The 72,089-nt window shown below is 38.0% G+C and overlaps 2 pseudogenes; both read right to left on the bottom strand.

Moving 5' to 3' along the window:
• Nucleotides 1-36,686: 36,686 nt before the first annotated feature.
• LOC116409325 lies at nucleotides 36,687-36,844 on the bottom strand (annotated as a pseudogene).
• Nucleotides 36,845-64,148: 27,304 nt separating this feature from the next.
• LOC116409055 lies at nucleotides 64,149-64,245 on the bottom strand (annotated as a pseudogene).
• Nucleotides 64,246-72,089: the final 7,844 nt, after the last annotated feature.

Here is a 72,089-nt window from a genome sequence, read left to right as displayed (position 1 = left end):
CACTCTGGTTTTTGGTTATAGAGGCCGTGCCCCCTCTGAGAAGAGGGGAAGTCCTCACTTATGTGGGCCACCTACCTTATTCCCCTTGTGCACGCACAGTGTCTACAGGCCCACAGAAACTAAAGCTTACTCAGCATTACAAAATGCATGCAGAAAGTCATGCCTATGTCAATCCTAGGACCCAAAATATACCCCTATAATTAGTATAAAGTTAGTAGTGGGATCAATTAAGCCCCTTCTCTTTAACTAACCAAGGATAGAAACTTAATTTGAAATACAAAAAACAATATATTGAGAAGAAAATTTGCAAATTAGCAATTTAGCCATGCTGAAGCATGGTTTTTATCCCACAGGTTTCCCCTTGCATGGAGTAAAGGCATACACCTGTATTACTGTGGTGCACAGAAAGTATTCTGTATATATTGAATCTGATCAGCAAATATTTTTGATCTTATTGTTTGCTATGAATAAATATACTGATGCAATTTAGGGCTTAGTGAATTAGTAAATTACCCCCTCTATATTGTAGAAGCTAAATTATAATTTTTGCATTTGTATATTCTGGTGTGAACTGCAGTATTACTTTCCTCCCCTGAAGCACTTCTTTTATACTTCATCAGTGTATTGTTCTAGAAGTGCTGTTCTTTGGAGGTCTTTAAACATGGTGACAGCAAGACATTTGTTCATAAATACTAGGGCTGTACCGGGATCTTTGCCTTACTAGGGCTGTACCGGGGGCTGTACCGGGATCTTTGCCTTACTAGGGCTGTACCGGGATCTTTGCCTTACTAGGGCTGTACCGGGATCTTTGCCTTACTAGGGCTGTACCGGGATCTTTGCCTTACTAGGGCTGTACCAGGAGCTTTGCCTTTTGGCAGAATTCGGAATTGGCCAAATCCAGGCTGGACCAAATCCGAATCCTTAAAATCACGTGAGCTTTTGTCATGTAAACATGGAAGTTGAAAATTTTTCAGCACACGTGCGCATAGCGACCTGTAAACCTTCTGGAACCTAATTTACATATGCAAATTAGAATTCGGTTTGGTATTTGGCAAAAGCATTTGGGGTTCGCTGAATTCCTGAAGGATTTGGAGTGGATTTGATGCATCCCTGATAAATACACAGCATATAGTCATATATAGACACACAGGCAGATAGATGGATAGATAGATAGATTCTTATATAAATATTCTGGGAAAGTTCTATGCAAAAAAATAAACCATCATGCTCTTCTACTTATGTAAGGTACAATAAGCAGAAGATAACCCCTGGTACCATTAAGATTAGTCTTTCAAGCTAGCAAATCATTTCAGTTCATTGTGAATCAATGCAAATCATGGGGTAAATCGTTTCGAATAAATGGAGAGCAATTCAAATCATGGCTGGAATAATTTCAAGAGAGTATGGAAATTGATTCGAATGTCCTGAATCTCTATGATGAATGCAAAATACAGATCTTCTTGAAACAATTTACTCACCCATAGTTCCAATCTGTAAATGATATAATGCCAAGCATTTTTTTCTTTCGTTTTTCACTGTGTGTCAAGTTGTAATATGAACCGATAGGGAATAGATAAGGATGGCACTCCCACATAAAACTGTAAAGACCTCCATATGGAATTATTTGCAACATCTCATTATAGAGCTAAGCAAACCAATTAGTCCAAATCTTAGCGCAGCTTGAATCAATGAGATTTTCCATGCACTAATTAAAGGTTTTACTATTTGAGACAGTATAGGCTGATTCACCTCTTGCTGCCACCTGGATTGATCAGATTTCTATAATTCCTATAAACCCAAAAGGAAAATGAGACATAAATTGTGTTTAATGTCATGATTTCTAGTTATAATCTCTATAACTAGAATGGCATGTTACATTTTATGACCATATAAAATGAGGTGTGCTGGGCTGTACCAATAGTATGAATCATTTATCTGACAATATTATTGGGTATGTAATAACAACTCACTTCCTTTAAGAATCTATTGAACCAATCGAAAAATTATTATATATTGTATAAGCTTATATACTTCCTGGCCTTTAAGACATTTAATAATAAAGTTCATTAAATTGAGCCCCATATGTCATGTGTTGGCTGTGTTACAGAAAGTTGAATCTCCTGCCCTTTCCTCCCAGCCCCTAGGTACTCCCCTCTACTGGGAATTTTGGGGCTCTTTAACAGTGAATGAGGGAAAATGTGGTTGCACAAAGTTAACCACAAATCATTGTGTAAATATATACCATTCCTTAAAGGTACCTATGTCTTAAGGCTTTCCCTCCACTTCTGCATAGCTTTGCTCAGCACCTCTTGGTCCATCCCCTCCTCCTCTTGTGAATTGCTTTCAGTGCACATATTGGCATAGGGTAACCCTGGTACCTCAAAGGAGGTGGTAGTTTCACCACAGCAGCTTGTGTCAGTGGATGAACTTGCACCTAAAGAATTGGTTGCAGATGTAGTTTACACAGCGAGCACTGGAAATGATGATATCCAAACACTGAAGATTTACAGTACAGGTACTATAGTGTACAATACGCATCAAAGTGCTCACACAACTGGCCACAGGTGCAACATATGCATCACCACCTTGTGAATGCTGTTGTAGAAATGCTGTATTGTGGGTAAAAAAAAGCCCATCACCTCAACAGCTTTATACCCTGAGCAATGTGTTGTGAGAAACAACTCATTTCTAACTTCCTCACCCTACCACCCCATAACCAGTCCTTGATAAAATATGATGCCCAGGAACTGATACAAAATTCTCACAGGGCATTTGTTCTTGGGCTAAGCTCTCAAAATTAAATTTTAAGAACATGACACCAAAGAAAGATATTGCAACAGACCTTCCCCAAACCATCCTCTTGTAGGAATGTAATCCCCCTTTTGACTGGTTGAGGCTACTCCCCCAGAGCATCTGGAAGAATAGGCTGTAGACTTGGGCATAGAAAGATTCAGGCAAAGATAACACACAGGACACAAACAAAAACAATGGGATCAAAAAAGCCTCTATCCTTTCCAAAGATGAATTATAGCCTTTCTAATATCCATTTTTTCAATTTAACCTGCCATTATTACCCTTCCCAAACTTCACCCTAAGAACCCCCTTAACTGGGCTCATCCTCCAAGCTCCACAAGGCTTCCGATTTCTCATTATTGACCAAAGAACCTGATGCCTCTAAATAGCTTATGATGCAACTGGATACTCTTTCAATATCTTCAGCCTTTCACATAACAACTGTCATATAATCTGCATAGGCTGCCTTCTTCAAATGCTTCCCAGTGGGTGCACAGTTACCCTCCAAGTTACCCTCCTGCAGTGACCTAAGACAGGGATCTAACACGTACGGCAAAGGAGTCAGAGGGCAACCCTGTCTCACCCCTGTCTTCACCTTGCCAATCTTAATCAATGGGAAGCTTCTTGTCCCTTTGTATAAAGCTTTTAACTATCCTATAAACTGACCCAGGATATTGTACTTAACCAAAACAGTCCATAGATACTCATGGTCAACCCTATGAAAGGTCTTTGCTTGATCTAAACAAAGAAAGAATTTCCTCCACCTACAGTATAAGCTTTGTATAATTCCAGGGCTAGGGCGGCACAAATTTGGGGGCGGCATGCTGCCCCACCGCACCAAAATGTCAAACTTTTTCTCGCATACGGAGCAATGGGGACCTCTGGAAAGGATCTGGAGAAATCAGGCATCCTTCTCTTAAATGTAAGCAGCTTGCTCCTCTCTCCTTTCCCTATTCTTTCTGCTCCCCCTCCCTTTTCTGCTGTAATCTGAGCTAGCTGCAGCCAGAGCTGCAGCACAGAAGTTACTGAAACCAAGCTAAAATGGCAGATGCTATCTTAAACAAACACAGGGAGCTTCTAGGGCTGTTAACTCAGGTATGGTAAAGCTTTCTACAGAATAAATATAGTATTGTAGCTTGCACCTTTGTGGCTAATCTATTGGCAATAAAATGCCAAAATACCTTCTCCTTTAAAGGAACAGTAACACGAAAAAATAAAAATGTTTTTAAGTAATCATAATACAATGCACTGTTACCCTGCACTGGTAAAATTTGCACATTTGCTACAGAAACACTTCTATAGTTTAGATAAAAAGCTGCTGTGTAGCCATGGGGGGCAGCCATTCAAGCTAGAAAAAGGAGAAAAGGCACAGGCACATAGCAGATAATGGATAAAACACCATTGTATTGTACAGAACTTATCTGTTATCTGCTATGTAACCTGTGCCTTTTCTCTTTAAAATGGTTGCCCCCAGGGATAAACAGCAGCTTCATTTACTAAACTATAGTAATGTTTCTAAAGCAAATACACAAGCTGTACCAGTGCAGGGCAGCAGTACATTATACTGTAGTTCCTTTTATACACTTTAATTTTTTGGTGTTACTGTTCCTTTAATCAGCACCGCATTCCACCTTTTAAATACATGACCATCAAAAAGTCTGCCCTCATCAGTTTGTCTGGCAAAAAGCCTCCTCTCCCACACATTCGCTGGCTGCTGCTCCCTCTGTTGTACCTCTGCTACTTGCCCAGTGGCCCCAGCAGTGGCAACAGCGGTACCTATATTACATGCACATCCATCAGCAATCAAATTCCCATCCACCACTTGCCCTTTAGCCCCATTTCTCACACATTTTCCCTAGCACCATTGCTGACAGCCCCACTCATATCACTGAACAGAAAAACACTGGCACTGTGCTTAGCCCCCTTACTCACACCCCCACTCACAGTACTAGGCAGAAATATACTGGCATTGCCCTTGGTCCCCTTACTCACACCCCCAGTCACAGCATAAGGCAAAATGTGTTGTTTCCCTTATCCCCCTCACTCTCCCACCCACAGCACTGGACAAAGAAACACTAGCATTGCCCTTAGTCCTCTCACTCACCTACCACTGGGCAGAAAAACACTGATATTGAAAGGAATATTGACATTGCCCTTAGCAGCATAAACATTAGACACCTTTCCTTTTCCATCAATTCAAATCTCTTCCAGTTCTCAAAAACCTCCTCCCAAGGTTTAATCAGCTGCATAGTCTTATTTATCTCCTGCTCCACGTCCTCAGGAGGAGAGCTTTCCTTATACCTTGCACCCGCAAGTCCCCTGTTTCCATAGCAAGTAAACTAATTTCTTTTGTATTAGCATTATTTACTTCTCTTTTCCTTTGCTGCAAAAGTTCCATCACACTAATTGCTTTAACAATGCCCATCTGATTAATCAGTAGCACCCTTCCCCCACTTTTTCCCAAAAAAGGTCACAATTTTATTACCTGTAGTAACAGGTTTTGCAGAGTCCTACTCCAGTCCTTTTAGAGCCACTTTTCTGCCAGGGCACAGCATTCATCCTCCATGGCACTACAACCAGCAAACAGTTTCTTCCCTGCAGCAGAAGTATGTGAGTTGCACAATCCTTTGGTGGAGCACAAAGCTGCTTTTCTAGCTTATTTTACTGGTATATTCTTAAGAGTACTTGAAAAGCTAGTCCTGTAATCTGACAGGCTATGTAAATAAACTGAGATACATAACCTATTGCCTAGCAACTAGGAGAATAGCATTTGTAGGGGATTTACAGTCATTGGGGAAGATAACCCTATGGGTCCCTACAGAAATAATGCAGACAGTAGAAGGAATACTCCAAAGGAACTTGATACAAACAGTAACAGGGTGAATTCAGTCAAGAAACTGAGAAGAAACATTACTACTTTAGGAAGAAAAAACTACAAGTAAGGGGTCTTACCCATTATCCAAAAAGCTCAGAATTACAGAAAGGCCATCTCCCATAGAGCCCATTTTTAGCAAAAAATTAAATTTTTAAAAAATTATTTCCTTTTTCTTTGTAATAATAAAAGAGTACCTTGTATTTGATACCAATTAACGAATTCCTAGTGGAGGCAAAACAATCCCATTGGGTTTATTAAATGTTTAAATAAACAGAAGGTATGGAGATCCAAATTAGGGAAAGACCCCTTATCTGTCCTAAGCATTTTTTTTGCGATCCTTTTACACCAAGGTATTCAGTTTTTTTGTATCTTTTGGGGGAGCTATTTGTCCTATTTCAGTGATATAAAATTCACAATTTGAAGTATTCACATTTTTTAGTGCATTCCGGCTTCTGTGGTTTTAATAAATGAATAGATATATGTGCTTTTTTAAAAAGTTTTATCAGAAAGGTCTATGTAAATACAGCCATAAGCACTCACAGAAACACAGCACTGAGATCTCAAAAGAAACAGGATTTGTTGTCTTTGTTTTCCTGTGCCAGAGACACGCAGCTCTCTCCTCTCTCCCCTTTCCTGTTCCCCCCTCCCTCAAGAATGCTAAGAACTCACTCCCCCCCTTAGGAATGTGGATCTGAGCCAATCAGCAAAAAGCTTCCTCATAGTCTTACTAACTGAGCATGTACACCGGTCTTGGTCTTGGTGCATGGGCGTGGCATTATGGGAACTTTCTTTACAGAGTTCAGCATTTTTTTGTCTTCAGGATTCTGATCATCTGAACGGGAGAAATAAGGGTACTATTGAGAGAACTGAAGGTATGCCTGCAACTTGAGATTAACTCCTTATTAGCCTTTCCTTCTCCTTTAAAACAATACAAATTCAAATTCTGATAAATGGGTCGCCCCAGTTGTAAGTTCTACTAGGCAGGAACCTCTTTTTTCTTGTAACTTTAATACTTACGCTTCATTGTAAGTAATGTTTTGTATTTATCTTTTGATTATTGTTTTGACAGCTGTTTGTTCTGTTAATCAATTGTCTACTGCACAGAGCTGCATGCACAAATAGTGCTTTAGAAATAAAACTAAACATAGAAATAAATATAAATGATTTTCCAGAAAACCTGAGATACATCAAAAAGGTTGAATAAACCTCATACGTATGTAAATAAACACAAGAAATTCTGGGAGCTAATCCCAAAGAGCTCCAAGAAAATTCCATTTACATGGGTTTATCCTGAAAACAGCTTGATTACAGAGGCAGACTTGCAGGGATTTGGGACCATGCAAATCAGAAATGATGACCATTTCCTGTTATTGCTCCTGAAGACACGCCTACTGCTAATTTCTGCTTACGAGGGGCCTCTAAAGACCTCACACTTTCTAAAGTACACTCTCAAATATAGGAAATGGGTTATGTTTGCATTGGGGAAGTAAATACTTACAGAGACTGTATATGCATGTACACCTGTACAAAGGAAAAGTAGTGAATTATTTGTTGGAGCAGCTGCTTTGGACATCAGTGAAAATCTTTTTAACCCTGTGATAAATTCTCATGGACCCCCCAGTTCTATGTTTTTGATCTACAAGTATTTTTAGTTCAGGTACCTCCAAATGATGTAATATTCCTGTAGATGGCAGTATTGCTCCTGGACAAAGACACATTGCTGGAAACATTGCACAGAAACATAAAAAAGAGTCAGCTGTAAAGAGGTCAGGCACGCTTCCATACAACACTGTAAGCTTACTGTGAGCAAACAGAGAGACAGTGTGTGCAAGGGCAGCAGCAACTGACTTAGATAGTGAGGTGTTAAAAGAAAAAGTAAAACAAGTAAATAATAAAAAACTTTAGGGTAAACAATGTCAGACAGGAGAGCCCTATGCCCCCATTGTATCCTGCATAATGGCAGCTCTGAAGGGAATTACAGACATAAAAATAGACAAACCAATGATTATTATTTTTTTTATAATTATTTAACTAGGTACTAATGTGGATGCCTGTACCTAACAAGTAACAAATGTATATATGCAAGTGCAAGGGTCATGAGTATACACAAGCAATCTAGATGTTGCTTTTTAAATGCATAGAAAAAAAATCACATTTTCTTTTGCATTCGATGGAAAAATAGCTGGTGAAACACCTAACTGTTTTAATGTAGGCAAAACCTGACTGATGCAGTTAGAAATGCCACGTCAATTATACCAATGAACTTAAATCTCACTCCACTTCTGTGCAATTTTGTGCAAGTGTGTAACCTTCAATTGAAAGTCCGACACCATATATCCTGCCTTCGAAAACCATAGGTGCATATATCTGGTATCATTGTATAATGGGGAACAATAATACAGGTATGGGATATATTATGCAGAATGTTTGGGACCTGAGAATAAGGGATCTCTCTGTAATCCAGATCTCCATACCTTAAGTCTATTTAAACATTAAATAAACCCAATAGGATTGGGTTGCCGCTAATATGGATTCATGCAGCTTTGTTAAGATAAAGTACAAGCTACTGTTTAACAGAAGAAAAAGAGTCTATGAGAGATGGCCTCTCAGCATTGCAGATAACAGGTTTCCAGACCCTGTACTAGCAATGTGTGCTCATTAAGATATAATTCCAGACTCATATCTTGCAGTTCAGAAGTCTGTGTAAGTAAGCAGGCATTTAAGGGCAATGACACAAGGGACTATATAGGTATTTAGGACATTTTAATGCCCACCTGCTAAGATGGAAATCACTGTGGTAAGAAAAACCTTGAATTGCCCTGTGTATCATTGCCCTAAACCCAAGATGATCACTGCACTTTCTGCAGAGGCTGTAACAATTGTAAAAGCTGTCAGTCGTAGTTGTTGGCTAGTTATAAATTGGTTAAACTGATTGGTTGAAATCAGTGTACCACTGAGATTATACAGTTGTAATGTCTAACAACTGATGACATATATATGGTCTAAAAATTATGGCATGAAACTTTGTAAAAGTATGTAGTTCTTTGTTTTTGCTGCTGTGCTTTTGCCTAGCTATCCAACAAAACCTGTGGTCAGGGTTATTAAAACAGATACAATTTTAATAAACTACCTGCATTTTAGAATTAGGAATATTCCTAATCCACGATAAACCCAGGGATTCCTTGGCTGCTTTGTAAATTATTCTTGAGTGCAATGAATTATACCACAATGAAACCCTGAGCTAAATGCCTGTGTACAAAATACCCTTAAAATGCATACTATTTCTACAGCATTTATCAGACATGATGATTCACAAGGGTAAAGGTAGATGGCATCATATTCAAGTACATAATATATAATAATTAATAATATTTATACTAGTGTGTTGTAAAAGTAGGACAGGGACCTTAGATTGTAAACTTCACTGGGACTGATGTGAAGGATTAACAATATCTGTGAAGAAATAAAGGATAATAAAGACAATAAATAGTTACAGGTCCAGCAAATTCCTGATAAAAATGGACTCTGTCCACCAGATTGTATGCTCTAAGTTTAACCTATGATTATGAATTATTAACCCAATGATTGCAGTATTTTATCTGCATTTTATAAACTTACTTTTGCTAAATTCGATTTTCATGTGACCAGTTCTACGTTGCATTAAACAGATCTCAGTGTCACCACTAGTGAACTATTAATGTCCTGCTTTTGTGGCATGACTGTATGCAGAACACCATCTAAGAACCTGACCTGACTGCAGATCTGTGGGGAAGATGCAGAATATGAAACTGACCAGCATTAGAATGAGAATTATGCCACAAATTAAACCTGAGTTTCGGTTTCTACTTCTACTCCTAGACTTTCTGTGCATTTATAAAGCTCTGCTTTCAGCCTCAGAATATCCAAACAATACAAAAATATAAACGATAACCAACAACATGACAAGGCAAAAATAAATGAAATAAACCTTTCATAAAGCCCTTCAGTATTCTGTAATCTGAAAAAAAAAGTAATGGTACTTAATAGTGTGAGTACAAAAACGTACCTCCTACCTCACACATTTAACACTGTGCCTGGCATAAGTAATTGTATTCTTAGTTAGAAAGTACATAGGTTTCATGTAATATATTATCTGTGACTGACACCCTTAAGCCCATGTATCCTGTGTTAACTACATAATGTGAAGGCGTACTTTCTGTTTAACTGATTAATTACTGGGAAGGATTTGCAGCACCAAATGTTTCAAGACTCTTCTGAACCATGAATTAGCAAATATGAGAGTTTTGCACTTACTAAATACAAAGCGTATCCTGCATCTGATTGTTTAAAGCAGTCTATACCTTTAAAGCAGGTTCCCTTCATTCCCCTATTTAATTACCTCAAAATACCAAGTAAATAGGTAGTTTAATAAATAACATTCATCTTTCGGCTTTGGGAAATCGAATTTCTCCAGTGAGCACTTACAAAATAAATGCAGTTGGCATTAGCTGTAGAATTTCCAGAAACTCTAGCTCTGCACAAGAAGGCAGCCTTTAGTAAATATAAGGTTAAGACGTAATCTGCCTGGAAACACATCAACATTAAAAGTTCCCTTAAGAACTTGTACTGACCAAACCTTTCATTTTTAAATTCTAATCCTTTTCTTATATTTTATAAATATTATAGAGAAAGGCTACAGATATTTTAGCAGGGCATAATAAAAAATAATTTATGAAGAAGAAGAAGACCCATTCAAAAGGAGAATATTTTTAAAGAGTTACCGTCTGCATTTTACTCCAAATCTTCTTTGAAAACATCAGTTCCTCTTTTTTTTTAATCCCAAAAAAATATTTGCATTATATTTTAGAGTTTGTATGTCTTCCGTGTCCCGGTTTCATTGTGTGGCCGTCCCCTAGTTGTTAAAGCCAATGGAATTTAGATGCAAAATATATTTTAAGTTAGTGCAAGGCAGCTTTAGAGGTTTCAGATTAGAAAAAAATGTGAAGAAATGTGCATTAATCCCTGCATTGTTAGGGACTGTTTTGTTAAACAACCATCTGGAAAAAGCTATTGCCTCTCCTCCTATTCGGAAATTCTGAAATGTGAATTTGCAGATTTTTCTGCCTGTTCCTTGTTTAGTTCAGGACATAGTTACAAATTTGGGTAATGTATTATTATTTAGAAAATGAAGAGACCGGTACCCTTAATGCATAGGAAACCAATTCATAATAATGTCCAGAATTCCATGTTTGGAGTGTCAATAGCTGTGGAGCAGAATGGCATGACTTTAAAAGTGGTACTGCATTTGGCCTGCAGTAAGACAGGTAAATAGGGTGCAACTGTAACAGTTTTGTAACTTGCCTTAACCATCTACATTTTAGTCAGGCAAGCACTTAACTTTTTTTTGTCATTGGACAAATCCGCTTGGAAACTGGCCAGGGTTATCAAGGAACAGGGAAGGAACTAAAATACAGCATGCTCTATCAAGGTCAGTTTCATTATATGGTCCTGGGGATTTTTTTTGGAGACAGAATACATTTACAAAGGGACTTTTCACTTTAAAATGTAAAACAGTAAAGAATAACAATGAAATTAAACACTCTTATTTGTTTTGCTTCCTATGGCCAGTGACCCCTAACATTTATAGCTAGAAAGATAGCAACATAGCAAAGGTAATAATTCAGCATGCTAGAGGTTGTAGTTCAGCAACAAATTGAGGGTTGCAGGCTGGACATTTCTGATTTATTTAATCCCCATTGCCCTGGATAGGAAATCCAGCCTTCATGAATTACCAGGGCCCCTCTATCTCCTTCCCTGTGTACTCTATCATTTAAACTTGAATAACAAGTGAATCTCTCAGGGCTTGTTTCTGTTAATTTACTCTTAACTATATTTGATGTCCCTGACTTAAATGGGATTCCATGAAACCACTACCCCATGTTAGTACCATTATCAAATCAGCAGATTTTTTTTTGCTAAAGCTTTCAAGTAGCATCATTCAAATTAAAACATGATACTGTTTCCTAATTAACCAGTAATCCATTAATCAATGTGCAGATTGGCTGACCCGGTAGCTGTACGTGTTCAGATAACATCACCTTTGTTCTAAGCCAACACAGCTTTATTAACGGCACATTAGCATTCCTGTCTTTGTACACACATGTCCTTGGCACAGGTTTTTGGCTGAGACTTTGAACCCCGAACCTCTAGGCTGACATCCTTTGCTCATTTAGACTAAATGAACATGTTAACAATATCTTTGTCACTGGGAATTGATGGCATTCTAATTATAACACAACCCAGAGCATTATATTCAGTAACAGTTATTGTCCCTTTCTTGATTTGGGGAATCTTCTATGATGAGGCCTAATTTATGTCATCCTACTGTATAGCCATAGCCTGTATGGATTTAAAATTCATTTTAGTTGGAATTTCAGCTAGCTGCCTTTCAGTATTTTTTTTTTCTATAATTATCGTTGGCATCAAGTATCATTTTTACCATCTGGGGCAGAAGAACACTGGTCACATAGCAACCATAGTATCAAAATGAGAAAGTGTACAAATCCTTAAAATGACATTGATGTCTTGTTAAATTTTTAATGTTTATACATAAACAATTCAAAACTAAAAGAAGTAATCTAATGCCCTCCAAAGCGAACATGGAGATAATTATTACCTGATTATTATGTGATTATTATTTGCAGCCAGATTCCCCTGAACACACTAGTCTGGTCCTTTAATATTTAAAAAAACTATACTTTGATTAGGGAAGAGGTTTTCCACCTCACTGATTTAAAGGTTCTGGGTCCAGTATTTGGTAAGGCCTTTAATAGCTCATAACAAGGCTGAAGCTATATGAAACTCAGTAATCAGCAACCACCTTATCTAGTGCCTCAGAAGCATTCAGGATTGAATATAAGCATCTGCAGTAAATCCCCTAATAAATCTTGAGACTGTCCTCATTTATTCCTTGGGGTCTCTAGTGTGCAAGGCCCACTGTTGGGAACATATGGGTTAGAATTAACATTACATTATTTTCAAAAAAATGAATGAGAGCCACAGTAAGTAATGGTTAACAGATCTATATATTCCAATGTTGTGTAAGTGGGCTTAGATGGCATCAAAGAAATATTTCTGCATTAGCCCTCACATTCTTGTTGTGCCACTGGCAGGAAGCCTAGACAAAACCAGGAGGAAAATATTCTCATATGCCTTTATAACACACGTAGCAGCACAGCACAAACCTCAGTGAGTCATATTAGATCTGTGTTTGTGTGGGGAATTGTACATCCCCCCACAATATTATCTCCCAAGTTCATTACTGTGCTGTTAAAGAACATGCATGGCATACATAAGGCATTTATATAAACACATCAAGGCCAAGGTTATTTTTATTATTAAAATAGAACTGAACACCCACCCTCCTGGTTTATATTGCCCACTGCTGCTGTTGATCTATTCACTGTCATTTGCTTTTTAAGGTAAATTCTCATGTGAATTAGCACTTTGATTATACTTTTTTTTCAACTCAACAAAGGAAAACTATAAAATAAATATCTTTCTAATTACGTGTTGGGCCTGAGATAAATGAGCTACTGAGTGTGCATTGATCACTAGGAAAAAGTTTAGGGGTGCAAAAGCTGCTGGCCTAAGCTCTACTAAAAGACTGCAGATTTATTGTTTAAACTGATTTAATACTGTACAAGATGTGCTTCAACTCCAGTCTCCCTTTCCTTTTTGTACAGAATAGGCATCTCCAGGACAGGACCTATGTACAACTGTACTTGGGTCCCCTTCACTGTCAGATGCCCCACTGTACATAAATATAACCTTGTTACCAAAGAATAGCTGACAAACAGAAGATATTTGGATAGTAAATCACAATGCAGTTTAATGCATATTGCTAATGTAGATAAAAAACTGCACAGCATCTTTAAGAACCACCACATATTAAAAGGGCTATTTTCATGCTGTAGCTGCCCTTTACATGAAATTAAACACACTAGCAACTCTTTTGTTGCTGCTGACAGCCTCAGCAGCAAAAGAGTTGCTAGTGTGTTTACTTCCGTGTAAAGGGCAGCTACAGCTAGAGATGTAGCGAACTGTTCGCCGGCGAACTAATTCGCGTGAACATCGGGTGTTCGCAAGTCCGCAAATTTGCGAACTTTTGGCGATGTTCGCCATTTTGGGCAAGCTATACATAGGAATAGCTTGCGGTTTTTTTTGGCGTTATTTTGTGGCTTTTTTTGCGGTTTTTTTGCGTTTTTTTTACAAAGTATTTTTCAGATAAATTGTTGCCCTTGATCCCCCTCCTGCATGCCACTGTCCAGGTCGTGGCACCCTTTAAACAACTTTAAAATCAGTTTTCTGGCCAGAAATGGCTTTTCTAGGTTTTAAAGTTCGCCTTCCCATTGAAGTCTATGGGGTTCGCAAAGTTCGCGAATATTCGCGAGTTTTGCCGAAAGTCCGCGAACGGGTTCGCGAACATTTTTGGCGATGTTCGCTACATCCCTAGCTACAGCGTGAAATTAGCCCTTTTTTCACACCGGCATCTGTGTGTATAATAAATGGCATTATTGTTTATTATGCATCTGTGCAGTACACACTGGCACAATATGTAAACACAAAAAATGCTGACAAAAAATGTAGGTCCTGAGATTAGTTTTTGGTCAGAGTAAAATGTCCCTATCTGTACACACAATCTGGTAGTTTAATAACCCATTTGTCATCTACCAAGTAAACTCAGACCCAATGGAGCAACCCTCAACCAAATCACCATGTGTACACTTCATTAGTGGTCCTTGAGAACCAATGTTCTAGATCACTGCTTTTGTAACCTTTCCTCTGGGCCAATGACCTTACAATTAAAGTACACTCCCACCCACTGATCCACCGCTATTTAAACTTAGTGTTATAGCTAGGGTTGTAAAAGAGGGCATTGCCTTACATTAGTAGCAGAGATGACTGTAAGATTTTCATTGGTATTAGTTTTCCATGCAGGAGCAGTGATATAAGTATGTTACAGAGTGCATATTTGTCATAAGTGAATATTCAAAGTCACATTCTATAATAGTAGCAGTCACCTAAAGCTTTTCTTACACAAATATTCCTTCTTTTCGTTAATGCCGTATGAATGACTTCCTAATGATTTCCTGTTTCTGTATTTAACATTTCCAAATCATTCTGAACGCCTTATATCATATATCTGTACTGCTACTCCTGCTGGATTTGTCTATTGTTCACAGCAACCTGTAGTACTGGCCCTTTGCTCACTGCACCACATGTATGGAGGTAGCTCATAGGACGAATTAGTCACTAAACTACAGAAGACATAAGCTATTGCATAAGACACCCTGAGAGAGGTGGGTGTTTCTGGCATAATGTAAATCACACAAATAGAAACAAGTATCACAATACACAGCTGTTCAGCTGTAGCACAATAAGATGAATCCATTAAAAACATTACAATTAACAACAATTATGGTTACCAACACCTATTCAAAGCAACTACTGTTTAAGAAAAATGTCTTGCCAGAAGTTACAGCTTATGAAGGTTTTTGCACGTAATGTGAATAATCAATAAAATACTTATTCTTTATGGTAAACCTGATTTTTATGATAAACACCTGTTAGGTGTTACCTGTCAAGAATCAAGAGAATGTGCTAATATCAAACTTTGCTGTTCGCCATCATGAGCATGATGAGATGTTTTAGTATATACTGTATATACGGTTGGTTTCTTCTTTTGTTATTTATACAAATGCACCTAATCTTCTATTGTATTATGTAAGTATTCCTGCTTATCTACTTGGAAGACTCACTTTTTAGAGAAGAAGTGCAGAAGGCTTTATGTATGCACTTTATTGACACTATCAATGACAAAACAAATACAGCAATGAATTCTTACAGTTAATATTCTGCACTTTGTAAATGAATGAGTAATTCTTCCTCACAGTTTCTACTTGGCAAAACACAATGTGTAATTCTTCAATTCAATGTTATTTATTACAGCTCCTTTTCATGAGGATGAATCTCTTTTTACCTGTAAAGCATTTATGGGTAAATTAGTGTAATGGAGCTAGAAGCAGATTTAGTTGTATTGTCTGGGAATACATCCAAGTACAGATGAATGACAAAAAAACCCCCAATATCTTTTCTACTATATTGTGTGACATGCACTGCAGTGGCATTGGTTTATGTCAAGAATATACAGGTATGGGACCTGTTATCCAGAATGGGCATACACATGCCGATTTAAACAAGGGCTTGTTATTTGAAGAGGTCAGAAAGGAAAATCTGCCACCCTTAAGATGTGAAATGTTTATTACCTAAACTGAGGCTGAAGCTGCAGAAAAAATTGTGCTTGTGTATGTTTATACCCACCATTTTCCACTATTGTTAATTTACTTTCTACAAGAAAATCATAGTGGGTATTCTATGGACATGGTATTATTGTACAGTGCATGTTAGAAGAAATAAAAAAATGCAGTTTTTATTTAGTGCTAGTAGAATTACAAGGCTTAGGTGACAAGCTATGGCATGGCATGGAACGTGAGACAGTGATAGTTTGCATAGACAACATTAGCAACATTTTAATAGAAACAAGCACTGTCCATATAAAGGATTACTGCTGTACATGATTACTGCTGTACATGATTACATATAAAGGATTACTGCTGTCCCACCCATTTGACAAAACAAAAGAACTGGACTGGTGAAGAAAAGGCCACAGCTTTATTGACTAAATAATTATAAATAAAGAAACAATCATTATATGTTATGCGTCCATTGCAACATTAGTGCAACAGATGCTAATAAGCACAAACTCCTGAAATCTCCAACTCCAGTGGCCAAAGCTATAAGCTACAGGCTGTACTCCACAGGTTAAAAGGATACAGACATGCAATTTAGTCAATTTTATTTCAGCAGTACCTTCTCCATGACCCAATATTTAGGCCACTTTTTTACTGTATTACATTCTCAGCACTGCATTATCTGAAGTTATAGGTCAGCCAAACCATAGAAGAAGCACCACTTATAAGAAGATGCTCATTCTTCTCTATTGCAATCAAACTCTTCAACAGATGGTCTTACTAATCTTTCAGAAACATGCTATGAATTAAAATGTCATAAACTTCTCACCTTTTATAAGTTAATAAGTAGTACATAAGTAAAAGAAAAGAAAATGACAGCTGTTTAGTAAAAAAAGATGTCACTGTATTCCTGTAAAATGCTTTCAAAAATATAAGAATAAATATAGCAGTCACTTTGTACTTTACATTCGCTCAATAGTAAGACTTGTCCCCAGGGTATAACTACAGTATAGGCTTTTTTATTGATTGTATCATATCAACAATGTAATTGACACTATCTTATTATGGTGTCTAACAAGGTAATAAGTAATTGAGATACAATGCGCTAATACTCTGGAGATGAAAGCTTATTGGTGAGTGAATGTAGAAAGAAAACCAGAATGTTATTCAAACTGCCACTCATGTTGAGCACAAAAATGCACATGCTTTGTTAAGAGCCATTTAATAAAACAGAAATTAAACCAGGAATGTGTAAACAGTGGGCTTTTGGCTGTTGCTGAACTACATATTCCAGCTTTCTCGTTCCCTTATTCAGCACATTGACAAAATAGAAGCAAATGTATAGCAGTATCTAAAATGTTCCACATTTTCCATTAATGTAGAGTGGAGAGCTTATTCACTAAAGGGCACTAGGTGCAAAAACACAGCACAACACATAGCCCTCAGCAACCTGACAGAGTAAACACAGAACCCATTGTCCTGGGATACACATATAAAGCTCAGTATCTCAGCAGTACAATTGCACCTCTGATGGTGTCCCAGAAATATACCTTGACACATTGCCTTAGCCGCATGTATTCCAACCATTGTATTTTTAATCCCTGGCCACATACCACCATTTAGCAATTAAATTGGCATTCCTTTATTCTCCTTAGTTTACCTCATTCATTATGTATCTGCTTTGCTTTCTTTTCATTTGTCTCCTGCAACCTTCCCTCCGTTTCCCTTTCAGTTCTTTTCTCTGCAACATAAATATGTAAATTTTTCTAAGTTTAAAGGGACACTGGTCTTTTTAGTTGATCAGCTTCTGCACCTTGCATGTGTATGCACTGAAAGGCATGGGATCTGCCTGTCCCACATACACAGTGGATTTTGGCACAGATATGTGAAACCAAAGATAATCAGACATGCACTCTGGTTCTCAATATCATTAGTTAAAAGAAGAAATCTTAATTTTAGATCAATTCTGATGCGTTTTGTGTTTTAAAATGGTTTGTTAGTTGGTGAAAAAGTACGCCTATGATGTGTGGAAAACAGAAAAACCCGTCAGGCTTGATTTGAAATAAAGCCATGTTCTTTTAACTGCTGATATTGAGAACCGGATTCTGTATAATTAGAGAAGGGGCTCCCATACCTGAAGGGTCCTGGCAAATGCACCCAGAACAAATGCATTGAGCGCTGAGCAGTGGCTGATTTATAACTGTGCGAGCTTGGGAGGGATTAGGAGCACAGTACTGTCAAAGTATACTTTTTGGACCAGTGTGCCATTAGCTTAAAGGTGGCCATAAACAGTAAGATTTGCTTGTTTAGTAAGGTCGCCAAATGATCCCTTGGGAAGGCGATATTTTGCTAATGCAATGCAATGAAGGGAATAGGAAAAGTTGGAGCGAGGACTGCACCAATGAGCCGATGTGGTCCCCGATCTGACGAAAATTCAAACCTGTTTGATCAACATTGGGAAATTTTTGGGCAGATATTGGTCGGAGAGGCCTGTCGGAAGGCCCCATACATGGGCAGATAAGCTGCTGAGTTGGTCTTAAGGTCAGTCACCTTAAGTCTTCACGTTTATTTTAATTTATCTCTCTTCCTCAAACTCAGCAGTAAGTTTATCTTGTTTAGATAGCATCTAAAAGACAGCTTTACCATGTAAAGGTCCCCATACACGGGCCAATTATAGCTGCCGATTTCGGTCCCTTGGACCGATTCGGCAGCTAATCGGCCCGTGTATGGGCAGAACCAAGCGGCCTGGCCAACCGATATCTGCCCTGAAATTGGCCAGATCTCGATCGGCCAGGTTAGAAAATCCAGTCGGATCGGGGACCGCATCGGCTCGTTGATGCGGTCCCTGAACCGACTGCCCCATGGCCGCAAATGTAATCCGATCGTGCATATCTGCTTTAACAAAATGGTCAGATAAATTACTGCACATCTGTATGTTTTTGCAAATGTATTTGTATGAATATTTTTACATGAAGGATAACTACAACTTTGCTATTTTGTAACTGTGAATCAAAAGAAAGCAAAAAAGACAGATAGAAATGTATAGACAGACACATACAGGACATTAGATAAAGATTGGTATGTTGGCTCTGCTTTCTTCCTTGGTGGCAGCTATAAGCATTCTGATTGTAATGTAGCGAGCATTTGGTGGAAATGAGAATGAATACAAAAGAACAAATAGCAAAAAAAAAAAAAAAAAGCTATAAAATTATAATGAGGGAGCATGCAGCCTCTCTCAGCAAGCGGCTCAACAGAGCAGAAGCAAGACCCCAGTTACGGCACTGTGACTCATTATTAGAATCCTTTGCCTAAAGGGCTGGAGCAGTGATGCAGTGGAACTTCATGCTGAGAAGCTGATAGCTGGATGGAGTGACTGTGAGGCTAATCAGCTGAAGGTTCACACTTGCTTTTTGACAGACACTGCCAGAATCAGGCATACTGTAACAGAATGGGATATGACTGGGACTTGCAGGGTGCAGGGTCCTAAACTTTATGAGAAGGGTGTGTGTATGCGTTTGCTATTGCTGATTTTAAAAGTGTGGTTGTGTTACATAAGGATATGTATGCCATTCATTCTGTCCTCAAGTATATGGTTGAGAGTACTGGAAGCTGTAGTCTTTATTAAAGATCCAAAATTATTTTTTTGGAACTGCCCCTGCATGGAAATACACACCTATTATGTACAGTATGGGCGTGTCCCAGTGCACTTATATTGTAAATTATATCTTTATAATAAACAAGAGCGATATATATTCTGACATTTATATCCTTATAAACAGTGCTTAGTGATATCATAAGTTATAATTGGTGCTCAGTGATGTAATCTGTCACATGACTGTTGTAAAATAAGAGGATAGCAGAAGCCACCTTGGAGTTCCATGACCTGTTAAAAGCACTCTGCCTTTAGCCTTGTGTCTTAAAATGATCATTTAACTCCTCAGTGACTTACAACAGCCTTATATTTTACAATAGGCGGTATTTCCTATATATAAGGCATGTTTGGCTATGAGAAAAAAAATGCAGACACCATTACATTTTGGGTCTACTGTCAAAGCAGTGCACACAGCAACGATGACAAATACCAGTCCATACCTACAAAAGAAAGTTGCACCAAATAGCAAACATCCTCTCAGTCCCCACCAGCAAATTCTTAAAAATCAAGGTTCCCATTCACTGCTCTTGATTAAACAAATGCCAAGAGCCATTGAGGCTCAGTGCCAAGACACACCTTACTTAAAAAGTGGTCTATCTTATGCATTATTCTTGTAGTACAGGCATCGGATCTGTGATCCAGAAAGCTCCAAATTATGTGAAGGTCATCCCATAGACTCCATTTTAATTAAATAATTTAAATTTTAAAAAATGATCTCCTTTTCCTCTGTTATAATAGAACAGAACTTTGTACTTGATCCCATCTAAGACACAATTAATCTTTACTGGATGCAAAACAATCCTAGTGGGTTGAATTATTGTTTAAATCATTTTTAGCAGACTTATTGCGGTTTGGATAATGCCTATAACTAAGGACCGGGGCAGTCTGAAATGCGTCAGGCTGCTCCTTGGACAAATTTTAAAGGTGAAGGAAAGGCATTTTGGCATTAGCCACATAAGTGCCACCTAGAATGCTATATTTATTCTGCAGAAAGCTTTACCAGAGCTGAGTAAACAGCCCTAGAAGCTCACTCCGTTTGTTTAAGATAGCAGCTACCATTTCGCTCAGTGTCAGTAGCTTCCTTTCTGCAACTCTATCCCTTGGTAGCTCAGGTCACACATTCTGATGGGAGGGGGAGTGAATTCTTATGAATTCTTATGGGAGGGGGAACAAAAGAAGGGAGGGGGGAGAGATGAGAAAGTTGCACAGATTCATGCCAAACCTGAAGGAGCCCTAAAGGAGAGGAAGTCTGATACCGAAGAACATGTTTACACAAAAGAAGACAAGAAATCCTGTGTTTCTTTTGATAGAGAACTCAGTGCAGCTTTTCTGTGAGTGCTTATGGCTGTATTTACATAGACCTTTCTGATAAAGCTTACTTAGTTTTTACCTTTACTTCTCATTTCATAGCAAAGAATAAATATGAAGTTTTAACCATATACTTTTGGAGGCGTGGCTTCACTTTGTCTTTGTTGGAATTATCCTTTTGCTAAGAGCCGGCACTCTTATGCAAGGAACAGGCCAGAAGTGGGGAGGGAGAGAGTCTGCATGAACGGGTAGCTGCAACAGCTTTTTGTTTTTTTGGTATGGAGATCCAAATTAAGAAAATACCTGTAATCCGGAAAACCTCAGGTCCCGAGCATTCTGGGTAACAGGTCCTATACCTGTAGTTAAATGAACATAATCTTTCATTAGTTAGTAATACTGGACTGTTTTCACATGTGCTTAGCCCTAATGCCAGTATTTTTTGACTTTCAGACCTTACTGTTTCCTACCCTATTAAACTGTGCAGCTGAAAAGAATAAAAATTCACTCAATAAAAATATGCTCCATAAAGCACCCATCAGAAACATTTCTATGGACTGTGCTTGTCGGAAGCTCCACAGAAGCAATTTCCACCAGCAGCAATTTAAAAGAATGAGATAAATGTCTTCCTGTTGTATGGGTACTCCTGTATTTAAAGCCTAAGAAAACTAAAGGCTGCCAGTTAAGGCTTTTTTATGGTCAGGATTTCGGGAACAAATGAAAAAGTGAGGTACAGTAGTTACTAACCCAGCTTAATCCTTTCCTAGAGAGTAGAAACTTTGCCCATATCCAGTAACCGTTAGCAACTAATCTGCAGTTCAGTGCAGAGTACTTCTCTAACAGTGTCTGACATTTATATAGGGAATAATGTATCCTCTATTGTAGATTATAAGGATATTATAAGTTACTAAGGAGTTTCATGTATAAAGGCACAGCACTGAGTTCTTTTATACAAATCATGGAAATCCTATGCTGCTACCAACACTATTGGTCCTCTTTCTCTTTCTGAACTGACTGTGCCACTCAGCCTTACAGTGAGCAGTCTAGAGCCTGTGAGGAATTAATACAGTACATTACCTCTCACTTGTATATTAAAAAGGATGTGGCCCTTGCTAAAATGTGACTCCTCTGTGATTTCTTTAACTTTTAGTTAAATAGGTCAGTCTTAAATTACTTATATAGGTCAGTCAGTGTAGGACTGGCCAGAAGGGATGACTTTGACGTAGTTGGCCAGCTTGAAGTATATTGCAATGTACGGACAAACAATCCCTCTTTTTGGGGTGGGGAGGGAAGACATTTCTTAGTAGCTGAATGCACAGAAATGCCCTAATGTCCTATTTCTACATATTGATAATGGGTGAGTGCAGAGGATTTTTTGCGGTTGTTTTTTAACTTTTAGTTATATTATCTTATCAATTACAGAAGGGGGTACATTATACACTGTTTAGCTATATCTAACTGCTTGGTAATATCTAGTCCTTATAGAACTTGTGTACCATTAAAAATACTGTTCCCCCTTCTTTTATATGAAAGAACATTAGATATAACACTGGCATTCTATGACCTGTATAAAAGCACTTGACCCTTGTTTTTGTAATTGCATATATATATATATATATATATATATATATATATATATATATATGTATGCATATAAATATAAATTTGACTTCTTAACCTACTTTGCAGTTCTTTTACCCAAAGCTGCACATTGTCGACAATATTTAATAAACAAGCTGTAAAAAGCATGATTCACTGTAGTGCAGTTAAAAATCATCTAGTTAAAACTTAAATTATTTATTGTTTGCATTGCTCATTATTCCAGAAACAGCCTTAAAGGAACATTTCGAATGCAAAAAACACCAAAATCAGCTTTTTGCTCATTGGACTTCCAAATAAAGTCATAAAACATGTCTCAATGTATGGGAAGAGCAAGCATACATTTATTCTCCTCGTGGTAGCTGTAACATCTCCATTTCTGTCTCCTAGACATAAATTAATGTCTTTGGGGTACTAGTTATCGACTCTTTCTGTTGTGCCTGAGAAGGAATGATAAAAAGGGAAAAGTCTGTCCATATGAAAGGAAGGAATGGGAAATCTGATATGATGACATTTTACTTACATCTTGTAATGTTCTGCAGTTGTATTGGAAGATTAAGTTTTATTTTATTATATGCTAACTTTACTGTGCACTCTGTTACCAAATATAAAAGGGGGTGTCAACCTATACCTGCGTGGTAGGACATTGTAAATGAAAAGTGTTGCTAAATATAATCCATTAACAATAAACAATAAAAAGTGAGATTAGTGAAGATAAATCAGGACAGTGCAGGATCAAGAGCTACTGCGCATTCCCTGTGTCTCCCTCACTTATTGGGTCTATTGGGAGCCGTGCTATGCAAATCGACAGTGTGCACAGTAGGTCTTTCAGCCACACTATCCTGACCGTTCCACACTTCTGGCTTCTGAACTATGCATAATGGAGCCTTCTATTTGGAATGGCCCAAACATGGGATAAGGAAAATGCATATTTTTAACATATCATTATATTTAGAAAAATGTTTCTTTTGCAACGTTCTACCACACTGGTACCTACTCTGAATTAGCACCACACCCTGGGTTCTGGTTAAGAGCACAGTTTAGGTAAAGAACCATTGGTTGTTTCAAAGTTTGGATAGATGTTTATCTTGTAATGTCCTACCACATACTGGTAAGTTATTATAGGTCTCATATACGAAGTGAAGTGCAATGTGTAAAGGTCAAATTCTGCATGTTTTTTTCCCATAATATTGCGTTGTCTCCAAATTTCATCATCGTGGCTCAGTGTGAGCAACAGTTTGCTTCCAGTTCCCCAATATGGACACAAATTAGCATTTTCTTTAGCAAATTGTGCACAAGTTGAGGAGCATGTTTTTTATGTATGTATATGTATGTATATCTTTATTTATAAAGTGCTACTTATGTACGCAGCGCTGTACAGTAGGATACATTAATACAAACAGGGTGTTAATAAGATAATAATAGATAAATACAAAGTATAACAATAAATACAAGATAAATACAGCTGCAATAAGTTAAGAGTCGAGGACACAAGAGGAAGGAGGTCCCTGCCCCGTAGAGCTTACAATCTATATGGGAGGGTAACTTACAGACACAAATAGGCAAATATAAGTGCTGCAGGTCACAGTGGGTGACACTACAATATAAGTGCCAGTTCCCAGATCAGGTGCTGGGTGAGTGCTCCAAAAGGTAGTCTTTAAGTTTGGTTTTAAAAAGACTGGGGGAGGATTCTCTCCAGAGTAAATCAGGGAGGGTATTCCAAATGTAAGGGGCAGCAAGGCAGAAGGGTTTAAGGCGGGAAACCGCAGTAGTAGTGGGGGGCGCAACCAAACGATTGCTCTGCGAGGAACGAAGGAGTCGGCCAGGAACAAATGGAGACACAAGGGAAGAGATGTAGTGATGTTTTGCAGACAGCACCAGGTATGGAATTAACATATGATCCGCTTTACACAAGTAATTTTATTTTTGAGCCCCCTACAGTCTTGTTTGGTTATGCTGTTAGCCTGTTCATTAGTGCTTTTGTATACATTGTCTGTTTATTTGGAGTGAATTGTAGCGTAAAGTAGATATATATTATATAGGACTGGGTTTTAGATTACGTCTGGGTGCTCACTACCTGCCAGACATATTGCATTTAGCACTGGTTAAGAAAGAAAGTGACAGAATTGGTTCCGGAATAATAGAAAACAGCAACCTGCAGGATATAACGCAGCATGTATTTACCAATGGATGGCAATGACAGACTTATTAGGTGTTTATAGAAAATCAACAAATAACAAACAATTAAAATAAACATTTTTTTTTTACTGAAAATAGTAACTGTGGCCTGCATGGTAACAAATTATACAAACTACTTATACCCTCCAAGGAGGGAATAACAAAAGACCATGACAAAAGTCCATAAATACAGTCATTTTTGGACTGGGAGGCTCAAACAGCCCCCCACCAGCCCAATAAATAGTGTCTATGGCTTCTTACAGCAGCCCCTCTGGCATTTGCCAGAACCCACAGATTGCCAATCTGGTGCCTATTATTACTAGGGTTGCACCGAATCCCAGATTCAGTTCGGGATTTGGGCCGAATTAGGCCTTTTTTTGAAGGATTTGGTTTCGGCCAAATCCACGGTCTTGGCGAACTGAATCCGAATTAGCATAAATTAGAATATGCTAATTAGCATTCGGAAGGGTTGGGGAAAAAACATTTTCTCCGCGGCGCTGCACGCACAGCAATTTTTAACCCATCATGATTGGAATTCGGCAGAATCCATCAGTGTGGGTTCAGGGGTTCGGCCAAACCCAAAAAAGTGGGTTCGGTGCATCCCTAACTATTACTTCCATGCTATGTAAGCTGTTTAATGTGGTTTACTAAATATTAACTCCAGATTGCCACCAAATTTTATTGCCAATATATTGAAGTGTATAGTTAAAATGTACAATGGCTAAAATGTGATTTCACTTTTTACATAATAAGGGGCCCATTTATCAATCATTTTTTTTATCGTTTTTTGCGCATTTTACAATGGTTCGGATACGAAAATTTTGTAACTTTCAGATGGTACCACAATATTTTTGTATCCGCACATCAGAAATTATTGATAAGTTTACAAATTTTCACAAATCGTACTGTAACATAATTGAAATTCGTACATTGATAAATGTGCCCCTAAGTGTACATTAATGAGACATTTGGAGATGAATATGTACATATGTATTATAAATATAAACATAATTGATAGCTGATATTAAATGGTCATAATTACATTTTAATCACACTGTACGTTAATAAATTGCTAATATTTTTATTTTTCACACAAATGGAGATGGCAAAAATGATCACCAAAAAATTGCAACCTAAAATAATGATAAAATTGTGTAAGTAATGTCAGCTACTGCACAACAAATGTGGCCCAATGCACTTTAGTAAACAAATGAACTGTATTAAATTGCAGCATTAATGGCCAATGAATTATAGATTCCTTTTCCAAAAGTTGGTAAACAAACACAAAATTTAATATAATGCAGACACAGCAAATATCTCCAACAGTTGAATACAGACAATTTGCAGATAAAATGCAGTCAGTGGGAACAGAGGAATGGGTGCAAGAATTATTATTGCAGATCACTTAAAAGTAAGCAAGCAATCAGTAAAGTGGTGGGGGTAGCAAATCAAATACTAAGCTCTATAAGAAGGTGCATTAGTAGTAGAAAGAGGAATGTTATACTGGCACTTGATAGGTCACTGGTAGAGATGTAGCGAACTGTTCGCCGGCGAACTAATTCGCGCGAACATCGGGTGTTCGCGAACTTTTCGCGTATGTTCGCAATTTGGGTCCGCTGCGTTTTTTCTCTGCCTAAAAACGCCGCGCAAGCCACACATGGCTTTTCAGCAAACAAAGTTCGCGAATATTCGCGCTTTTTGGCGTAAGTTCGCGAACGCGTTCACAAACTTTTTTTTTGAGGTTCGCTACATCCCTAGTCACTGGTAAGAACCAGTCTACAGAAAGATATTAAACAGCATGTACACCCCTCACAAAAAAATGTAGTCAGTGAACAGCCTCTTTAAAATCTTTAAATACCTGCCACCCTGTTGTTCAAGGGTTAATGGTAAGGCTGCAGCATCCCCTTAATAAATTAGGATGCCTTCTCATCCTCTAACTCCTCCCTTCAAGAGGAAGCAATCTGGTTGCTATTAGACAAATTTCCCACCTGTTAATATATCATCCTCTTCATGGGACAATAGACACATGCACTTAATGCATGATGTAAAAAACCTTTAACACAGCAATAAAGTTATGTATCTTCCCTGAATATATGTATTCTTCCTTTTTCTACAGGACACATATTCCAGCTTCAGAAATGGCAATTCTACATCTAAGGCTCCTGGGTTGAGAGTAAAAGTAAAGACAGAATTCAGATGTCACCTTTTATATCTCTCATTATGTAGCAGTGATCCCTTAGGCAAATGCCCTCTCCTGCACACATGGCTCCTATATATACTTTGCTTTTGAGGCAAGGCCCTGGGATTAGTAGAGGCAGCAAACCTTTTGGTTTCTAGCTGTTTTACCCTTACTTGGCAGATATGATCCGCTTTCCTGCTAATGTGATGTGAGCACTATACTATGGAGCAGAGAGTTGTCAAACAACTTTCCATCCTCTGTACCCAGTTCACAATTTAGACTAGCAAACAAATCTTTACCTGAGTATCATGTGAGTATATTAGTCGTTCAGTGAGAGATACAATTATCAGTTGCTAAAACTTCATTCTAAACTTAGTTTAGTTAGGAATCAAAAACATTGATTTACAATTGCCATAATAAATGAAAATGAATAGGAATTCTTAATTCATAGAGGCCCCAATTCCACATATTCAACTGTTTAACATTTTTAAAATCTTTGTTACCAAAAATAACATTTACAGTGGACAAATAGCCAAGATAAATACTGTAAAATGTAGGAAATTCACTTACTGAAATGAATAAGGTTTGGCAGCACCACCAAAATGTGTAAAATTTATGTAAATTTATGATGTGGGACTGTGGGTTGACTGTATTTTTAATATCATTCTGTCCCAGGCTGACTTTGGCTTAGTAATACAATAAACACAATCAAGAGGAAAACTAAAGAGTTGCATTTAGTATTGTCATCTTTAATTAAGTTAAATATCGTCGGGGAAGGGTCGATGACATATGAATGCGGGCCAAAGATGCGACAGAGGAGAGGTGATGACATGGAGGGGAGGAAAAGGTCAGATGGCATACGTAATTGCATAATATAGAAAAATTGTACCCCCCACCTGTAACATATAAGATGAATTATAATAAATAATGTATCCCCTGTTGTAAGTTATAAGAATATTAGAAGCCACCTTGAGTTCCATGACCATATAAAAGCACAAGGCCTATGGTGCAGTCCTTTGATACAGATCATTGAACTCCGAGGTGACTCCTAATATTCTTATATTTTACAATAAATGGTACATTATTTATTATGATTTACAAGTTTCATGTGTTATGAGATATGACATCACTAAGCACCGATTATAACTGATGTCATAACTAAGCACTGTTTATAAGGATATAATTGATAGGATATTCATTGCAAATATTGCAAAATCAGTCCCAAAATTGGAAATGTTTCCCATTCTCCAAGATCATCTCAAGTTTTTTTTTAATGTAATTCCTGCTACATTTTCTTATAGTAGCTCTAATGTCTAATGTTTTCCACTCATTTTACCAAAGATCGTCATCAGCCTACTATTGAGGTTAAACAAATTGGGACTTCCCAAGTGACAAGTAAGTACTGCTAAGTAGATTCTACCAGCAAGGTTCATGAGCTAATGTGCTGGCTGACACATGGGTGGCTTACTCCTTAGAAAACAAGTATTTACTTGGTGCTATTTGGTGTTAATTTGTGTAAACTCTTTTAATGGATAAATATCAGTTATAAAACTGATATTGTGCTTGGCCAGATTTGCCCTGCCTAGACAAAGGAAGCTGCTTTCCAGAGGCTCTACACCTGCCACCCAATATCATGCCATATACAATGTCTGTACAGCTTAAAATAAAGCTGTATTTAGAACCTAAAAACGAATAATTTCTGTGGAAATAGGGAGTGAGTACTTGGGTCCTCTGTTAGAATTTAGTGCATTCACTTAAACTACCAACAAATGTGTGTTCTCTATTTATTTGCCAGGGGGTTGGGAGAAGAAGATTGTCTGTATTAGGCATTCTAGAGGTTAAGACAATAGTTTAGGCATACAAACAAATGCATGCTTGGTTTTTGCTAAAGGTACTAACTAACGAAAATAGCATATCTGTGTGTTTATTTACAATATAAATTCATTTAGGTTGGCTGAGCTAAAGCAAGCTTTTCTATTTTTCAAAATTATTGGGTTGTAATATTTTATTTTGGTACTTTATAAAATGACCAGTAATGTTCTTTCCCTTTTCATGCCTCGAGCAGAGAATGCAGCATAATCACTGTATATGGTTTAAAAACCAATGTCCTGTTTGTTATTAATACTTTACAAATCTTCCAAAAAAGGGTGTTTCCATAAACCTTTTATAAGAAATGATTTAGATTTGTGCTACTGTTTTGTCCTACATGTTTAACTAGGAATATATATAAGTAAGTATATTAGTGGACAAAATCTACCAGCATTATGTAATAACAGCTTGGCTAGGTGCAGTCACCCATTGAAACCAAGATAATGTTTGCTTTTAGACAAATTACCTAGAAATGCTACCTGTTATGGGTTCAGTAACAGCACCTGTAGCACACTTTGCTCCATTTCTTTTACATATCCCCATATGTGTTGTGAATAAAACGTTTAAATAAAAATTGGATGCTTTCATACATGATTTTTTAAATGGGTTATGATTTTTGCCTTAGTTTTCGTACATACTGTAGCTTGTGGGCTATGAAAGTGTTTAAGGTTTATGGCTTCACTGGACCACTAAAAGTGGTCTGCACCAGTGATTTCATGGTAGTGATGTGCGGGTTGGACTGGGGAACTACATTCTATTTTTGGTCCCCAAAGTCTTATAACATAAGGTGCCCACAGAAGTAGCACAGAGCGGAAAGACACAGGTACAGATTGGGTGCAGGTAACAGGGGTCGAGTGCAGTTTGAGTTTTTCCCGACATAATCATCACTACTTCACAGACAGTTATTGCTGGGGGCAGCACACTTTCAACCCTAATTTGGCCTCAGTGGGGCACTGTTCTTAACAGCAGCATAGTAAAACTAATATACTCTGCTGACTTGGCGGCATTATGTGCTACAGATTGCTAGGTCTTCTCCTGTGCTGGGACCCCCAAACTCAAGGTGACCTTGACAAAGGTCTCAAAGGAGACCGAAACGTTGGTACTTTAAGGAAACTATATTATGCTCACTTTTTAAATCCTGTGAGTGCATTGCTTTTTTTCTTCTGTAAATATTTTGTTGCAATTTGTACCCAGGCAATTTATCCTGCCATGAGAGTTTTTCATTTTATATACATTCATATATATATGTGTGTATATAAAGTGTCTTGAACCCTGGAAGGCAAATGCTGCATAGTAATTACAGAAAAAAAAAAACCCTTAAATAATACTGAATGTAAGGCAGTACTATGTCTGTATCCTCATGAAGCAAGAAAATGGTTAAAGGACTAAATTGTTGTGACCAGTGCTCCTAAAAAGCAAAGCATGAGAAGACCTTGGTTTACTGCAGAGCTTTTACGAAGTGTGAAGAAATCAAACCCTTTTTCCCTCGCCCTGATAGAAGAGTGGCTGACCCCTGGCAGCCGCCCTAGTGCTAAGAAGGGGAGGGGGGTTTGAAGTTGCTCGTCTGCGAGTAACGGAGTAACAGTTCAAATCACAGCGGATGAGGCGAAGGGAAGAGACGACGCTCTGCTGAGTGACACAACGTAATAATTAGTGACAATGATTGACAGATACACTCCATCTGCCGCTCCGATGGCTGGGAGCAGTTATTCCACAACTGTCTGCGGGCACAGCCATCCCTCTTGGGAGCCAATGATGGTCTGTGATTGACAGCTGCCTAAGAGACAGAGAGAGTGCGAGAGTGAGAGCGTGAGAGAAAGGGAGGTATGGGTACAGCAAAGTTACCGACAGCAATACAACCCCCCCACCACATTATTGTTGAAGCAAAAGCTGTACATAAATATATGTGTGTGTGTGTGTAATTTTTTCAATTACTGTGTTAACTGCTACAGCAATTTTTAAAATACATCACTAAATTTAAACTTCTGACTTTACAGTGAGCAAATAATTCATATTTGGCATGCAAATATTTGTAAATGTATCCTTCCCTCTTGTGATGAAACAGTTAGGGCTGTGACATGCCCAATGAATCAGTGATTGGCAGCTTTTGTAAATTCTAAAGTCCTGGGGAACAGTACTGTGTACATAGAGGTATTCACCCTCCCGTGACTGCAGTTTTAGTATAGTCTATATCATTTCCCTGTCTTTCATGTTACTAATACTGGGCTCAAGAAAATGTTCTGTGGGTCTAACAAAATGCCTTTGCCAACACAACATGAACAAAATTCTAAAGGTGGCCACACACGTGGCGATCTGACGATGTTTTGTGCAACCATCAGTCGCATGAAACATCGTCAGATCTGCCACACACCGTTCAGAGCTGAAACAGCAGATAAGGGGGTAGAAACAATAGGATTTCTACTTCCTTCTGCCGATTCAGCCCTGACGGCAGATTTTGGTCAGGCGCCTTTTATGGCGCCCGATCAAAATTTTCTAACCTGGACGATCGGCGAGTCGTCTGATATCAGCAGCTTCCTGCGATATCGGTCGACTCGCCGACATGCCATACACGCACCGAATATCGCACGAAACGAGGTTTCGTACGATATTATCGGTGCGTGTATGGCCAGCTTAATACATCCCAATAAGTTCACCTGCTTAGGTCTCACAATCGAGTTTTAATCTATGACATTATTAGATTAATGTTAAAAGATAATTTTAACATCATTTTTTGAACCTAAACACACTTCTGTTCTGATGAATCATGCTCATTTGCCCTTACATCTAAAGAATCACATGCTCAAAGATCACTCATTGGCTGGTGTAACCTACCACGTATTCAGAAGGTTAGGCTTATGGCAACATGGTTTTATTATAGGATTATCCAATGGCACATGTGATTAGAAAAGTTTATTTTTCATTACAAGGCTTTCTTTACAGTAACAGAGTTTTACATATATGTGCAAATGGCATTGTTGAATGCAACTGGGTAAGTTTTTCTACCTAGAATGCATAATTTTTCTTGCAATTCCAACATTGCAGAGGAAGTTACGCAATCTGAAAAAAATGTATGCAGTTGCTCTCATGTTATGACATACATTGGACACAATTGTGCTGAAAATTATCATGGATGGCATCACTTCAAGCACTCTGCAACAAAATCACTTCTGTGGCTGATTCTTTAGGCAGAAGTCTACTTTGTGTATTGGCAAAGTCTGCAGTGGGGATGCAGAAATTACTGTAAGCTAATGGTAGCTCTTGGGTTCTCCTGTGTCAATAGGTGCACTTGTGTGTGATTCAGAATAGAAAGTGGGATGGATACATAAGGGCCAAGAGCATCAACAAGAAAATGCAAGGAGTGGCTTTGGACAGAAGTGCCTTTAATGAATGATTGCAATGGTTGTAAATGAGCCCTATGGACTGCTTTATGTGATACACGTGAGACCTGCAATGTTCAGGGGATATAGTTCACTTTAATTAACCTACCTGATACACACAGACACACTGCATACATTCACACGTAGACCACCAGAACATTAATTCATACAGTTATCATAAGAATTATTTAAAACAATCCATCAAGTAAGTTTATGCCAATTAAAAATGCATATATAATATTAAAAATAACATAAGGATGCAGGATTTCTCCCTGACGGCACTACAGCTATTATACATGCCCATGTACCATAAACCATTACATAGTACACTTTGGAGACAATAGTGATAGTAATCTATTGTAATCATTATAAATGATCTATAATGTCCATATTTTGTAAAACTTCTCAGAACATCCTTGAGTAATCTACTGATGGGTACTGTGTGTCTTTAAAGGTATTAGTGTAACCATAGAAGAATAAAAAGGCAATATTTATTTTCTATTCTAAAGTAATAGCCCCATGTAGGTGGAATTGTGTGGGCAAAGCTAGTAAATGAGTATTCTTATCAATTACCTGTAATTAAACGTTTATCTTTACACATCAGTATTCATCAGGAATATCTGGGTTCACTAATGCAGACATATGTATGGGAGGTAGATATCATCCTAAATACCTAAAAAGCTTGTCTCTTAAACTTGACTGTATTTATTAAACACTGAAAAATGAGTGTTTTGTCCTAATCAGCTTTTGCGGTGTTATTTGTTAAATTTGACTTCTTTTTTATCTAAGCCAAGAGTGACAACCCTAGGATCAGTTTGCTTCCTATTAAATATATAAAAAGCAGCGCAACTAGTAACTATGGACAAGCGATCTTAACCTAAAAATACAACGGTGCATGTTGCTTATGTAAGATTACTAGGAGCTCTTATTATTGTCATAAATTGCTATTTAATGGATGCCAGCAAATTTCAGCAGTTCAGCAATCAAATTTTGCTGTATGTGTAACATAGACTAACCCTGCCTTAGCTATGTCAATGTTCTTAAGTAGTATTTGCCTTCTGACATCTTACTGACGCTTAAAGTGATACTGACACCAGAAAATAAACTGTTGTTTTACATCTATCATAACATTGTCTTTGCATGCTATTTATAATGTTGCTTTAAAAGTTTTGGCTAAATGCTTTTACATTACCTATCTGATCTACTATGTTTCTCTATGAGGGGGCTGCCATATTTGTGCAGCAAAAGCTATAACTGACAGGTTGAAAAGGGACAGTCCGGTTGGCAAAACAGTCAGGTTTAGGAACTTCACGTAGCAATAACTTACAAAAGCAGCCCTACCAACCTATAGGTTGATTACCTATAGGTAATATTTTATGTACATATTTTGAAGAGTTGATTTTTAGTGTAAGTTTAGGGGAATTGCTCTTCCTTTCTTCTCCTTTTTCAAAAAGAGATAACTTTTTTAGATTCTTTTTAGAATAGTGCTTTGGACTGGCAGCAATATGGACAACATATTTGTTTATACCAAATGTTTATAATATAAGTATACTAATATTTAAATAGGTAACAATGAAGTAAAACAGATGAAGTTAATAAGTGAGATACCAATTGATTAAATCAGTGCTGTCCAACTGACGGCCCGCGACCCCCCTCTGTGTGGCCCCCCACCTGTCTGGCTGCTTTGATGGCTTACTCTTGTGTAAGCTTTAAATGGTATCAGTACTGTGATTAACTGCCCCCCTGCATGGTTCTCACCTCAGATTCAGGCTGTAATCAGGCTGTATTGTTTAAATATGTAATCCCCTGTGTTTTTCACACCTTTTAATACCTGCATTGTTCAACCCCTGCAGTGTTCACACCTCAGTCTCAGGCTGTAATCACCCACATTGTTCCCCTGTTCACACCTCAGGAGCAGTAGAAACCCACAAATAAACCCTGCACACTACAAAAAGAACATATACTGAGGTGGTACTGCAATTAAAAAGTTTTTTAATATATAGTTATTGTGCAGGCTGTATGAGCAGTGCCAGCATTGTGTCACTGTAGGCTGCCTGTGTGTGCCATATACACAGGCAGCATAGGGCAAGCAGAGTATGGCACACACAGGCAGGGTAGGGAAGGCAGAGTATGGCACACACAGGCAGAGTAGGGCAGGCAGAGTATGGCACACACAGGCCAAGTTTGGCACAAACCAGCCAAGAATGGCACACACAGTGAAAGTATGGCACACGCAGGCAGGGTAGGGAAGGCAGAGTATGGCACACAGGCAGGGTAGGGCAGGCAGAGTATGGCACACACAGGCCAAGTATGGCACAAACCAGCCAAGAATGGCACACACAGTGAAAGTATGGCACGCAGGCAGGGTAGGGCAGGCAGAGTATGGCACACACACACAGGCAGGGTAGGGAAGGCAGAGTATGGCACACACAAAGGCAGGGTAGGGCAGGCAGAGTATGGCACACAGGCAGGGTAGGGAAGGCAGAGTATGGCACACACAAAGGCAGGGTAGGGAAGGCAGAGTATGGCACACAGGCATGGTAGGGAAGGCAGAGTATGGCACACAGGCATGGTAGGGAAGGCAGAGTATGGCAGGTTTTTTTACTTAACTTGGATTATATATATAATCTTGACTTTGTATGATACAGAATACACAATACATGCATAATTTGGAGCCCACACACGGTCCAAAAATTGTACGAAATGTAGTTTTGAACAATAATATCAGTGCATTTATGGTCAGCTTTAGTGATATAGAATCATGAAAGATTATAACTTTTATTTATTGGATATTAACATAACCTGGTCAGTTATATTAAGAAAGCTGTAGTAGAATCAAGCTAGGGATGTGCGAAATACAAAGTTGCTATAATCTGATGGTTGGCTTAGGGGTCATAACAGGGGGAGGTGTTGGAAGAGGATGCCAATGCTGTTCTTGCCTAACAGGATTTTTTTAACCTTAATGATAGATTTTTAGATGATTTTCAAACAGATATTTTTCAGGCAGGCCACTGGGAGGACCCTATATGTAAGCCAATATGCTGTCTACTCGGCCTGAAGTAGGCAGCTTTTATCAGCCTGTGTATGTCCACCCTAAGGTGCAAATTTTTGGTTATCAATAACGCAGCAATTATGTGTGTATTCAAATTTGTCTAAATCCAAATTTATGAATTCAGTGAATTCTTAAATCATGGCAAAAAAATTACAAATAATTCAGGGCCACTATTGGGTGCCCAAGCTACATTTGCAATTGCTTGCTTCGGTATGAATTTTTTTGAAGTCTTCTAAAATTAGTCCAGCAACACCTTACTCAAAGGTTAAAGACAACGCATTGTCTGAAAAAATGGCATTAAAATTTTAGTATTCCTGTTTAAATGTCAAAAGAAGATAAATGAAGGATGCCATGAACATCCGTCTTTTGTGGGTGTGGGGGAAACTGTCACATATCTTCAGAATTATGATTCAGGGGAGTATTTGCAGCTGATAGCCAACTAGCTTAACCATGTGTCTACCATGGCAAAAGGTAAAATGTTAAGTGTGGTTCTTATTCCATTATGTTTTACATAAAACTTGAATTTTTTGTTAGAAATTAATTATTAGTGCCTACTGTATGTTTGTTTTTACATTCTGCAATATACCTACTATAATGTGCTTATAGACAAGCACACATATACACATAAATATCATGTATATATATATATATATGAGAAAAAAATATAATGTCAAAGAAAAATGTCTCAGCCATTTGAAGCAGATCTCCTTCTATTCCACTCAAAGCAGAAAATCTGAGCTGAAAAGGCTCCTGTGGGTGGGTGTACAAAGAAATAGATTGGTCGCAGTTTGCAAACAGCAGGACTTGCTAATGATAAGAGTATCAGCAATTTACTTTTGTAGCCATAATATTTGAATTCACATCATATTTTTTTAATTTTCAACTGAAAATACAAGTGTTAACCCATCAACTACGAGAAAATATAGGATGAAGGATGTATCACACACTAACATGTTTACATAAATAAAGCATCCGTTTTTCTTATTTATTTATAATTTTATTATAGTGTTACTTTTGACACATAGGGATCTGGGGAGTGGACATATTGAGCCTTGTACTTTTGTATGATTCCCCAGTAAAGGCAGTAGCCATGCCTTAAAAAATGGTACTAAATACAGATGGAAAAAAGGGACTTAGATGACGTAGATGAGATATGATCAAGAAGAATGTGTCAATTACAGATCAGTTTTTTTTTTTTTTGTTTAATCATGATGTTGAGTCATCGCCTGTGAGTCCTACCCGAAGGTATGGGCTCCGATGCTCATGTGTCCAAGGCTTTCGCCAATGAACAGCATGTGCGGGCAGATCCACCTTCGCCGAAGCTAGGGTGAAAACCACCAAGTCTTGGCCTAGGGTCAAGCCCAGAGGACTATGACACCTATGCAGGGTGCACAAATCAAACACAAAAAGTGTGCAGAAGTGTACGGGTGCAATGCCATTAATCGCCTTGGTAAGGCTTCAGCTGGCAACTGGAAGGAATAAAAGAAAAATACATGAAGCATGATTAGGCATAATGAGCATGTGCGAAGCCCCCGACAAAAAATAAGTCAGCAGCTCTTCCCTAATGGGAACACAGCCTCTCCGCTTTCATCAAGCTTCACCTTCATCACAATTAGCAATAATCACGCCTCGGTTTGACCTCATTGACTATGATACTGCCACTGCGCAAAGCTTAATTAGAGATCAGTGTGTAAAGTAAAGAAGAAAGTCAGATTCAGGTCAATGGCTCTGGTCATGGCACAAAGGTCTTGGCCCTCAAACACACTCCTTTGCAACTTATAGTAAGCACTAATGCACCTACCCAAACTTCTGTGGCGCATTGCACAGAATTGTATGTACTGATACAAGGGAATCCTGAAATTACTGGCAACCCGCACCTATGGATCCTATAGACATATACTCTGGATACACTGGCACCTGGAACTGCATTACAAATTGCTATAGGAATGCTAATTTGTATAAGTATTGGTGCCTGCAGTTACAGATTTATACTTTGCCAAACTGAATATCAATTGAAAGAGCAAATGTTTTAAAAAAAACAAAAAACTACACAGCAGTATGTGGCTGTTATAAAAGGGTTAAAAATGAATAACAGCACCCTTTCAGTGCCAGAGATTAGTTTAATCAGTAAGATACAAATACAAATAGCAGAAAAATCTCATGTAAAAGATAAACGTGATGGTTTTGATTCTACAGAAAGAGGTACATTTATGCTGATATTTAATATAATGTAATGTCATTCGTATTGCCCACATTTCAAAGTATATTGACTTTTCTTTAAAATGCTGTACTTCAAGTAGCTGAAGAACCAGGACTATTAATATATCCATATCCAACAAACCTTTCTCTGTTGCACGCACAATAATATTATTTCATCTGCACTTAGACCTAAAAGATTCATCTTAACAGCTTGAAGCTATCAAAGTGACACAACCCACTAAAATTCAGTGTTTAGCCGAGATTCACATTGTTACTTTTTATTTCGCTTTTCTCAAACAAAGGGCTCCTTTTTGAGCTTGTGGGCAATTTCTGTCTTTTCTGATCAGTCAAGATACATTTTTTAATCTGTGCTCTCTCCACATTTCTTGCTTTCCCTCCTTAAGTCAGAGTAGTCATGATGGATAGATGGAGGTTCCAGCTGGGTTACCAAAACAGGCATCTGTAGTGTGAGGACATGGCCATTTGAATGAGCCAAATGAGAATTTTGTGGGTGCAAAGTTCATTGGCTGTGCCTATCAGCAGTAGAAGTCAAGACTTGTTCAGACCTACCGCATCCTAATGCAGCAGGATTGGAACAGTTCTGTCTTTTCAGCTGCAGCATGTACAAGAAAGAGCATGCCTTGGAGACATTAGTGTGTGATAACGGCTATACAGCAAATTGGATGTTCTAAAAGGCACTGAAAAGCTGAAGCCAGTTCTCTGGGTTCATTCTTTATCTATCATATTCAGAGTGACAATTTCAGAATCCGTGGATGCTGCAGCTGAATAATATAAAATTGCTCAAACAATCATGAAATCAATGAAGATTCTTTTTTTTTTATTGATGCTGGCTAGTTAGTTTAATAACTCATGGGCCATTAGTACAGAAGGGCCAGCATTACAAGTCATTTTATTTTGTACAAAGTATAGGCCAGACATGTTAAGATGGAGCGTTCATGTTATCTACTTTTTTTCTTGGTCTATGGCGCTTGGTTGTAACAGTAAAAGTTTTTCACCAACTAGTAACCATGGGAACCAATCAGAATTTAGCTCATTCCTTGCTGGATCAGGGCAAACATAACTCTCTCTGGGAATAATGTAGTAAAAGTCAAATGTTTTGAACCAGGTTATCAATTAATTAACAGGTTCTGGGCCTCATTTATAATTACAAGTGCAATGTGCAAAGAGCACAACTGAGTTCACAATAACACTTTTTAAAAGGTACTTGAATACAGACATTCTCTTTTAATCTAGCAACTAAGGCCAATGTGCCCCGTCTGCTTGCTCTAGTGAATAATGTGTAAGTACACACATTGACACATGGATACTGTAGAATTACCAGCAGCCTGGACATGCCAGTAATTCAGGGTTCCCAACAGCTAGTTCTGTCAATAACCGCATTGACACAACTAGATGAAGGTCCAGTGAATCAGTTTTATTATTGTTGTGCCTCAAAATGTACCCCATTCCAACATAAAATGTGACCTGTGCACTGATAAACTTCAGTCACACTTTACTGCTGCGCTGCAAGTTGGAGTGATATCACCCCCTTCCATTTCCCCCAGCAGCCAATTAGTAGAACAATGGGAAGGTAGCAAGATAGCAGCTCCCAGTAGATATCAGAATAGCACTCAGTAGTAAGAAATCCAAGTCCCACTTTCAACTCCTCCAGTTACATGGGAGTAGGGGAAACAATAGGTTACCTGAAAGCAGTTCTAATGTGTAGCTCTGCCTCTTTCTGAAAGCTCAGACTCAGGCACAATGCACTGGGATGGCTGTCTACACACCAATATTACAACTAAAAAAATACAGTTGTTGGTTCAAGAATAAAATTGTAAATGGTAGTGTGAATTATTTGCTATGTAAACAGTGTAATTTAGAAATACAAAGCACGCCATAAAAATGATGACAGTATCCCTATAAGGTTAAGAAAAGTTAATATGACTGGGGGATATCACTGGTGGTACCATGTTGTTAAGCACCCCCAGTGATTCTAGTTCCTTACCTGTTACCCTGGGCTGGTGCTCTTCTTCTTCTTAAAAAAAAGAAGTGACACAGAGTGATACACTCACATTCTGAACTGTGCATGTGACATCTGGACTGATTGGGGACATCTGGAGAAGAGAAAGAAGATTCATGTGCAATGCTCAGCTCAGTAGCCCAGGCTTGTAGATTTTCTGAAAAAGAGGGTAACAAGTAAGAAATTAGAATCACTGTGATTTTTATCTTTCCTTGACCTGTAATCAGCTAGATTCTTCTATATGTTTTCAAGAGTCAGAACCAGAAGTTCAGGTGATGTTAACAGACAGATAACTACTGCTTTCAACTGACCTTTGAGTTAGTGATGAGCGAATCTGTGCTGTTTCACTTTGCTGAAAAATTTGGCAAAATACGGAAAAATTCATGAAATTATGGAAAAATCCGCCACCTGTTCTTTTTTGATGCAACCGCACCGATTGTGATGCGACCACATTTCGCGAAATAATTCAACTATGGCGAAATGTGGCAATTCGCTGCAAATCCATATAATCTAATCAATAAAGAATAAATTCGCTCATCACTTTTTAGAGTATTAAGAGTGAACATTTCTGTTTCATCATTGGCATGGAGGAATACCCTGGCAGTTGCGGTGCCATTGCTGCTGTTATTTTACATGTTGTAAAGCATAAAAACATAAGTATATTTTGTATTACATTGATATCTAAATCCAACCCCAGTGTACTGACATGCCTGAGTAAGGTAACTTTGTACCCTGCAGCGCCAGCTTTTTATTTAGCTTAAACAAAAAAACTGCCAATTAACAAATGTGCCCTGGTGTTATTTACATGCCACTGATTGTTAAAGTACCTCTGCATTATATGTTTGAAAAGAGTTAGCCTACAGCAATAGTTTGAAAAGTACTGCGGCAATGTATCAATATTTATATAATGCAGGCATGAAAGTATCCACATACAGACATATCAGGTGGGGACTGCTTGTTTAGCATCAGGTTCCTTTGGAAGCAGATTGTCTTTCACATCAGGAGATCCCCAGTAATAATGTTTCAGTGATCATTAAAAGCCTGCTGTGTGAGCCTGTTCTGCACTAAATGACCATTGATTTACTAATGGATGCTGTCTGTCTGACACACTTTTCTGATGATTTAATACCATTTTTGGTCTTTTCCACTATAAAGAGCATCCAGCTATTATTTTTTCAGCTCTGACTGCTGTGTTTGTTGAATGTAAAAGTTTAAAATGTATCACTTGTTTGTGGGTGCATTTCATGGGTTAATGGGACTGACCTCAATAGGAAATGAGATGTCATTAGCAAAACAGACTGTAATCTCAAGAGCATTCCATCACCTGCAAACTCCCTTTAAAAAGCCCAGAGGAAAATGTCTGCCGACACTATAGAGTCTGGCCTTATGCAAACAACGCACAAACCCCCAGACCAAAACCAACAATATATCTAAAAATTTACATGATGTGTACTATGCATAGACTATTTGTAATAGTTTTTCAGTTTTCATCTTCTATGGATTCTAAATTATTTGCCTTTCATCTTCTGCCGACCCCTAATTCTGGCTCTGCAAAACACACAAAGAACTGTCCTGCAAAATAGGACAGTCACACTTGATTTTAAGGTGAACTGTCCCTTTAAACCTAGCCCCAATAGTATTTTAACCAACCAAGGCTGACGATCAATTCAGAGAAATATCAGATTAAATATAAAGCACGATTAGCCCCCACCCAGATTTTCTCTGCTTTCAACTATATTTTCATCTCTCTCGTGCTTTCAACTCTAACCCTCTAACCCTGCATCTCGTCTGTTACTGAAAATACCCTTCTGTCTCAATTGGTATCCCAAAATTCAGAACAGGCACCAAGGATCCAGTCACGGCTCTAGCTTCTGCCAGTAACAGCCGGCTTTCACGTAGGGAGGAGCCCTTCGCTACTTGGACTTAAAGAGAGAGAGCCAAGGTGAGAGTTTTGAGCAGGCAAGGGAACTAAAACATGTGATGGGAGGAATGGGGAACGAGTCAGCATAGTCAAAGGATAGGCCAGGGTCAATAACCAACAGACAGCGTGGTACAGAATCAGAATGCGAAGAGTAGTCAAAACAAATAAAGGTTGGTTCAGGCAGTCAGGAACAAGTAGGAGTCAAAACACAGGAAAGCAGAACAGGTACGCACTCAGGAACAATCTAGAATTGACTTACATTGGGCAATGAGTACAGGGTCGTGGGATCTTTAAATATTTAAATTTTGCACCAAAAGTGACATCAGATGTTGCGTGCTGAACAAAAAGACACGTGCATGCATGTGTGTCAAAACCAGAAAGACGTACATGGAAGAAGATGGCGGGCATCCCCACAGACCCACTGGATCACCAGGTATCGTTACACTTTCTCTCACTTCTCCAAAGAAAAAGAGTGCAATCCCAAACATTTGCAGAATTGGGTTGCAGAATTGATATATACAGGCAGATATAGGATGATTAACCCTTTGTATATTAAACACAAGTGCCTTCTAATGAGACAATCATTGCGTTCTTTTACCACACTTACTTTAGGTCAAGCATATGAATGAAAGCTTAGAAGCACTGGTATATGGAACTGAATTGAAATCAGTGAAATTGAAGTCTGCACACATGGAATATAAAGACTACTTAATTTGAAGCAGATAGATCATTTAGCAGTGCACTGCTTTGCTAATGATACAAGTTGAGGGGGCATTTGCAAATGAGGGGATTCTCCAGAGGAAAAGTGCCCTCCTGCCCTGCGTTATTCTGGGTTGAATGTGTTTCAAGAAAAGTTTTCTGTAAGTCTCATAAAGCAATTTAGTGAAATAACCAAGAAATAAAAAATATGTATCGTATTCACTGGATATTGCTCTAACCACTTAATCTTTATGCTCTCTTGTATGTCTTTTTCCTAGAATGCTGGTTCTTGATGAAACAAATTAAATTGTGGCTTGTTGAGATGCAACAATTTGACCTTAATAACACAAGGCCTTGTTATTTTGTATTGTTAACAGTCCCATATAGTTCTATGGAATGTGTTATTACTGAAGCACAACCGCCCCCTCCAAAAAAATGACTGGTAAATAGGGCAATAGGGAAATCAGCTAATCCCATTAGACTAAGTACCGAACACAAACCGCTGATTTACCCACATCACTGCCATTTTATACACTGTCCCAATTAGAAACCTGAATAATAATAGATTTCAAAAGTTGAAAAAACATTTATATGTAAAGGAACATTTTTGCTGTTTTTATTGTACGGAAAGCTTTCTTTATTTAACATTAAGTATGTGAATATATTAAAATATATTCTGATTAAAATGCTGTATGGGACTTGAAATGGGAATGGTTTGCCTAGTCAGACCCCTCTCTTTAACTATATTTAGATTCTTCTGCCATAGGTCTGACCTTAAAAAGCCAATAAAAAGATATAAGGAACGGCAGTTTACCTAAAAGGGGAGTGATGTGAATAATGAGAGGGCTGGTTTCATTGATGTTTAGAGCCTTCATAGCAATGCCATTTTCCAGCAATTCTAGCAAAAAGTTTGAATTTATTTACCTGCTATTTATTATAAATTATGGGTTGGATTAAAATACATAAGCATGTGAAACTAAGTCTAAATAGAATCAGTGAGAGAAATAAAACAGATTTTCCCTTTAAGAAAGACTAGTAGAACACAAGATAGCATACATAAGTAATTTACATTAACTGTTTTGTGTATATGCCCCATTAGCCTTTGCTGGGGGGGGGGGTACTTCCTTACAGCCCTGTCATCACTAATCATGGGGTCACATACTACTAAGTTAGCAGAGGCACCAATTATTAACTTACCGGTCACCTGGGAAGTGGAATCTGCCAACAAGTACAATATTAGGCCCCAATAAAGAAATGCCCTGCAGATGTATGGTCATGCCTCTAATCCACCCCGATCATGTCCCTATTATACCAAAACCCATGTACTGAGTCATCCATACTGCAACAAGCCCCGTCTACTTTACAACCTGCAACTTTGTGCCTTTTGCCGTCTTCATTGTATGAAAAGTCATATGAACTCAAAAACATAATTTTGGCTCCAATTTCAGATCCAGTTTTATGTGTTATTTTTCCCCAGAATTCCAGTTCTCTGCAGTAGAAAACTAATAGCACACACTGTCAATCTGTAGCCAGGTGACAAAAATGCAGCTGTACTATTCTCAAAATGTCCTTGCCATTGGGTTAGGTTTAAGATTCATGAGTAGACTTCAAACATTAGATTGTCTGTAAAGCTTTGATTTTGTAAATAAGACCATCCAGGTGCTGCTTCTACAGTGGCCAAGCTTAAGTGTATTATATAAGCAAATTCGCTCTAAAGACAGACATGTAATTAGCTTCTGTTATGCATGAGAAGATGATTTTGTAGTGAATAAGCTTTTAACCATAACAGCTCTGGCAATAGCTGGATAATGAAATACATTATGGAATTCACTGTGCTTCCAGCCTGTAAAATGCCCAGCAGAATAAAGATAAGTGATAAGAAGAGCGCATAGATTTTACAGAAGATTAAACAAGCCAGCTCAAATTAAGCCTTGGAACTCCTAATATTTAATTGTATCTTTCAAGCACCGAGGGCTTTTCCTTCTTGTTCCTGTGGGTTGTGTAAAGTTTTAATGCTAATGAGGCAGAAGGAAGATTTGTTTCAGTGTAACTGATCTTATGAGAAACGACACAGCCTCTCTATTCATTGGCCCAGTTCTAATAATAAATAAATAATGATAAAGCAACAAGGACATAGGAACAGTAGCATCTACTATGTTATTATAGAATATGTACAACCTTGTCTTTCTAAAAAGGCACTTGGCCTGTACTGAAAGTACTTCTTTTATCTGCTAATGTACCCTTTATAGGTGGTGCATTGCACATTTTGCTGTTATTTTAAATAGTTTGCATGTCCCATTGTAACATTTTGTATAATGAAAGCAAACTGAATTCTAGGCAATTTTCAAAATTAATAAATACAAATGAAAATTAAATGTTATTGGAAATTGGAAACAGTATCTGCCTCTCCATTGCTATTACTTTCATTGCTGATCTTGACTATAGGTACCATTGACTCCACCCACTATACCTTGCACAATCCTAGGATTTTACTTATTTACAGGTCTGTTAATTATAGAACATACAAGTCATTGGGTTAAATTGTAGCCTTGGCTGGAGGTGAGCTGACTGTTCCTGCTTTGTTTTAATGGTACATGCAATCAGGATCAACAGTGAAGTGGATAGCAATGGCATTCAATTTATAAAGAATAAAAGTATTGAAAATGTATAATTAATGTATACTGGAAAGTAGCTTAGTATAAAATGTGCTTTCATTATGAACAATTCTATATATGAGTTTACAATCAATTTATCATCATTATTGTTACTGCACAAATTCTTTTCAAGGGCTACATGTTAATACTTCTAACTGCAAAGGATACTCTTCCGGGAACATTTCATAGGAAATAAATTCAATTTCACACATTTAGAAAATTAAACTTAATTTATTTGTAGTATAACCAGGGCAAGCACTTATTGTAAAACAGTCACCTGATATTGTGCCCCTTTACTTTAGGCCATGTGATCCCTGACATTTTGCTCTCATCTACCCCACCTCAAATAATAATGCTTTCCACATCTCCACAGTCAACAGTGTGCCTTGTAAAACTTTCAAAATCTTCATAATTGTCTTCATATCTCACAGTCAACAAGTTATCCAATCTGGGCCAATGGCCCCCTTTCAGTGCAAGAAATTGAAAAAGGCCAGAGTTTAATGACAACATGAAGATAGTAACCAATACATTCATGTTCATGTAAACTGGTGACATTTTGATTACATATTTGCCATCATTACAATAATCGGGCAGAATTTGTGTGGATTTGTGTCGTGATGTGCCTCATTCCTACTCAGGTATGATCAGGTCATAATGGCACAAGACTTCTGCACTTTAATGGCAGCAAGCAATGGTGCTGCATAGAGAAAAGTTAAGATAAAGAATAGTTGTAAAATAGGCTGCAAATAGACATTGGCAGGTAAGCAAGGAGGTAAGTAGCCAAGACTTTAAAATCCAGCAAAGGGGTTGTGAAACTGGACTACAATAGAATGTGAATTGGATTGTGTAGGAAAAAGTAACGGCCACTCAGGAACCTGCACATTAAACTTATCAAGGGTTCTAGAGTAATGACTGGGCAGAGCCTTTATACTGTAGGTATGGCTTTAATAAAAAGGCAATAGAGCATACTATTTAGAATGGCAATGATCATGTTGACTTGCCACTGTTTGGTGATGTCTTTTAAGTAATCAATGGTATGTCATAAAGTTCAGCCAAAAGTGGAAGTGAGTGACATCAGAGGCAAACAATTGTAGAAGGTATATTAGACACTAATTGAAAGCTGGCTGTCTCTTAATAAGCAAAACCAGTCCAACCTGTGGTGTCAAACCTCTTGCTTAAAATGGCAGCTCAGTAACAGGTAGGGGCCAATGCTGAGTGAGTTATACTAAGTAGGGTAGAAGGCAATCTTTACTATCACACAAGTCAATCAAAACCAATAGTTCTTATAATTAAAATCCTATTTACAATATGGTTTTATAAAAAAAAAAAGTTTTTATATACTTTAGAAGTAGGGTTATCACCTCTCCTGGAGGAATATGCCAGTCCTCTGACATCTCCCATATTTTTTCCCTATTAATAAAACTAGCATTAACTACAATGATTGTTTGCTGGCTGGCTGGCAAGTACATAATGGAATATCGTTTTTTCCCTCTGTGCTACTTCTTCAGAGTGTCATTTTACCAAATCAACATAGCCCAGACCAAGGTTGAAAATACTCTATGAAAATTCAAGTACTCTGAGGGGCAAAAGTTCCCCACAGGCCCATCAGAAAGTGGCAGCATAACAGATTGCTAGATGGCTAAATTTTCCTGCTTACAACACCATAACCCTATATTTTTTCTTTATGCCTGCACAGGCAGTGACACTTTCAGACTTCATCTAAATTAACAGTTCCCACTAACTTCTCTTTTCTCTCTTTTGCCCATCTCGGCATAAACACAAACTTGCCAATTACATTTGTTGAATATGAGTCCGCTGTGGTCATGCACTCCCCAGTAATTTTCACTTTTAATGGATTTTTAGCTATTCAGAAGGCTGGTTTCAGAATGTTTATTTACCCCTGAGAAGCAACATTCTAACCAGTGCAACTATAACACAGACAAGCTAAATAAAATGATGGTAAAATCTCGATGATCAAATATGCATTAATGTTTCTTATGCAATGGGATTTTTTGCTTATTTTGCATAGTTATGTGGGATGCTATAAATAATGCATTAATATTTTAGTATTTAGAATACTGCTGAGCTTCTCTTGCCATTTCTTTGAGACAGCAAAATTCTGGGGGGACGGGACATGCTTATAAGTATTCATTGCTAGACTGAAGTTGGGTTTTAGAGTGTGCACTTAATCTTAGAATCCAATTGTGTTTGATCAGAGGTTTAGTCTATGGAGCTCCTTTGCCATAATCATTTTTCATGTGCAACATTGTTGGCAAACAAAACCCACCTGTCTCATGCTGTTGTAAGGACAATGTCCTATGGTGAACCAGGACATTCCACCTTCCAGCCTTCTTAATATTGGTATACACATCCATATTGCCTACACAGGATTGGATCCCATACTTTGTCCATTGCTTCTGTCTCAGGAAAGCAAAGTCAGACATTGAAAAGGTGTTATGTTGTAGACAGGTAACAATGCAATAACAATGCAGAATCTATAAAACAAACTGAAAAAGTTTGCAGCATAGATTCTGTATTGTTATTGTCTACAATTCATGCTTTTACAGTGCTTATCCATATTTTATGCTTTTTCAACTCCTAAAACTATCTATAAGTCGATGCACCTTTCTTTTGCCCTCAGTGGGATAATTCCTCACACTTGAAGCCTTTTGGTTATAAAGGACACAGCTGACTCCCAAGAATATTTGGATAAGGCTCTGCTTTGAGATTATGACATCCTACTGTGTAACAGCTAATAGAAATAAAGCATTATACAGAATCAATACAAAAGTTGGCAAACTCGGTAGAAAGGATTTATTACTTTAGTGTTTAAGATACAGCATGCAAATATTTGGGGGTGAGTTAACTTTTTTACCTTGTACATTTTCACAACAAAATTTACAGTTTTGTACATCAAAATCTAGTTGGGCAAATCCATATTACAGTTTAACGAAGAAAAAAAATTGTGGACTATTAAATTGTGGAAAAAACACAACCATCATTATTATACACCCCTTGTCTTCCACATAAATCAATGGGATCTCCCTGTTTATCTAACAAACTGTCAGGGACAAGTTTGGAAGATATTGGCAACATGTGAGCCTTTTTCTACTATGAAGAACAGTAATAATGGAATGGAGTGTAACAAGGTAGGCCAATGTATATGTTACTGCAGAGAGAAAAATGCCTCAACTGCAATGTAATTTCACCTTCCTATTGACTCCAATACATTTCAGTGAAATTTTGCAAACTTTTCTGCAACTTCGCAAGATTTTTAGAAAACTGAAACACTGTATGTTTGCTCATTAGTAAATAAGATTAATTGTAAACTCCCCCAGTTTTATGACTCAGGCAATGCTATAGACCATATATGTCAAACACAAGGACCGGCGGCCAAATCCGGCCCACCTGGCTGTTTTATGTGGCCCTTGGTGAGTGCGTCTGACCATCCAGCCTGATCAATTTCCATTTTCCTCACATAGTAACTAAGAATAAGGGGTATATTTATCATGCTGTGTAAAAAGTGGAGTGAAGCATTACCAGTAATGTTGCCCAAGGCAACCAATCAGTAATCAGATTTCAACAGTAGCAAAGCATCTATTGGCTGCTGTGAGCAACATCACCGGTAATGTCTTACTCCACTTTTTACACATTGTGATAAATATACCCCTTAGTATCTTACTAAGTATATTAATAAAAAATTTGGCCTGCGGCCTGCGATTTCAGCCCCCTTATGTGATTGAGTGTGACACCCCTGCTATAGACACACTATTGGTCAGGTCCTTGGAAAAGTAGTTTGGGAGGATGTGTAGCGCCAAGTGATATATTTTGCTGCAAAAATAAAAGTTATCTGGAGTGTTAGGATTGTATTTTACATATATACAAGGGGTTGCACTAATGCAGGGGTCTACAGCTTTTTTTTTAACCGTGAACAACATTTAAATATGAAAAAAGTTGGGAAGCAATGCAGGCATAAAAAAATTCCCTTGGGGGTGACTAATAAAGGCTGTAATTGGTTATTTAGTAGCCCAATGTGAACTGGCAGACTACAGGACACTCTGTTTGGCAGTACCATGGTCTTTATGCTTCCAAAACTTGCCCCCAAGTCAGAAATTCAAAAATGAAGACCTACTTTGAGGCCACTGGGAACAACATCCAATGGATTGGTGTTGCTCATGAGCACTGCACTAATGTAATAAGATTGATGAAGAAGACTGTCACAGGGGCATAGCTAGAAGCCCATGGGTAAAATATGGTACACAGTCCCCATTGTCTTACCCTTAAATATCAAATAAATATTATTTCATAATAAAATCATGATTTCATGATATTAAATAATAAATATATAAGAAATTATGTATATATACATATATATTCCAAAGATGTATATTAATTTAGTTATCCTTGATTTGATTTTATCCTTTTATAATTTAATGAGCAGGTAGGTCTTGCATGAAACAGGGCAGTTAAAATGCCATATGGAATCTATGGGATAAAATATTCTGCTGAATATAACAAAAAGTTGACAGGCATTTACAATAAACAATAGGCGTTACTCCTAGTGAATAGTTAGAAAAATGCATCTTCTCTGCTACCCCCTTGGGTTCCTGGTGAAAGGTCATTTCCATATCACTCCATTGCTTGTGGCAATACTAAACAATGCTGAAGAAGATCTGGGAGAGGTTTGTTTAGTGGGAGTTATTAAGATCACATTTTCTGGGGTCAGACTATATATTTTAAAGGCAACAGAATATATTCTAAATGTTCTAGCTGATTTGGTACATGGGTATACAGTCTATGCTATATTTAAACACTGGTTATTTTTAATAAACTTATTTACAATGACTTTTTTTAAACACTGCTAATCAAGCCTAGGCCCTATCTCGTATACAATTAATAACAATATGTAAATTAATTAGAGACTACAATCTTTATATGGTTAAAATGATTGGTCCCCAGTGAGAGGGCACCTGTTTCACCACTGGTATTTAATTTTGATCATTTGCTTGTTTTGTTTTACTTTGAGCTCCAAAGGCTCTGAATTCAGTTTAATTCAAATCCTGCTCCACACACATATCACACCAATGCCTGCTAAATGTGAACTCATGTAGTTTGGTTGTGCTGATTTGAAGGACTCTTCTATTATGTTGTGCTTCAAAGCAACCCCTCATTAAAACCCCACTTTTTAAAATACAAGTTCCTTCTTACAACACTTTCGAGTATATCTGGTCTCTAACAGTTAAAATCCACTGCATAAAAAATATGACATTTTTTTTCTGCCGTAAGCAGACTGTAATCCTGCCAGAATTACCCATCTGTCAAAAGGTGGGAACATATATTTATGTACACATACTCCTCTGAAATGGAGCTTCGAAATTTGGATTTTACTTAATCAGCAAATTAAGTGAAATCCAATAAGTAGATGCTGATTTTCTTGCAGGTGTCTGCTTGCTGTGAGTCATAAATATTCTGATTCAAACAAACAAGTGCAATATATACCTAGACCAGGGGGGAAAAAATGAAGCAAGCAAACTGCTTACAGGCGGTTATATATACAGTTCAGAGTGTGTGGCTGTGTGTATCGCTCTGTCTAGTGTTTGTCTCTTGAATTTCCAAAGCAAGTGAAGAATACTACGTCTCTGTGATTATATGGACAAAGGTTAATTTGTATCAGCTTAGCTCAACATTGCTACCCTCCTTAATATTGGGATGAGATTCTCATTAACCATATACAAAGTAACATGCAATTGTGCTCAGGAGAAAATCTTGCGCCTATCTCTTTGGCTTGTTGTTTTACACATTGAAAATAGAATTATTGTAGTGTGTTATGCATCTAGGACAAGGAAAGTGCTATTCAGTGGGAGATGCCAATTCACTAAACTTGGATCCTGAAAGATGCCCCCTCCCATCATCTTCCAGGATTTCCTAGGGATCCCATGAGGGCATTCCAGTGCAAAGGAAAAGTACCCCAGGTTGGTAGGTTTTTCAGAGAAGAGGAGTACTGACCCAGACCCAGTGATGTAACTACTCTGTGCTGAGCCCCTGGCAAAAAATCTTCAGAGGGGCCCAGTTTAAACCCTACTTGCCCCCCACCCCCTGCTTGCATGCAGACTCCTGCACCTACCTGAGAGCCAGCAGGGAGCAGGGATTAATCTGCAACAATAGAGGAACAGACCCAGCAGTGCAGGATTCCCTGTCCACTGGGCCCCCACAATTGAGGGGTTTGCTTTCTCTATTGCCACTGCCCAGGCCCAAGGTTAGGAATTATAATCTCTGGGGGGTGTTTAGCAAATTGCCACCCCCAACCCAGTAAACATCATGCATCTTGCCTTTTAAAGGGGCAGTTCACCTTATATTAAATTTAGTATCCTTAAAGAAGAAGGAAAGGCTAAGTCACTTGGGGGTGCCAAAATGTTAGGCACCCCCAAGTGACTTAGATCACTTACCTTCTACCCTGGGCTGGTGCCCCTGTATGGAGAAAACAGCACCAGCCCGGGGTAGCAGCGAGCGCTTCCTCCTTCCTCCCTCGCTGCGCGCATGCACAGTAGAGTGAAAAGCCGAACTTTAACAGAGAAGTCAGCTTTTTCACTCTACTGCGCATGCGCCGGACTCTAGGGGAGTCTAGGGGATAGGAAGGCAGAAGGAGGAAGCGAATCGCCCCAGGTGCCCCGGGCTGGTGCGGTTTTCTCCTAATAGGGGCACCAGCCCGGGGTACGAGGTAAACGATTCAAGTCACTTGGGGGTGCCTAACATTTTAGCACCCCCAAGTGACTTAGCCTTTCCTTCCCCTTTAAGAATTTCCAATTTTTATAATATTTTAATTTTTTGCCTTTCCTTTTTGCCTTTTTCTAGCTTTTAAATGGGGGTCACGGACCCAAGCATCCAAAAACTATTGCTCTATCTATAGGCTACATTGCTATTATTATTGCTATTTTTTATCATTTATCATTCTGTACAGGCTGTCACCTATGAATATTCCAGTCTCTTATTCAAACAACTGCCTGGTTGCTATGGTATATTGGAACCTAGCAACCACATGGATGCTGAAATTCTAAACCATAGATCGGCTGTACAAAAATAGATAAATAAAAAAAATACAATAAAGACAATGAAAATTGTCTTAGAATATCACTGTCTATATAATACTAAAGGTTAATTTAGAGATGAACAACCCCTTTAAGCAACTGATCTGGGTGCCTCAAGGGCATGTTATCAGGGGATGTGATAATTATCATCATCGCTGGTAATGCAGAAAAATACATGTGCTAGCTAAATTAAAAGATTTCGCTGCCAAAGCTAAATTCAAAAGTGAAATCTAAAACAAATACAGGGTATGCTGACAAAACAAGAGAGGGGCACCTTGGCTCTTTGGTAAATGAATTAGCAAAGCCATTGGGCAAATCTCTTGCCAAAAATCTTCCAAAAGAAAACAAAGTGAAAAGTATAAAGGTAAAGACACACGGAACTACTAGTAGCAGCTACTTGTCACTACAGAAATAGACAATGGTGATCATTTAGGGTGAAGACACACTGGGCTACTGAGTAGCAGCTACTTTTTATGGATCCTAAACTCTAGAAAATACTTTGCCATAGACAGTACTGAGAATTGCCTCTGCTAAAACACATGTAGAGACAATGATCAGTAAATGATCATTGTCTGTTTTAGTAACAGTGACAAGTAGCTGCTACTAATAGCTCTGTGTGTCTTCACCCTTACTGATAATTTTCTCTATGTGAGTTTTAGCAGAGGCAATTCTCAGTACTGTCTATGGCAGGGTATTTTCTGGTGTTTAGTAGCCATGACATATAGTTGCTACTAAGTAGCTCCATGTATCATTTCTTAATACTTTACTTTGCCATATAAAATTAAAGTAGTATTCGAATTTGCTGGGTTTAAAATGATACTGACATGTTTCTATTAATGATAGGAACAGTGTCAGTGCCAATAGATGCTGTGAGATTCCTTTTACAAAAATCAAACTCCCAATTCACCCAACATTACCTAAGGGTCCAAGATTCCGACAGCAAAACTGCGCAGGCCACGGAAAGTCCCAGTGGGCTGGGGATGTCAGGATCCTAGAGTAGTCTGGAGATCAATATAGCAGTTGGGTTGCAATTTGTGCAAAAAGGAGCACACATTGCTAGTTTTACAGTGATGCTGACATGTTCTTCTTATTGAGAGAACTGTGTTGGTATCACTTGAAAAAGAAAAAAAAGAAGGGAAATATATAAATATATATAGAAATATAGAAAGAGAGAGATTATATATAATGAAATTCAAAAGAGGTTATCGCTGATTCCGAAAGTGTACAATTAGCAGACAGTTAGGAAAATCTGTATGCTCTGAATCTAAACTACTTCTCTCGTATAAAAATACTCCAAGGCTTCAGAAGAGCACTTAAGATCTCAGGACTGGTATTATGCTATTTAAAGAAATTGTATTCCATTAAGCAATTTTTTTTTCTAATTCACTCAAATGTTTCCATAAAGGGGCAGTAAAATGAAACTAAGGATAGTGACACGTTAAGGTAATCGAGACAGGTAATCACTCTACAATTGATATTGTAGAAAAAAAAAAAAACTTTTAGCATTTTTATGGTAAATAAAAAATATGAACTAAAAGCATAGGAGAATTATAAGTAGCCAAGAGAAAACAAAGACTCTAGCTCAAAGTACAGAAATAGCACTCGTCCCAGCAAAAGCTCACTGTAACGCTTCTTTCAGTCTCCATTCACTATTTCATTGGCTGTAGAGGGGACTCATTACCATATTCGTGGAGATTAGCAGCCTCTTGCCAGGGTACAAGACCCTGTTTCTCTACAACCAGGACAGAATAACGATAAGTGTAAAAAGTCTCCTTAGCATTTTTATAAGCAAGAAAAAATTTAATTAATACCATTTTATTTATATAAGTAGCTTATTGCCAACATAAAATAGGTAACAAAAACGGTTTTACCTCACATTTGCATTATTTTACTAGTTTTTGCTTAATGAATGAGGCAATATTAACATTTTGAAGGTTAACATTGGCAAATTTATAGTTTTAGTACAGGTATGGGATCCCTTATCCGGAAACCCGTTATCCAGAAAGCTCGGAATTATGGAAAGGCCATCTCCCATAGACTCCATTTTAATCAAATAATTTAGAATTTTATAACTGATTTCCCTTTTCTCTGTAATAATAAAACAGTACCTTGTAACTGATCCCAACTAAGATATAAATAATCCTTATTGGAGGCAAAACAATCCTGTTGGGTTTAATTAATGTTTTACAGATTTTTTAGTAGACTTATGGTATGGAGATTCCCCTTATCCGGAATACCCTTGGTCTCGAGCATTCTGGATAATGGGTCCTATACCTGTACTAGTGCACAGCCCCTTCCCCAACATGTCACTGACACTTGCCCCAACTTACTGAGCTCCTATGGCATGTCCAGTTCTACAGAGATCATCAGCAGGGTAGTGTTGGCCACCACCTTTAGCTGTGTCACTTCTGTTCTCAAGATCCATCTTGCTGATCAGCAAACAGTGTATTGACGCTAGAGGCCCAACTGTGAGATTAGGCGACTGCCCATGTTCATAGCTGAGATCCATGATGGGAATGGAAGTTGCATGTTCAAAGACAGGATTGTAGCTCACAGTTCTAGATGTGCAATGGACCACAGTTAAGTTGGTGCATGTGTAACTGATGTGGGAATGGGGATGAAGAATCTGTGCACTGGCATAAAAACTAAAATTTTACTTTTCCTTTAACAGGAGACAATACCTACTGGTTATAGCTCATGCAGTGCTGCCCTCAGCTGAGAGATGACATATCAACTAATATTTTAGGTGATACAGCATGTGTTCTCTAGCGAGGGGCGAAATTTTTTGTCAGACATGCATTTTAAGTAAATTTCCACGTTTCGCCATTAGCAAATCTTTTCACGAATGGTCGACAAAATTCGACAATTTTTTTTTGATGTGCGTCATTTTCGCCGTTTCACAAATCTTTTCACAGATTCACTCATCACTAGTGTTCTCCCTTTAAAAGAGGCAGGGAATCTCTTCTGTGAAAGGCACAATCATTAGTATAAGGCACAGGTAGAGCTGAGAATCACCTGATGAAAGACTGAAAGGTTTAGGTGAAACTAAACACAAATTAAAAAAAAAATGTTGTTAAAATGTTGAATAAAATGTCATGCAAAAGACAAAATCTTGAAACTGTCTGCTTAAAAGCCAAATTCACAAAAGCAAATCTTAAAGGGGCTGATTTATTGAAATTCAAGTTTGCGTTTTATTCACAATTTGAGAAAAAACATGGTGAAAAATGCTTGAGAATATTCTTAAAAACCATGAATATTTGGTATTTATTAATGACAGAATGCACCAAAGTTCGGCAGAAAAAACTGGGCAAGTAAAAGCTGGCAAGGCTCCATAGAAGCCAATGAGAATTGTCTCTAACAACCTTATTTATTAATTTAGTTTCCCAGTTATTAAAACATTAGAGTTTTTTAGCCTCAGTTATTGGAACAATATGATTCTCAGCAGCATGTGACTTTTTTCGGAGACAAAACACACAGTGGAATATTCTGGCACACTTTTTCCTTAAATAAGCTAGCATTCGCGAAAAAAATTTGTACAAGTTTTGTCGCAGTTATTTTTGTCATGTCTGTGTTTTTTTTTTTTAATGACGTTGAACTTTGATAAATATGCCCCTGAATGTATGTTTTTTTTACTTTTTTAGTTCATATAGTGCAGTTGTTTTCTCTGCACTACCAGTTCTGCCTCCCACACATCGGTCACAGGAGAGGGAATAACAGGGATGTGGGGGCCGCTGCATTGTTCTCTGGCAACAGGAGGGCCAGAGAGATCTCTGCTCAGATTAAAACTGGAAGTTTAGCCAGTACTGGCTATATATAATCCAGTGAGTCAAAGCAAAAGGAAAATAATTATACAATTACCTCTTTGTAATATGTTTATATAACAACTCTCGCTAATTATGCTTAATACTTATAAAACATGACACTGCAAATTACATAGAACATATAGGGACACCAGCAGTTACTGTCAATTGTTCTTGATGGCGTAAAATACCAATGTGAAAAAGGAAAACTGTGCTCCTTGTTATATCGGTAAATGATTCACTTAACCGAGTTAGCGGGACATCTGTGACAGTGATATTATTGTTGTTTTATTTACTTCTACAACAATATTGGTCTTTGGCGAATGACCCTACTGATTTTGCTGACGTATTGCACTTTTCAAAATCTTGTATTTGCTATGTCTTTAATATCACAGAAAAAGCAATATATCCCTATTTTAACAAAGACCCATGTTTTGTATTGAGAGGACATATTTTCCATCCCAAACTGCTTTGAAATCCATTTTGCTCCCAGGAAGGGTTTTAATTCAAATTATAAAATACTACTGCTATCTATTTCTTTTGGCAGCGATAACAGTTGGGAAAGCTATTGCAGCCTACCATGCAGAAAGGCCTAGAGAGCCATCATTTTGCCTCACTGTTTTAGAACAATACCCCTAAATGAATGTATTCAATGAAGATGTGAAGTGTCGGCTCACATGTGAAGCTGGAAGGATTACTTAGAAATGTATTTGATCCCCCTACAAGTGGATGCAGTAAGCCTGGCCTCTCGTTATTTTTAAGAGAGCAGGTTTAGGCAATATAAAGTCTTTTAGGTAGAAGAGATCGAGATATTCTTTCTCACAATGGGATGAAAGGCTCAGTATCTTTAGACAAGAACACCTGCATTCTTAGATTCAGCTTGCAAACAAACCACATCAAAGGTTGAGCGTTTCATTCTTGGCCTCTTCAACGCACAAGTAAATTGCCTCATTAGGAGCCCGGAAAGTACATTGTTTAGATTAGCAAGAACTGATTAACAAGGTACAATGGTTGTCTTATTTATGTCACCTTGGCTTACGACAGTACTCAAACGTGTTTTTGATCGCTCTTCGCAAGGTGCGTCCCGTTATTTTCAAAGGAGCTACCGTGCTGTTTGCTCAGATTTCACTCTCGTGCTAATTAGGTACTTATGAATGAGCAATAACCCAGGGCCTGGACATAAAACAACATGCTGGATCGAGTTGTAGTTACCGGCGGCGTGATTATGTTGATGGAGATGTGCAGCGCTATGGAAGCCATGTTTCATTTCAATGTTATGACCTTGTTGCAACAGAAATAAAAGCATACATATAGATCATAACATCTACCTGGTAGGATTGTGGGATGTTATTATTTAAGAAAATCTTCACAGAAAATACTCATATATTACTAGGGCATTTTTAACAATCACGTAGATATATGTCTGTGTGTGAGAAATATACATATATTCTGGGCTTTTAAAGAAAAATAGAAAGAGCTGAACTGTTATTTTCTTGAGTTATAAATTCATTCTTTGCAACCATACACGCAAAGAGTGCTTAGGAAAGGCACAAAATAGCATTAGTAAAATGGAAATGGGAAACTATATAAAGACTAAATTTGCTGCCACTTAGCTGTTTAGCTTTATTCCACAAAGTTTAAATGCATCCATGTAACACCAATGATATCACTGCACACCATTTATAACTCAAGCTATCTCTAATCTCTGTTTTTAAGGATGTATTTTCTAGGTTATTCACGGATTTTGTGTATTACACACAAAAAATATAAAAATGTAATGGTTGTAAGGAGTATTGAGTACAGTAAATATGTATTTACCACTAACTAACCTACAGGGTGCTCCACCATTACTTATGCTGCATCTGTAAGCCAACATGCATAATTGCTTTTGAGAAACTGCAAAATGCAGCATCGCCAAAAGCATAAGCTGCCCATAAAACCAAATATTTTGCTGGTCACAAGAGGGCATTTAAAAAGATCTAGCTAATCTGATTATTTAGCCCCTGAGCCAACCCCCAGATCACATGGGCCCCTGTGTAGACTCACTGGGAAAGGGCCACATTCATTGCCCAATGTGGTCTTGGCATGATCACATTTTGCAGCCAGCCGAACGAATAATTGTTTTTGCCATTAAGCTAATGACTTGATCAAGAGAGGCTAAGTAACCAAGCAATATCAGCCCATTTATAGCCATCGTACCTTTTCACATGTGAAACCGTGAAACAACATATATGCATACATGCACAAAAAAAAACAAACCACAAGCACTTCCAAGTCTCAATTCTATTCCTGAAGCACTGTTGGCTTACTAGTGTCATTCCCATGGGAAATACCTATTACTACACCTCTTTTGCTGGAGAAAAAATGTCAAATGTGTAATATATCAGTAGTGTTAGTAACAAAGAAACACAATTTTGTATTACAATGACTAGGTACAAAACACTCCCTGGGCAAAAGAGACTTAACATTATTAGAAACTAAAGGCCAAATTTATCAAAATTTGAATTGGGGTTTCGCAGCATTTTTTAAGTCACCGCTCTGGTGACCCTGGAATTACCACCACGTCCAGGTTGGTGATAGCTTTTCTGCTACCTGGCATCAATGCATACATTTGCGAAGGATTCATCAGTAGAGGTAGGCAGGATGCAATGGTGCAGCACACACATGCAGAATTCCAAAAAGAACATTTGGGCGCCACTTGCACTTACTGTATTAAACGAGGCTTTCTACCTGCTAAACTAAACTCTCCAATTAACTGGCATTGGCAAATTAACAGAAATTAATTTTAGTTCTTAAAGGAGTAGAAAAGGCTAAATCATATTGTAATCACTTACCTGATACCTCTGGCCGGTGCTCCTGGAAAAATTGCACAAGCCCGGGGTATATGCAAGCATTCCTCTTCCGGGGGCCGCTGCATGTGCAGTTTTCTTCTAGCAGGAGCACTGGCTGGGGGTTTCAGGTAAGCGACTAAAGTCACTGGGGGGTGCCTAACATTCTGGCATCCCCCAGTGATGTAACCTCTCCTTCTACTGTAAGATTTTTTTCTTCACTTGGTAACCTTCTTCACCAGGAATTGGGCAGGGTGTTGTTTGCCTTCAGCTGAATAAACATCTCCAGGGTTTGTTAATGGACCTGAAGTGGAATGGGTGTTACTTAGTACAGGTACAGTGTAGGAACGATTATGCAGAATGATTGGGACCTGGGGTTTTCCGGACAAAGGATTGTCCTGTAGTTTTGATCACCATACCTTAAAGGGGTGGCTCACGTTTAAGTAAACCTTTAATATGTTATAGAATGGCCAATTATAAGCAACTTTTCAATTGGTCCTTATTATTTATTTCTTATCGTTTTTGAACTGTTTGCTTTTCTCTTCTGATTCTTTGCAGCTTTCAAATCGAGGTCACTTACCCCAGCCACCAAAAAACTATTGCTCTGTGAGGCTACAGTTTTATTGTTATTGTTACTTTTTATAACTACTTTTTCTATTAAGGCCCTCTCCTATTCATAGACCAGCCTCTCATTCAAAACCATTCCCTGGTTGCTAAGGTAATTTGGACTCTAGCAACCAGACAGCTGCTGAAAATCCAAACTGAAGAGCTGCTGAACAAAAAATGAAATAACTATAAAAAAAACATATGAAAAATGAACACCACAAATTGTCTCAGAATATCACTCACTACATCATACTAAAAGGTTAATCAAAGGTGAACAAAGTTTGCTAAAAATCATTTGCCTCCCATATGGATTCATGGATTAATGGACATCATTTTTTTAATCTTCAAGAATTATTTGTTTATAATGGAGCCTATGAGATATGGCTTTCCATACTTCAGAGCTTTCATATGTATGTCAATGGTCTCTCTGGCCTGAAGATAAAGAATTCAAATGAAAGAAGAAGGTGTTAACGTAACTGTTCTTTTGGATCACTCCTAAAATGTTTTTCATGACTGATTGTCATGCTTGGTGATCCAGTTTATAACCATTTAACTGCCGGTCACCCTGGCTGTGAGCATGATGCAACATACAATCTCATAGAAATGTAGAATCACCTAGCAGTTTGTAACTTTAACATCTGCTGTGCTCATTCTATGTGGCGGCAGTTAAAGGGTCAAATCCCATGTGCTGTCAGTCCTTTAAAAAATGCTGTATATGTTTTGTTATACCATACTAATTGCATTAAGTTTTATTTTCTACATATTACAGAAATAAATATAGTGCATTAGTTACCTTGACATGCCTAGAATGAGTTTTGTGTCTCTGTCTTTCTTTTCTTGTTTTGGCTACTGATGTCAGCCTTAACCTGGCATTGAATGTAGGCCCTGCGTTCTTTTGAAGTCATGGCAGGTGCTTCCCACTGCAGCTCAGTGAATACTTTTGACAACGGCAAGGACAAAGGCCTACAGACACTTTTTATAAAAAAAATTGAAGGACATGTAAACCCCACACACAAAATTTTAATCAGTAAACAGCCTCTTTGAAATCTTTCAATACCTGCCACACTGGTTGTCCAGAGGTTAATAGTAAGGCTGCAGCATCTCCTTAATCACTTAGATTTCCTTCTTCTCCTGCAACCCACTCACCCCCCCCCCAGGAATTTGCTTTGGCTGTTGGCTTGTGTGCATGCTCAGTTGCTCTAAGCTCAGATTACTAAACACACCCTACAGTCTAGCAGCCAGTGAAGAGATGGCATTGCTGGTTCCCATAGAAACTGAGTTCTAGCTGTCTGCTTCAGTTTTTTTTCTCCTGAGCTCAGCTTTACCTGCTCAAACAAAGCAGAACTTTTATCAGAGACAGTTGTGCCTGTGTGAGCCTGTATTCTTGATTAAATGTATGCTGCATAAGGGTCTGTGTGTGTATGCTGTTTGCAGATTTAAATGTATCTGATTATGTATCAGAGGAAAAATGGCCACCGGGTGAAAGCTGCTATTTGCTTTAGGAAAATGTGATGGTGCTGGCAAACGTAGGGGATAAATGCAGTACAAATGATGCCATTTGGGTGGGGGAGATGTGCCCAACTGATATACATTGTAGGCTTTACGTGTCCTTTAAAGGGGACCTGTCACCCTAAGAAATAACTCCAAATTATTTTCTATATTATTAGTTGAGCAAAATAAACATTACTTACTCTATAAAAATAATATAAATCTTGTTTCATTCCGTCGTGAAATTACTCGATCAAAGCCAGCAGGCAGGCACCATTTTGTGGACACTGTTATGAAGACAAGCTTTGTATCATGCCAAAATCTTGTTTATGTGCCAGAATGGGGGACCAGATGCCCAGGCCCATGCACTGGCTACACAATAAGATGGTTAGGAGGGAGGGGGAAAGGGAGATGTGCAGTGACATCTAGGTAGTGCTGAATGGAAAGCTAAAGTTATTGTCAGCCCCGCCTCTATGCCTAAGGCATAGAGGTGGGGCAAGCAATATATGATTGACAGCTGGGATTTTTAAATGCCTTTATAATGGGTTTGGATGTGTTAATATAAAATGAATTTGGGTTTCATGTTTAATTTGAAAGGGACTTTTATTATACAGCTTTTTATGTCTGGGTCCACTTTAAGATTAAGTGCCATAACACTTAACAAAATAACAATATATATACTGTATCGATAACATAAATTACAATAAATAACCTATATGAACATGTAATTAGCATAACATTTAAATGTATAACCCTAAAGGCTGATCGATATCTGGCCTGAAATTGGGCAGATATTGATCGGCCAGGTTAAAAAATTCAGTTGGATCGGGGACTGCATCGGTTTTTTGATGCGGTCCCCGAACCTACTGCCCCATTGCCGCCGTTAGAATCGTTAGATCGTTTGGCGCCTACATGTTACCCGATATCGACCACCCATAGGTGGGGATATTGGGTGAAGATCCACTCGCTTGACGACATTGCCAAAAGAGCGGATCTGCCCGTGTATGGGCAGCTTAAGTCCCTAAGGCGATGGTACATCATATATATGCCAATAACTCCTCCAGCATAGTGGGTACACAGGGTTTTTCAAACTTACCAAACATAATGAACTACAGCACCTCCCAGAGGCCCTTTGCTCTTATAGAGGAACTTAAAGCAAACAGAATGCAAAGCCCACGTACCTTCTGCCCTTCCAATGGCTAATTGCCAGAGACCTGCCCCCCTATGCTGCAACATTAATACCCCAACCTGCTGTACCCAACCTGGACCTAAGATGCACCAACTATAAACGTAATCTGTGCTCTACCAAACCTGGCCAGAAATTGTAACAACTAACACAATCAGGCTTGCCAAAGGACATTAGGGTGGGAGGGACTCTTGTTGCTCTCTCAGTTTAAAATTGGTGCCCTGCTCTCAATTCAAATTCCCTCTGGTTCTACAATTTCCACTAGCTAACCCCACTAAGGTAACCCTGCATGATCAGTATTGTCCTACCATGTCATGCCCCCTTTCTCCGCAATTCGCTGCTCAGTTGTCAGCATGATCTGCATATGAAATTTCATGAAACCCGTAAGCTTATGGGCCTGCTTGCTTGTGCTAAGGTGCAAAATTATTAGGCTCTATTGTCTTATGAAGCATGCATGGACAAGTTGCTTAGATATCACAGCTCAGAACAAGGTGGCAGATTCTGTTGAAAAAATGAAATAGCTGAGTGAACATTAGCTGTTTATCTTCTTGGTAAATGACCACCATTGATCAGAGACAAGAGCAGTAGCTAGTACACTGTCTGCATCTGTCTCCTGGTTGTTCATGGTATTCTGATGATGCTGCATAACATTTCCCTGCAAGAAGCCTTTCTTCTGGGTTCTCGTAATATACTCTTTTGCCATGAGAAGGAATACATAAAATGAACATATATGCATCCATACATCTTTGTCCAATGCTCCTTGTAGCCTTAAGCTTGTTCATTTATCAAGAGCATGTTTTGTTTCTTCCCCTGAAAGTGTTATTAAATTTAAAGAGATGAATCACATGTAGGTGAGGGTACACTGAACTATTTTAGCCCACCTAAAATAAAGATGAATTACGTGGTAGCTTGAATTATTTTAAGCTAAGCAGCAGAAATTACTTATCACTCTGTATCTATTAAGATCTTAAGCCCTCCTAGTTTTTTGGGGGTAAAAAGCCTTTTATATAATATGTAAGAGGAAGATAGCTAATTAGAAGACGTATGTAATACTACTAAACAGACTGAAAGAGTATGTCTTATTATACGCTGCACGGAAGCCTCATTGTAGGATGGTTCCTGAATTAAACATTATTTAACCTTTCTTACCAAGGAGCCTTTAGATTCTTTCAGAGAGACAGTGGCACGCACCCTATTCTCAATAGTGGCATTTGGTATTCTGTTCTTTGTAGGACTAACTGTGTCAAAGTTGAATAATTAAGGTCTATACAGTATATCTAGTTTTTGCAATCTAGAACACACTGAAGAGAACCCTAGGGATGCAGAACTGGGAGTGCAGCCTGGTACATTAAAAGCAGTTGAGTTACTTCAACCAAATAAATATTTTGAAAACGATAATTAATATGATGTTTAGATGAAAATAGAAGTTGTGGCACATTTATTATAATTTATTTATAGGAAGAACATTTTAAAATGTTAACACTTGATTTGATTTACATTTTATCTATGTAAAATTAAATATTTATCTGAATAATTACTGTAATTAACTAGGCACTAAAAATGATGTACTTTTAAATCAGCTACTATGACATCAGACACACTTTTTAGCATGAGACAAGTAGTCCTATGGCAGCTCCCACTGGTTGGTGTAGACAATGAGGCAATGGCAGACTGACAGACCGCCTGCCATAAAGGAAGCACTGGTTTACGCTTATGTGTAAAGTCAAATGGCCTTCATTTATAAAGATTACTGTGTATTTTTACACACATAATATAGAAAGGGGGAACTGCCACTGAAATACCAGAACTCAACCCTTTTTTAAAAAATTTTTTTATTTTTATTTAAGCCCGAGTGTGCCACATCACCCAGTGCAAAATATGTATATAGGTGCAATGTCTTAGCCTTGAACAAAGGCTAAGCCTATAAAAGCTCCCAGCCAAAAGGCACAAAATGATCCAGAATATTCAGGCCTGCCTTCATGCAAAGACTAGGGCAGGCCCCTTTGCCCCTGACCTCCCCAACCAAAAGGCCGGCGATAGGCAAGGGTCTTCAGAACCCCTTACTGCAAGACCACAGGGGTCTCTTTATCCTTCCTCCTCCGGGCTTAAGTAATATAAGGTTCCAGGAACACAAAAAGGACTTGAATGTTGTTTGTGCCCACGGCAGGGTTCGGTTTCAAAGGAAGATGGAGCTTGATGGCTACACATCTCCCCCTAGATCAGTGCATGTTTTCCAGAGGTCTATTGCACCAAATTCTAAAAAGTGCTAAAATAAGTGCCAAGGTGACTTAATAGGAGTAAAAGATTAAATAGAATAAAATATATTGCCTGTATTATAAAAATGTTTTTATACAAGTGGGATAAAAGAGAATAAAGTGCAAAAGAAAGGGCCAAATTCTGCAAAGTGCCAGAGTCCATGGTATCCTTCCTTACCAGTGTTCATCCTGCACCTTTGTGGCACTATTTGGGCTCAGTCAGCTGCCTCTCAGTGAATGGGTCCTGACATACATCCCTTAGCTATGATGTTCCTCACACATGGATAAGAACAGATACTACACTTGATCACAGCCAAAAGGCAGAGAAATGATAACCTGATGTATGTTCTTTCTAATGCTTTTTCTTTTTTAACAGCGCTGAAAAATGCAAATGTACATAAAACACACACAAATGCTTCAAATTCACTGCAGACTTCAGTGCCATTATTTAGGGAGAGAGACAAAATGCACAGAAAAGCAAAGGATCCTTGGAGTTAGCATACTGCAACCTAGTTCCCCCTCATTCAGCGGCAGTAATAAACAGGAATTTGTTTAGATGCCTAGAGGTAATTGTGGAACCAAACAGAGGTGATGCTTTTAATTGGCGCAGATTTCACATGGTATGTTTAACTTCAAGTAAGTTTGGGGTGGGATAATAGCTTTAACATATTGTGCTGCTAACAATAATGATTCACACCACATTCTTAGACAATTGAACATAATGACAATGTGCGGAAAGCAAAGTGCCCCCCTCCCCCTCCTTGCTTTCTTATTGTTCGGTAAAATAAGAAAAGACATTCTTTCCTACTAACAAATTACCAGTTTAAAATGCTGTCAAATAAAAATTACTAGTTATGTATAGAAAAGCGCAGCATGAGCAATTGGCATGAATTATGCCGGTGTCTTAATAACAGATAATGTAGTTTTGTTTGTGTTACGATAGAAGAAACATCCCTTAGGTCCACATATATAATATATAAGGTTGGATTAGCAGTGATGGAAATTCAGTTGGTCATTTGTCAAAGGTCTTTGGAGAATTTACCAAATGAGATAAAGCAGGCATTGCTGTTTCAGACGTGGCTTAGTAGATATTTCTTGCCTCTTCTACAGACCTTCTTCTAAATTTGTCTCCTGAAAAGTATCTGCTCAGTCTAAGGGGGAACAGTATGGCAAGTAGTGATGCAAGATGTCACGATTTAAAAGAAAAAATCATTTTAGAAAACAGGCTTTTTTGAAGAAAATTCATAGTCAAATGAAAGATAGGAGGATAGTTCTTTCAATGCACAGATGTTCCTTGGCACATAATGTGCAACTTGAGAGGTTATAGAACTGACTGCATTGTACAAGCTACCAGTAACACCCCTTATGGACACATATAGATGGCGCTCTTGCTACTGAAGAAAGTCTCAGCTTCAGTGAACTATGAGGCCTCATTCAATATGCACACATGCAAAGTATTGGGAGGAATGTTCTGTACACATTTTGTGCAAATAGGCTATACCCTCATATATCAGTGTCTGTTGTCGGGGACTCCAATTATTAATTTGGAAAGAATAAAATGGTCTCTGCAACAAGCCTTCTATCACAGTATATGATAATTTGACCACTGAGGTTGTTTTATTGGAATCTTTGGGGTATATATCTAAATAATTACCTGCATGTCTGCATCTGTTTTTCATAGTTTTAGACTGTTGGATTCTAGTTTTTCTAAATAAATGAAGACTTTTGCTAAGTTGAGTGGTGTCAGCACTCTGATCAGCAGCAGTAGCCCAGCAGAAATGAGTACTGGCTATGGAAAAACCTAAGTGTGCCATAATTACAAGACTCCTTGTTTCTTATATTTTGAAATAATAAACCATGGCCACCAAACTGAAATTACATGGATGAGGGCAGCAAAAAGATATTTATGGCTCTTAGCCTGCACCCAATATATATATATATATATATTACATCAAGAGCCCGCTAAAAAAAGTGCTGTCAATTAGAACATGATCATTAAAAAAGGGTTGCCATTCCTGAGGCACAAGGGGACAAGGGTGATAAAGCAGAATAAAAAGATTCTCATTTGCACTGCCGATGCATTTAACCATTTTGTCTACTAAATTGCTAGCTCTTTGGCTTATCGATATCCCATCTGCTTCAGTATATATGATTTTTTCATAAATACAGTATAAACATTAGCCATACCTCCTGCCTCTGAGTTTTCATAAAATGAGTCTACTTTTCCATTTTTCCTGACATTCACAATGCCGTATGCATAGTTATTAAGTGTGTTTAAATTGACAGACCTATTGTCCCTTCATTCCTGCTGGTCTTATTAAAATATCTGGCGAATGGTGATAGCTTCTGATATTTCTTCAGTAGATCCTAAAACAATAACTTTCCCACCAACATATGATTTGACTTTAAGACCCAAAGCGGTTTCTTCATAATTCTAATAACCATGGTGGAATTAGATCACAAGGCACCTATCTTATTTTGCTCTCATTTATCTTCTGGTCAGGTCATTATGGGCCGTCTTATTTTGAAGAGCCTGTGACCTATTATTTACATATTATTAGAGCAGACAGATGGAGACTTGAGAATTACCAATGGAAACTGCAAGATCTGAAGAGAGGAATGAGATACTGAAAATAGATTTTTGTTTTGATAGGGAGTGCAATATAAAAAACTCCATTAAAAAAAACACGTTGCAAAATTGGTCTGTGGTGTCTGATGTCATACAGGTTTTAAATCCATATAAATATATTTAAAGGGAAAATAGTGGCTATTAATAAGAACCAACAATGTATTTGTATAAATAAAAATATATCATGGGTAAGATATACCCAGATGTAGTTATTTAGTGCAAGACATATTTTTTAAAGAAAGACTTTTGTTGTCTTATTATCTATATTAAGCAAGAACCTTTGCACTGGGATGATGCCTTCTTCAATAATATATAGTTCACTAACTGCTCCTTTAAAACAGAGTCAAATGTTTGGTGCCATTGTCAACAGCAGTTGTGTCTGAGATACAACTTGTACCCAATATATAATGGATTATGAGTTATCCAATTTACAGGAATACATACGGATGCATTTCACAAAATGAGGCAAAGTGCAAAAAAACAAGTGTACTGTGAACCCCCTGTTTATTTCAAGGTGCCCCAATTCTGTTTGGGGACCTAAAATGGACCTAAAATGAAGCTCTCAGTAGGACTGCATACAGAACTGCAGGAGAAGAGTGGCACATGCCCATCTCTTGGGATGCCATAGCTTGAGTCATATTTACAACATGCAAGTTGGGAAGCCTGTTCTTTTCCTCTGACTGTGACAGCTGTTATGTACAAGGCTCCCTTAATTCTGGAGGCCCTTCACTCTGTTTACTGTATCAGGTACAGATTGAAGATGCAGTGCCAGAAGAGCAGGTGCAAATGCTTAGTGCATGGAGCAAAGTTGCAGTCCTACTTTCTCTTGCACTTGTGCCGGGGTGTATTTCAGACTTCCTGAACAGCATTGTGATCATAACTTAAAAATTATCCATGCAACAAAGTATAAGAACACTATGGGGCTGATTTACTTACCCACGAATCCGACCCGAATTGGAAAAGTTCCGACTTGAAAACGAATATTTTGCGACTTTTTCGTATGTTTTGCGATTTTTTCGGATTCTGTACGAATTTTTCGGATCCAATACGATTTTTGCGTAAAAACGCGAGTTTTTCGTATCCATTACGAAAGTTGCGTAAAAAGTTGCGCATTTTGCGTAGCGTTAAAACTTACGCGAAAAGTTGCGCATTTTTCGTAGCGTTAAAACTTAACGCTACGAAAAATGCGCAACTTTTCGCGTAAGTTTTAACGCTACGCAAAATGCGCAACTTTTTACGCAACTTTCGTAATGGATAGGAAAACTCGCGTTTTTACGCAAAAATCGTATTGGATCCGAAAAATTCGTAAAGAATCCGAAAAAATCGCAAAACATACGAAAAAATCGCAAAGTACCGATCATTACGAAAAAAACGCAATCGGACTCCATTCGACCCGTTCGTGGGTAAGTAAATCAGCCCCTATGTATATACACCTAGCTAAAGCCCAAGCGACATTCAAGTTTTGGCAATTTAAAATACTTGTTTTGTATTTTACAAATACCTTACAATAAAAGAACATTACCATATATTCTTTTGTGGAAACAGCAAGGGAACCCAATACTAAGGTTGGAAGGGCTGCATGTGGTACCTGAGCCACCAGATGTCCATCACACACACATATATACAACGCACTATAAATAATAAATTGTAAGATGTTCAGTAAGTGACTGTCTTGTCAAAGAGGGTATATTGTTTAAGCATGTTTATTGTTTCTACAGCCTCAACAATTTTATCACTAGTGATGAGCGAATCTGTCCTGTTTTGCTTCGCCATAAAATTCGTGAAATGGCAAAAAATTTTGCGAAACGGCGAAAAATTAGAGAAACACATTTGTTGCATGATTTTTTTGTTGCCCGCATATTTTTTGTCATCCGTGGCTATTTTTTTGTCGCCAGCACTTTTTTTGCCGTGACTCGTGTCCAAAAAAATTCTGTGCGACAAATCGATGCCTGCCGAAAAAATTTGCTCATCACTATTTATCACTTTTAAGGCTGCTTAGATATACCATATTCCCTGGGCATGGTGTACAAGAAGGCTTCCATCTCAAAACTGAACATCAGATGGGTGAAAATGCTTAATATGATGTGGTTGTTGGTGCAGTTTTTCAACCCTGCACATACCATTTGGCCACATGCTATACACTAATGCCACACATCTTTGAATGAGGCTATAGGGTGTAATTTGCAAAGAAGTTGTGTCATTATCTGCATTTAAGCAGAAGTATTTTTGAGTTCAGAGCTTGCAGTTTATCAACTAGCTGGAACTTTTTAGCATATAACAATGTTATAAGCAGGGGAATAACTGGGTCTGCTTCTGGGGCAGCAGAGATTATGCTGCCCTCAGCAACTGTGTTTTTAATAAAAAGTCTTTAACCATTGTGAAGGATACTATTTCATTACTTGTTGACTTACAGTCCATCTCCATACAAATAGGTGCATTGAAATGATTCATGTAGTTCCACAATACAGTGCAGGCTGCTCAGAAGTGGTTAACAATGGTATTTATGTATCCTTGTTTTTACTAATTAGTTCTTCTTATCAAATTGAAGTTAATATGATTTCTGTGTCTGAAGTCATGCCACTTCTAATCACTCCCTCAATATATGTTCAAATCCTTTTAATACCATATAATTGTTATTTGTATATAAGTAACACAGTCAGAAACTCTCTAGGGCATAACAAGTAATATCTGTATGTCAACTTCAATAATACCTTTAAAAGAGAAAGCTTCTACTTAAATAGAAAATGAATTAGTTCTGATGAGTTAGCATTACGTTGGGAATCCAAAGTAAAAAGCCTTGAAATCTTTGCTGATTGCATTTAAGTGGATTGCCAGCTGCATGAAATGTGAGTGATGGATATAAAACATAATAAAAAAGAAAAATTGAGTTCTTTTTGTTGCTATATATTGTGCATTTAAGAAATTAGGCTCCACAGTTTATTGTATGTCAATGTGGGTTTCTGTTTTTATATATATAGACACAGGTGCATTTTTATGCATACAATATCTATCTATCATCTATCTATCTTTCTATTTTTTAAAAAAAAAAGTTCAGCAATGCAAGATTTTGGGTGAAACTTATCTGTCCAAATGTTAAGAAAGATACTTTTAGCCATTTGGTGTATTTGGGCACTTTTAAACCATATAATGTAGTCTATTTTTATACACTACTGGCACTGGATTTTTTTCTTTGTTTCCCCACTGCCTATGACTTCTGCGCCCCGACATAGAGGTGGGAAGCAGCATATGATGGCTGGTGATAACATCACACATGGGGTATATTTATCATGCTGTGTAAAATGTGGAGTGAAGCATTACCGGTGATGTTGCCCAGGGCAACCAATCATCATTTAGATTTCAACTGTTAGAAAACTAAAGCAAAGCATCTGATTGGCTGCTATGAGCAACATCACCAGTAATGTTTTACTCCACTTTATACACAGCATGATAAATATACCCATGATGTAAAGGGAAGGGGAGGTTGTGGGCTGGACTATTTTGTGCAGTAGGACAGGCAGTGGCACAGTAGGAAATAAATATCAGAACAAGGAGGATGAAAAACCAAGAGAAAAATAAAGATATAGACAGAAAGAATTAGACACACAGGTCTGAGAGAGAGGATTTGAGATAATTATGACATTGGACCAGAGCTGACAAATGAAAATCTATACAGAAAAGATATTAAAATGAAGGCTGACAGCACACAATGTGATAAAAATAAAGGAGAGGAACAAGTTGTAAGTGAAAAGTGGAATAAAACTCTGGAATCTGATAAAGGGCACAACAAAGTTGTGGATGTTCAGAAAACTGTACATATAAAAATACTATGTATCCTGTATATATCTAATACTGTCTTATACATTAAGTTTCGTATTTCATTTTACTGTATCAATGAAGTGTTTACAGTTACTCATCAGTCATTTACATGAACTGTTTTGCCTCACCAACAACACACCTTCTTGCACAATCTGCCTCACCAGATAGTAGCTGGTACCGTATGGGCAAAATCCTAGACCTTGCCTAGTGCTGTCTTACTTGATTTTATGAACTGCTTTGCCTTTTGCTCTTTGTTTGAGGGCACATCCGACACATCAGTTTCACTAGAAAAACAGAAACCTATAAGTAAATAAATGTATACAATAGGAAGCACTTTTTCTATGGTATTAAAAAAGTCAGATGGAATAAACCTGGCAGCTCAAAAAGCTGGTGTGAGACTTCTAGCTTGTAGTGATGAGCAAATTTTTTCAGTAGGCTTCACAATGAAATTCTGCATATCAACATTGTTGCGTGAAAATTCTGTGAAATTTTCAAAAAAAAGGTCAGTCAAGTCAAAATAGGCTGCAATAACAGATTCACTCATCACTACATGACAGGCATTTCAATATGCACGTATAGGTATAGGAGAATTTATCCAGAAACCTGTTATCTGAATTATGGGAGGGCCATTTCCTATAGACTCCATAATGTTTAAATTATTTTTTTAGTAGATTAGGAGGCACATTTATGAACGCTCTCAAGCCTTCAGGCTTGAACATTTATATCCCAAAACCATGCAACCAAAAAATAGAAAACTCGGTACCTAAAACCTGCCAAGTGTTTAATTTTTTAGTCAGGGAAAAGAAAAACCTGATTTGCACGAATCGGGCCATTCAGATGAAGAAACCACGTGATATGGGATCTGAATGCTTGAGCCCCTTAATGTATGAAGATCCAATTTACAGAAAGAGCAGTCTGGATAACAGGTCCCATACCTGTAATAGTAGGTATAATTGCAGACCACACATGCCTAGTTGAGAGCACGAGTAAGGGGCTGATTTACTAAAATTATTTTTTTTCTGGCTTTCAAAGTAGTATAAACTCGTATAAATAAGTATTGTTAAAACTAGAAAAATTCGAGTTTAAATGGACGTTCGTTTCTATGAATCCTCTTTAGTGATGGGCGAAATAATTAGCCATGGATTTGTTGCACATAAGAAAACATTGTCATGCCCGTAAGAAAAATGTTGTGCGTCACATTCGCTTATCACTAAAACCTCATCGTCAAAAACCATTGTCGTGTGCATAAGAAAACATTGTCGAGCGCGTAAGAAAAATGTTGTGCGTCACATTCGCTCATCGCTAATCCTCTTTATTTTTCCCAAACAGGAATATCTCCAGTAGCCATTTTAGGAGCACTGGTGCTCATTCTTGGAAAACAATAATGTGTTTAAGTTTCCCTTGAAGTAGAAAACCATGATGGAATTAAGTTCCCCTTGAAAATGTGTGAAATAGAAAGCAATTATGGAATTAATTTCTCCTTAAATATTAAACAATGAGGTGATTAACAGGCTGTCACTGACTGTTATACTCCTCTGCTATTCTAAGCTTCCATAGGACTCAATTGTACTAGACAGATCAAACCTGCCCAATTTTCTTTGGCCAAAAAAAAGTTAACTAAACATTAATAAATTGCAAATTATTGGACTTATTTTCGAAAAAACTCGAATTTTTGAGGGGAAAGTTTCCAAAAAATTTTCGAGAAACAATATCAGAAAAATCAAGTACTGGT

The sequence above is a fragment of the Xenopus tropicalis genome, chromosome 2 (genome assembly GCF_000004195.4).
Source record: "Xenopus tropicalis strain Nigerian chromosome 2, UCB_Xtro_10.0, whole genome shotgun sequence".
Taxonomy (NCBI): Eukaryota; Metazoa; Chordata; class Amphibia; order Anura; family Pipidae; genus Xenopus; species Xenopus tropicalis.
The sequence above is the reverse complement of the archived record's forward strand: the minus strand, read 5'-3'. Positions and strand labels throughout refer to the sequence as shown.